Source organism: Haliotis cracherodii, unplaced genomic scaffold, assembly GCF_022045235.1.
Source record: "Haliotis cracherodii isolate W230 unplaced genomic scaffold, xgHalCrac1.p SCAF_11, whole genome shotgun sequence".
In the NCBI taxonomy this organism is placed as follows: Eukaryota; Metazoa; Mollusca; class Gastropoda; order Lepetellida; family Haliotidae; genus Haliotis; species Haliotis cracherodii.
Window position 1 is genome coordinate 2,523,779 of NW_027266266.1, and position 72,089 is coordinate 2,595,867.

Consider the following 72,089-nt stretch of genomic DNA (forward strand, 5'->3'; position numbering starts at 1 on the left):
GTTTGAGACTCCAGTTTCACAATATATGCTTCGTTTGAATCTGAACATGTGGAGATCAGTTTTGCGTGAACCAGGTATAAATATGACTGTTCCTTATCAGGTAGAGATTGTAATCATTGAGGACTCTTTTGAGTGCAGGAATGATTACCCGAGCTCTATGTCGACTAAATTGACACAAATTGTGAAGGCACATCTCGGTTCATTGCGTTACCTCTCGCACAGCGTCCTACTGAGGACTGTAAATATTCCTACTGTTCGTCTTTCGTATTGTCACTGTGGTGGCACTCTCGTTGGCAGTTGATTGCATGACAGTTGATGAAATATTTCTTAATTACTGAATGACGTACTTATTCTCGTGAAAAATAAAATTGATAAAATTTCTTCTGTGTTTTTTGTTATGTGTCTGATATATATATATGTGGATTCTTGTAATGATTAATTTGAATTGTTAACTTTCCTCATTAGGTCAATTGAAATTAAACATTCCATTAAATCATAACATAACCAAAGAAGATCTGGGTTAGAATTGATCTTCAGCAACCCATGTTTGTTTGTTGTTTAACGCCGCATTCTGCAATATTTCAGCTGTGAAGAGTCTGGTCCCTGTTCCACAAAGCGATCTTAGTGCCACGTTGATCGTAAGCCTATGATAAAGTATCTGAGGTACGACCAACTTTGTAACTAAGATCACTTTGTGGAATGGATTCCTGGACCAGCCAGTCAAGAGATTGACATCATGAGCATCGATCCATGCAATTGGGATCTGATGACATGCATCCCCGAGTCACCGTGCCTATCCACCCGATTCCGTTAGTCGCCTTTATGACCATCATGGGTTGGTGAAGACCAATTCTAACCCAGATCCTCACGGATGAATGAATGTCACAACAAAACTGGCTGGAGGAGGTTTACTGGGCTGGGGTATTGAAGGCAAGTTTATCAGTTGAAATGTCAAAGCAATGATGCTTGAAAACCCAAGCACTTAACTAGCGAAAGAATGCTGCGGATGCTGCAGAGCTAGAATAGAATACAACTCTATAGAGCAATACCATCACTAAGCTATGGTAAAGCTGGAACTATCCTTCATATTGTTGTATCCATCAACATTACAACCAAACCAAACAACAAAACAATATCGCAAACAGATATCTCAAATCACTGTTAACTTGTGAGTGAGTGAGTTGGGTTTCAGTGTTTCTGTTGCGTCACTGTGCTGGCTTCATGTGCCAGGAGACCCCAGAGCAGGAAGTTCAGATTCGTCTTTGGTGAAACCTAGATCAGGGGCATGGTGCTGAGAAAAGTCAACCTGGGATTTCAACAAAATCATTGGATCCTGGCATGTCAAAGGGATGCAACTCTTCACAGTGAAACAAGCACCCTAATCAGCTGGGCTACCTGTGCCTTGGTGTACAAAGTGTGCCAACCTGTGGTTGTGTAACAATGACATCAAGTGTAATGGATGGCTGCAAGAATGTGTGAGGAAGATCCGACAAACAAGTGGTTGACAGTATGAACCACGTTCTATGTCAACAGGATCCGAAGACAAAAAATCAGCCAAGTCACACATTATGATCACTTATTATTTTTGCCTGCTTGCACAACAAGCCAATACCTGTTTTTGACCGGCGCCTGTTCCACTAAGCAATCGTAACGTGAGGGTGATCGTAACTCCATTGCTTTAACGCAGACTTACGACTGTCATAGCGCTACGATCACTTTGAGGAACGGGGCCCAGATGCATGTATTTTGTGGAAGAAGAGAAGACTGCTGTAATGGTGGAAATGAAACAAATTACAAGTACAAGTTTGATAATGTATTTTATACATGTAAGAGAAGGTCGTACCTCCTTACAAGTCATACTAAATGTAAAATGTTCTGTGAAACCAATGATCTGTAGCAACAATGATGCAATGAAGTTCCGATGATCAAGATCCACGAGGTCATGCAAGCATTTAGTAAATGTCCTAATGATTTAAGTATACAGCCAATACTATCTTAATGTTTCTACCATTAATAAAATTTAATTCATTCCCATTCTGCTTTGATAATTAATGCTTCCTGTCTTGTAATGACACAAAATCAACAACAGCAGCTGAACTAGCTGGAAATGTTTCATTGATTAAACCACATTAAAATCAGATTAAAACCTCCAGGTAAAGTCTTAAATGGAAATACATGATCAATGTTTTACTTAATAATTCAGGGTTCAACTTGGTTGTGTGACCATGGTTCACAGACACTTCTCAGCTTCACCAGCCACAGGATTGATCAGCCACAGGATTGACCAACCACTTGATTGACCAACTGCTTGATTTACCAACCACAGGACTGACCAACAACAGGATTGACCAACCACTGGATTGACCAACTACTGGATTGACCAGCTGCTTGACTGACCAACCACTGAACTGACCAACCATTGGACTGACCAACCATAGGATTGACCAACTACTGGATTGACCAGCTGCTGGATTGACCAACCATTGGACTGACCAACCATAGGATTGACCAACTGCTGGATTGACCAACCATAGGATTGACCAGCCACTGGACTGACGAACTACAGAATTGACCAACCACTGGAATGACCAGCCACTGGATTGACCAACCACAGGGTTGACAAACTGCTGGATTGACCAGCCACAGGATTGACCAACCGCTGGATTGATCAACCACAGGACTGACCAACCACAGGATTGAGCAACCACTGGATGGACTAACTACTTGATTGACCAGCTGCTTGATTGACCAACCACTGGACTGACCAACCATAGGATTGACCAGCTGCTTGATTGACCAGCCACTGGACTGACAAACCATTGGACTGACCACCCACTGGACTGACCACCCAATTTTTGGGCTGATCCAATCACCTACCGGTCCAGCAATACAAACATATTCTACTGAGATAATAGCTTAAACTTTTAAAACGCCAGTATTTAAACAGGAGTTATTATTTTCATCATGATCAGTTTCCAAATTCCATCAGAACCATAAAATGAGTGAACACATAAATGTTAAGAAGTCGGACTCTTCCGTGGAGACACATTCCTGATTAAAAAGGTTCCATGTTTGCTGCCTCTGTTCCTGAAATTCATCATGAATGATATTGTACACTTCATTGGTGGCAGGAGGACTGAATGACCCACCAAGGAAATCTCGTACAGACAGCACAAGTGAGGCTCCTTGTGAGCATAAAATATAAAACAACTTGTTATGGATAAGCGTTGTCAAAATGACAGCTCTTGAACCACTTCACTTTAGTCCTCTCTTCCCAGTCAATCAATGATGTAATACAGTTTGTCACTTTGTGTCCAGATTGTTTTGTATCCATACCACACTTTTTTTATTTTATTGTTTACTGATTTGTTTGCCAACCAAGCTTAATTCTGCAAAAAAAACTACAATGATAAAAAACATGCGTAGCATTCTTTGGATAAAAATTGTTTAGGTTGATTGCTAAGTGGGGATTTTTTAATCTGATTCAGTTAAAGTGCACAGTGTTCATTATTTTTACAGTACATGTACATGTATTTATTTCTGTCAGAGAAAGCTATGTTCTTTATAAATAGGTTTCCAGTTGTCAATACATTTGATTAATTGCTACTTAATAAATGGAATATAAACAATATTTCTTTGATTTTCCATTTGTGCATTAATCAGTTATTTTTGTTTGATTGTCGTAGTCGTATCTATTTATATTTCTACACAATCCAAGATGGAGCAGTGAGGCCAACAAAGATTATGATATGATTACCATTACGATAGTGAATTATGGAAGGTCAAAAGGTCCAATCAGTAAACTGAAAAATAGTAAGTGTGGTCTCGTATTATATAATGACATTGCAGCCCGAGATAGAGATAGAGGTCGAATCACCTCTTCTTCTTCTTCCCTATCGTCACCTTGCTACGAATCAGCGCCATAAGCCCGCGCATCTTTTCAAAGGTGCCTGTTGAGTCGGGCAAGTTTTCAAAAGGTATATGATCTTCCACACCAACTCCAAACTTTGTAGCATCTGGAAGTGAATTGATACTGTTTGGACGCTGGACGATCGGCGTACTGTACTCCTTAGATATTGACTCTGTTGCTTTAAATGTCGTGTTCATTCTAAGAATCTCCGAATCCTGTGACTTCAAGGATCCCGGACTGTCAATACCTTCCAGTGAAACAGCTGAACTGGTCCGTGATAAAGTCGTATTAATGGCTATTTTCTCATCTTGTGAATCTTCAGCACAAACCTCGGACATCTCAGTCGCACTGGACTCGGGTTCATCCCCGGAACAGCTATCCACAACAATCATATTGGCCGCTGGTCCCTCATCACCTCCGAGTTGCTTCACCAGGGCCTTGTACTGCTCCTCCAAGGTTTCCAGCGAGGGTGACCCTGACCTTGGCGTGCTACCCTGTGAGGAGTTCTCCCTCATCAGGCTGCTTGCCCGGCTGTTTCGTGGAGTTGAGGGCGGGGTTCCATCTGGCAGGGGTGGTGGTACCGGGGGGGTGTCGTCAGGGAGAGGGGGAGGGGTCATGCCTGCGGGAGTGGTTGGGTAGCGTGGACGGGAAGATAGGGGGGTGACGGGTGGGGTGCTGTCTGGGGGCGGGGGGCGGCTGGGGGGCGTGTCAAGGGGTAGTGGTGGGACAAAGTCTCCATTAGAGCGACCGTTCTTTGTATCACCTGAAATGATTGGAAGGATATAAATATATAAATCCTCTTGATCAGAAAGTTTAAAAAGTCCAGGGTCCTGTTACACAAACCACAAACCTGTTGACAATGCAGGAATAAAAATCAGGGCAAATCTGGGGCACATGGCTTAAAAATAGAACCACAAGGCTCAGAATCGGAACATGCCAAAAACATTTAATGTTATTCCACATGCCACATGCTTGGAATCAAATTTTATAATGATATACAGTCACGTCACGTTAATCTGACAAGGTTGGTTGCAGATAATTATGTTGGATTAACGAGTACGTCAGATACATAAAATTTAAGAAGTATCATCCTTCGTGATAGAAAATTAAAAAAAAAAATACATGATATATAACCATACAAACACGTTGTTATAAAAAAATGAAATATGAAACATTGTCACATTGTTAGTGGAATATGTTTTCTAATACAACTCTAATTCTTAACATAAAACTATGGTTACGGGCTGTATGACTGATTCAAAATACTTTTAAAAAAACATAGTCTGGAATGGAAGACGCCAGTGTAAAACTAGTGCCGCAAAGCTCAAGAAAGCTGCTTTCTGATTGGCTAATGTTGACTTCCTGTTAGTTATTTCATTGGTCTGTCATAGTTCGCAAAAGGTTGTTCTGAAGTGACCTGCAATGGGATGTCCTCAGCGGTAGCGAGAACTGGTATCTGATTTTAATGAGATTGAGGTAATCTAAGCATGTGATTAATATTGTTTTGTTTATTAAAATCTTAATTGTTTAGTGTTAAGCAAATTTATCTCTACAGCCATTGTAATATGCAGCTACCAGCCGGGTCGTCTCGCATCTAAACACGGGGCTGTCTACTCACAGGCAGATGGCCCTGATTACCCTGATCACTGGGTCGGATTAACGAGACTGATTAATGAGTGATTTCGGTAAACCGTAGCAAGTTAGGTGTGTTGGAGTCGGAGTGCGAGACTGTCAGATTAACGGGTCTAAATAGCACTGATTTAATCGGTTCCCATAATTAGTGTCGGATAAAGCCAATTGTCGGATTAACGAGTGTCGGATTAACGAGACTTGACTGTATGCAGAAATGGCCAAAATGGATGTATTCAATATGGCTACCGTGGAAGCCATGTTTAAATCTGATGGAATTCTGTGGGCAATTTTAGAGACATCATAGCTGGCATCATGCATTCAAAGCTCCTGAGGTTTCGCCATCCCACATGGATCTTACCAGCGGTTTCCTCGTCGTCTTCCCCGTCCTCGTCGCTGAGTTCCATCTCCACCTCGGGGTTGCTCATCTTGAACTTCTTCACCTTTTCTACCTCATCCTCCTCCATCTTCCGCTTCTTCTCCTGTTTACAAAACATATTCCATAGATAAAACACTAATTATGTTTGCTCTAATCTGAGGTTAAAAAAGCCCACATACAATACTCCAAAGAGTAAAATAGCCCAAGATATGTTCACTACAACATGGGGTTACTGGTAAAACAATCAAAAGAGTGAAATATACAAAAGATTAATACACTTCAGATGTTAAAAACTCTGGGTGAAAAGATAATAATTTATTGTGGACCAGACAAGAGATACATCTATGGGATCTCACAGTGTTTGTTGTCTCCACCATCTGCTCCAGGGTGTTCTTCAGCTGATGCGGCTGCAGCGGCGGCATGTTCAGCTTCTCCCACTCCTGGCGAAACAATGGGGGATTGGTGTGAACAGACAATGGTGGATTGTTGGTGAACAGACAATGGGGGATTGGCGTGAACAGACAATGGGGGATTGTTGTGAACAGACACTGGTGGATTGTTGTGAACAGACAATGAGGGGATAGTTGTGAACAGACACTGGTGGATTGTTGTGAACAGACAATGAGGGGATTGTTGTGAACAGACAATGGGGGATTGTTGTGCATGAACAATGGGGGATTTTGTGAACAAATAATGGTGGGTTGCTGTGAACAGACAATGGGGGATAATTGAACAGACAATGGGGGATTGTTGGTGAACAGACAATGGGGGATTGTCGTGCACGGACAATGGGGGATTTTAGTGAACAAATAATGGTGGGTTGTTGTGAACAGATAATGGTTGGTTGTGAACAGATAATGGTGGGTTGTTGTGAACAGATAAAGGTGGATTGTGAACAGACTGGTGGGTTGTTGTGAACAGATAATGGTTGGTTGTTGTGAACAGATAAAGTGGATTGTGAACAGACTGGTGGATTGTTGTGAACAGATATTGGTGGGTTATTGTGAACAGATAATGGTGGATTGTGAACAGACTGGTGGGTTGTTGTGAACAGACTGGTGGATTGTTGTGAACAGATAATGGTGGGTTATTGTGAACAGATAATGGTGGATTGTGAACAGACTGTTGGATTGTTGTGAACAGATAAAGTTGGATTGTGAACAGATAAAGGTGGATTGTGAACAGATAATGGTGGATTGTGAACAGACTGATGGATTGTTGTGAACAGATAATGGTGGGTTATTGTGAACAGATAATGGTGGATTGTGAACAGATAAAGGTGGATTGTGAGCAGATAATGGTGGATTGTTGTGAACAGATAATGGTGGATTGTGAACAGACTGGTGGATTGTTGTGAACAGTTAATGGTGGGTTATTGTGAACAGATAATGGTGGATTGTTGTGAACAGATAATGGTGGATTATGAACAGACTGGTGGATTGTTGTGGTGGATTGTTGTGAACAGATAATGGTGGATTGTGAACAGATAATGGTGGATTGTGGTGAACAGACAATGGGGGATTGTGGTGAACAGACAATGGGGAATTGTGGTGAACAGATAATGGGGGATTGTGGTGAACAGATAATGGGGGATTGTGGTGAACAGACAATGGGGGATTGTGGTGAACAGATAATGGGGGATTGTGGTGAACAGATAATGGGGGATTGTGGTGAACAGACAATGGTGGACTGTGGTGAACAGACAATGGGGGATTGTTGTGAACAGACAATGGGGGATTGTTGTGAACAGACAATTGGGGATTTGTGATGCAGTGTAAATTGTAAATTGAAGGGGAACAGACAAAGGCGGGTTGTTTATTACACCAGACAGTTCTCCTGTATCACAATTATAGCTTGGGAACTATGAATAAAACATGAGAAGTATTTGGTTCTTACATCAACCATGTTTTCCGGCACTGGCACCGTGAATCCAGGATACTCTATAATTTTCTTTGTGTCGATCTTCACTGAAACCCAGAGCTCATGAATGAATTATCACTTGTACACTGGAGCAGTTCTGTGGCTAGATGATAAACCCTTCATTATGGCTAGTAATTTACACTAGCTAACACTGATCTAGACATTATTTATCATAAATCAGAGCATTCACATTTTTGATACAAAAGTATTGCGTTTCTTTGTAAGACAGTATCACACCACACTCAGCAGCTTATCTATTTAGTGTCCCTGTACGACCAGCATAGGTTGCTAGGGACTTGTTCTAACCCAGATTCTTCTGTGCATCCCCCTCCCCATCCTCACTGTCAAGAGTCCCCCCTCCAATCCAGTCTTCAAGGGGCTCCCTCCCATCCCCTCCTGTCAGTTGTCTCTTCCCCACCCCTCCCCATCCTCACTGTCAAGAGTCCCCCCTCCAATCCAGTCTTCAAGGGGCTCCCTCCCATCCCCTCCTGTCAGTTGTCTCTTCCCCACCCCTTCCCATCCTCACTGTCAAGAGTCCCCCCGTCCAATCCTGTCTTCAGGGGGCTCCCTCCCACCCCCTCCTGTCAGTTGTCTTCCACCCACCCCTCCCCATCCTCACTGTCAAGAGTCCCCCCTCCAATCCAGTCTTCAAGGGGCTCCCTCCCATCCCCTCCTGTCAGTTGTCTCTTCCCCACCCCTCCCCATCCTCACTGTCAAGAGTCCCCCCTCCAATCCAGTCTTCAGGGTCTCCCTCCCATCCCCTCCTGTCAGTTGTCTCTTCCCCACCCCTCCCCATCCTCACTGTCAAGAGTCCCCACCCCCGTCCAACCCAGTCTTCAGGGTCTCCCTCCCATCCCCTCCTGTCAGTTGTCTTCCACCCACCCCTCCCCATCCTCACTGTCAAGAGTCCCCCGTCCAATCCAGTCTTCAGGGTCTCCCTCCCACCCCCTCCTGTCAGTTGTCTTCCACCCACCCCGAACTTTCAGGGGCCTCCACCTCTCCTCACTGTCAAGGGTCCCCACCCCCCTCCAATTCAGTCTTCAAGGGTCTCCTACCCACCCCGTCTCCCTCCCTTTAAGGGACTCGCTCCCTCCCTGTCTCCCTCCCACCCCCTCCTCATTGTCAGTTGTCTCCCCCCCACCTTAAACCTTAAGGGGCCCCCATCCCACCTCTCCTCACTTTCAAGGGTCCCCCCCCCCTTCCAATCCCATCTTCCACCAACCCTTCAAGGGCTACCCTCCCACCCCTCTCCTCACTCTCAGGCACACACCGACACAGACACCCACCCACCCCCCATTTACAGACACACAATTCCTCACACACATGCCCACCAGGTGTTTCCCCCTCTCCTCACTCTCAGGCACACACCGACACAGACACCCACACACCCACCCCTCCATTTACAGACACACATGCTATTCCTCACACACATGCCCACCAGGTGTTTCCCCCTCTCCTCACCTTCAGGGGTCTCCTCCTCCTCCTCCTGGTTCACCTCCCCGTCCTCCAGGGCCTCCCCGTGCAGGTTCACCTCTACACAACAAATCCTACATCAGCCTGGCTCCACACATGCTGACAAACTAGACAAATGCTGGTGCCATCCTGCTTCACCTCTACACAACAAATCCTACATCAGCCTGGCTCCACACATGCAGACAAACTAGACAAATGCTGGTGCCATCCTGCTTCACCTCTACACAACAAATCCTACATCAGCCTGGCTCCACACATGCAGACAAACTAGACAAATGCTGGTGCCATCCTGCTTCACCTCTACACAACAAATCCTACATCAGCCTGGCTCCACACATGCAGACAAACTAGACAAATGCTGGTGCCATCCTGCTTCACCTCTACACAACAAATCCTACATCAGCCTGGCTCCACACATGCAGACAAACTAGACAAATGCTGGTGCCATCCTGCTTCACCTCTACACAACAAATCCTACATCAGCCTGGCTCCACACATGCAGACAAACTAGACAAATGCTGGTGCCATCCTGCTTCACCTCTACACAACAAATCCTACATCAGCCTGGCTCCACACATGCAGACAAACTAGACAAATGCTGGTGCCATCCTGCTTCACCTCTACACAACAAATCCTACATCAGCCTGGCTCCACACATGCAGACAAACTAGACAAATGCTGGTGCCATCCTGCTTCACCTCTACACAACAAATCCTACATCAGCCTGGCTCCACACATGCAGACAAACTAGACAAATGCTGGTGCCATCCTGCTTCACCTCTACACAACAAATCCTACATCAGCCTGGCTCCACACATGCAGACAAACTAGACAAATGCTGGTGCCATCCTGCTTCACCTCTACACAACAAATCCTACATCAGCCTGGCTCCACACATGCAGACAAACTAGACAAATGCTGGTGCCATCCTGCTTCACCTCTACACAACAAATCCTACATCAGCCTGGCTCCACACATGCTGACAAACTAGACAAATGCTGGTGCCATCCTGCTTCACCTCTACACAACAAATCCTACATCAGCCTGGCTCCACACATGCTGACAAACTAGACAAATGCTGGTGCCATCCTGCTTCACCTCTACACAACAAATCCTACATCAGCCTGGCTCCACACATGCTGACAAACTAGACAAATGCTGGTGCCATCCTGCTTCACCTCTACACAACAAATCCTACATCAGCCTGGCTCCACACATGCTGACAAACTAGACAAATGCTGGTGCCATCCTGCTTCACCTCTACACAACAAATCCTACATCAGCCTGGCTCCACACATGCTGACAAACTAGACAAATGCTGGTGCCATCCTGCTTCAACTCTACACAACAAATCCTACATCAGCCTGGCTCCACACATGCTGACAAACTAGACAAATGCTGGTGCCATCCTGCTTCAACTCTACACAACAAATCCTACATCAGCCTGGCTCCACACATGCTGACAAACTAGACAAATGCTGGTGCGAACCTGGCCACCACCTTCACATTCCTGTAGTGGGTGCAGTAAATAGGGGCAATGCACTGTCGTGAACTCTACCTTCATAACTACACTGCTCGCCTTAAGCATGAACAACAGCTGGCCTCCATGGGTAGGTGAGTGAGCATGGTTATAAGCCGCTTTCGGCAATATTCCAGCAATGTCACGGCGGAGGACACCAGAAATGGGCTTCACACATTGTACCCATGTGGAAAATTGAACCTGGGTCCTCGGCGTAACAAGTGAACGTTTTAACCACAAGGCCACCCAAACACGCTGGGCCTCCATCAGGTACATGTATAGATCACAGAGATACAAGCACGGAGTATTACGGGTAAATAATGTACATACAATGATGGGGGACTGGGGCTAAATCCACTCATTCATAGAGATACAAGAAATGTCCGGACAAAGAAGTTACCTCGTCCATCTTTGTCGAACATGACGAGGCCAGATGAGTCGACCTCGGCCTCCTTCAGCCAGCCCGGGGGGTACCCCAGCATTCTCATGCGGTAGATGTGCATCGGCAGCTGACGAGGGCCAAGGCCCATAGCCTCGCGGAGCTCAGTGCTGGAACACAAACACCCATAGATGGTGACAACGGACACAGATGGTGACAACGGCCACAGATGGTGATAATAGACACAGATGGTGACAACGGACGCATATGGTGACAGTGGACACAGATGGTGACAATGGACACAGATGGTGACAGTGGACACAGATGGTGACAATGGACACAGATGGTGACAGTGGACACAGATGGTGATAACGGACACAGATGGTGATAATAGACACAGATTGGGACAATAGACACAGATGGTGATAATAGACACAGAAGGTGACAATAGACACAGATGGTGACAACAGACACAGATGGTGATAACAGACACAGGTGTAGCAATGGACACAGATGGTGACAATGAACACAGATGGTGACAATGGACACAGATGGTGATAATAGACACAGATTGTGACAATAGACACAGATTGGGACAATAGACACAGATGGTGATAATAGACACAGAAGGTGACAATAGACACAGATGGTGACAATGGACACAGATGGTGACAATGGACACAGATGGTGACAGTGGACACAGATGGTGACAATAGACATAGATGGTGATAACGGACACAGATGGTGATAACGGACACAGATTGTGATAACGGACAGAGATGGTGATAACGGACACAGATTGTGATAACGGACACAGGTGTAGCAATGGACACAGATGGTGACAATGGACACAGATGGTGACAATGGACACAGATGGTGATAACAGACACAGATGGTGATAACAGACACAGGTGTAGCAATGGACACAGATGGTGACAATGGACACAGATGGTGACAATGGACACAGATGGTGATAATAGACACAGATTGTGACAATAGACACAGATTGGGACAATAGACACAGATGGTGATAATAGACACAGAAGGTGACAATAGACACAGATGGTGACAATGGACACAGATGGTGACAATGGACACAGATGGTGACAGTGGACACAGATGGTGACAATAGACATAGATGGTGATAACGGACACAGATGGTGATAACGGACACAGATGGTGATAACGGACAGAGATGGTGATAACGGACACAGATTGTGATAACGGACACAGATGGTGACAATAGACACAGATGGTGACAATAGACACAGATGGTGATAACAGACACAGATGGTGACAATAGACACAGATGGTGACAATAGACACAGATGGTGATAACGGACACAGATGGTGACAATAGACACAGATGGTGACAATGGACACAGATGGTGACAGTGGACACAGATGGTGATAACGGACACAGATGGTGATAATAGACACAGATTGGGACAATAGACACAGATGGTGATAATAGACACAGAAGGTGACAATAGACACAGATGGTGACAACAGACACAGATGGTGATAACAGACACAGGTGTAGCAATGGACACAGATGGTGACAATGGACACAGATGGTGACAATGGACACAGATGGTGATAACAGACACAGATGGTGATAACAGACACAGGTGTAGCAATGGACACAGATGGTGACAATGGACACAGATGGTGACAGTGGACACAGATGGTGACAATGGACACAGATGGTGACAGTGGACACAGATGGTGACAATAGACATAGATGGTGATAACGGACACAGATGGTGATAACGGACACAGATGGTGACAATAGACACAGATGGTGATAACGGACAGAGATGGTGATAACGGACACAGATTGTGATAACGGACACAGATGGTGACAATAGACACAGATGGTGACAATAGACACAGATGGTGATAACAGACACAGATGGTGACAATAGACACAGATGGTGACAATAGACACAGATGGTGATAACGGACACAGATGGTGACAATAAACACAGATGGTGACAATAGACACAGATGGTGATAACGGACACAGATGGTGACAATAGACACAGATGGTGATAACGGACACAGATGGTGATAACGGACACAGATGGTGATAATGGACACAGATTGTGATAATGGACACAGATGGTGATTATCGACACAGATGGTGATAACAGACACAGGTGTAGCAACGGAAACAGATGGTGACAATGGACACAGATGGTGATAACGGACACAGATGGTGACAATAGACACAGATGGTGACAATGGACACAGATGGTGACAATAGACACAGATGGTGATAATAGACAAAGATTGTGACAATGGACACAGATGGTGATAATAGACACAGATTGTGACAATAGACACAGATTGTGACAACAGACACAGATGGTGATAACAGACACAGGTGTAGCAATGGACACAGATGGTGACAATGGACACAGATGGTGACAATGGACACAGATGGTGATGATAGACACAGATTGTGACAATAGACACAGATTGTGATAACAGACACAGATGGTGATAAAAGACACAGGTGTAGCAATGGACACAGATGGTGACAATGGACACAGATGGTGACAGTGGACACAGATTGTGACAATAGACACAGATTGTGATAACAGACACAGATGGTGATAACAGACACAGATGGTGATAATAGACACAGATTGGGACAATAGACACAGATGGTGATAATAGACACAGAAGGTGACAATAGACACAGATGGTGACAACAGACACAGATGGTGATAACAGACACAGGTGTAGCAATGGACACAGATGGTGACAATGTCGCGTGTGTGAAGCCAAGTGTTCTGACCGACCTCTCCTGAGACATTAAGACAGAATGCTCACAATAGAGATTCCTGAATGCATGAATGAATTCTCAAGGAAACAGAGTTAACTTGAGTGAGTGAGTGAGTGAGTGAGTGAGTGAGTGAGTGAATATTGCTTAAAATTGTTTCCATAGATACCTGTAAATTGTTAATTTATTGGCAACTGGTTTACTATTTCACAGGTTGCCCTGAGTGATACCCAGACAAGTATTATCCACAGTCAGCTTGACAATCCTCTATAGTTATAGTTATAGTTTAAGCAGAATGACTGGCTGGGACGGCCTGGTTCCTACCTCATGACACCTGGCTTGAACTGAGAGAATCGATCTTTGACAACCTTGTTCGACGACAAACTGAAATTGGAGAGAACGATATGAGCAACAGAAATGGAGCACGGAGGTTAAATATTCTGGTGTGGTTAAACATACATGAGGACCTTCACTACTAACTCTATATTGTGAACAGGATGTGCTGCCTATGGGAGGACAAGTCCGTTCTCTAGTCCAAGCTGAAGGATGTAATAAAGCATGCATCAGGAGAGTCCTTTGGTTGATCATCATTTTTTGTTTGTTTGTTGTTTAAGGCCGCACTCAGCAATATTCCAGCTATATGACGGCGGTCTGTAAATAATCGAATCTGGACCAGACAATCCACTGATAGACATCATGAGCATCGATCTACGCAATTGGAATACAATGACATACATCAACCAAGCCTGACCACCCGATCCCATTAGTCGCCTCTTATGACAAACATGGCTGCCTTTTACGGCAAGCACGGGTTGCTGAAGACCTATTCTACCCTGGATCTTCACAAGTCTTTGGTAGATCAACAAGAAAAGCATAAACATAGAATAATAAACCAACACACTCTGATAACACAGCTTCAATTGCCTACCTCATTTTCTTTGGGCCCATAGAGGGTGAGTTCTTGTCCATGAATTCTCTCCGTTTAGCTTTAATCCTGTTGTAGTCTTTGGGCTCCTGGCAGTCTGACATCATGTGTTCGCCGCCACAGTTGAAACAGCTTGGTTTGGGGCTGCCAGAACACACACACCACAATAACGTTCCTTCCAAGAATAGAACTATCAGTCCTAAAGATGGTATGATTTCTTTACATGAGTCTAAGAAATATTATTACTATATTATGGCCAGACAAATAAGTGTTTGATTATGGGCAACCTCTGACGCCAGTAGAATACTCAATAGAGCAATGGGGACATATTCTGACCCAGGTAGTACAAAATAACGACAGATAATCCACCCTTAACATTGCCTGGGACACCCAGGGACATGAGTCAATGTCGGGTTACTACACTGCATCCCAGCAACCTGTACATTCGGAGTGGGTTAAGGGGTGTGTCGAGAGGGTGGGGATAGAGTGGGGTGTGTGTTGAGGGGGCGGAGGGTGTGTTGAGAGGGTGGGGATAGAGTGGGGTGTGTGTTGAGGGGGCGGAGGGTGTGTCGAGAGGGTGGGGATAGAGTGGGGTGTGTGTTGAGGGGGTGGAGGGGGTGTCAAGAGGGTGGGGATAGAGTGGGGTGTGTGTTGAGGGGACAGAGTGTGTGTCGAGAGGGTGGGGATAGAGTTGGATGTGTGTTGAGGGGGCGGAGGGTGTGTCGAGAGGTTGGGGGTAGAGTGGGGTGTGTCGAGAGGGTGGGGATAGAGTGGGGTGTGTCGAGAGGGGGCGGAGGGTGTGTCGTGAGGGTGGGGATAGAGTGGGATGTGTCGAGAGGGGGCGGAGGGTGTGTCGTGAGGGTGGGGATAGAGTGGGGTGTGTCGAGAGGGTGGGGATAGTGTGGGGTGTATGTTGAGGGGGTTGAGAGTGTGTCGAGAGGCCGGGGATAGAGTGGGATGTGTGGTGAGGGGGCGGAGGGTGTGTCGAGAGGGTGCGGATAGAGTGTGTGTGTGAGTTGAGGGTGTGTCGAGAGGGTGGGGATAGAGCGGGGTGTGTGTTGAGGGGGTGGAGGGGGTGTCAAGAGGGTGGGGATAGAGTGGGGTGTGTGTTGAGGGGGCAGAGTGTGTGTCGAGAGGGTGGGGATAGAGTTGGATGTGTGTTGAGGGGGCGGAGGGGTGTGTCGAGAGGTTGGGGGTAGAGTGGGGTGTGTCGAGAGGGTGGGGATAGAGTGGGGTGTGTCGAGAGGGGGCGGAGGGTGTGTCGTGAGGGTGGGGATAGAGTGGGATGTGTCGAGAGGGGGCGGAGGGTGTGTCGTGAGGGTGGGGATAGAGTGGGGTGTGTCGAGAGGGTGGGGATAGTGTGGGGTGTATGTTGAGGGGGTTGAGAGTGTGTCGAGAGGCCGGGGATAGAGTGGGATGTGTGGTGAGGGGGCGGAGGGTGTGTCGAGAGGGTGCGGATAGAGTGTGTGTGTGAGTTGAGGGTGTGTCGAGAGGGTGGGGATAGAGCGGGGTGTGTGTTGAGGGTGTGTTGAGAGGGTGGGGATAGAGTGGGATGTGTGTTGAGGGGGCGGAGGGTGTGTCGAGAGGTTGGGGATAGAGTGGGGTGTGTTGAGAAGGTTGGAATAGAGTGGGATGTGTGTTGAGGGGGCTGAGGGTGTGTCGCGAGGGTGGGGATAGAGTGGGTGGGTGTGTGTGTTGAGGGGGCGGAGGGTGTGGCAAGAGGGTGGGGATAGAGTATGGTGTGTGTTGAGGGTGTGTCGAGTGGGTGGGGATAGAGTGGGGTGTGTGTTGAATGGGTGTATGTTGACGGGGTATGAAGAGGGTCTAGGGTGTGTCAAGAGGGTTGGGAGAAGGTTGGGGGTGTATGTTGAGGAGGTGGATGATGTGGGGAGACGGTGGGGAGACGGTGGGGAGGGTCGATGGTATGTTGTAGTGGGTGGGGTTAGGGTTGGAGGTGTATGTTGAGGAGGTGGATGATGTGGGGAGACGGTGGGGAGACTGTGGTGAGGGTCGATGGTGGTGAGGGTCGATGGTATGTTGTAGTGGGTGGGGTTAAGGTTGGAGGTGTATGTTGAGGAGGTGGATGAATGGGGAGACGGTGGTGAGGGTGGATGGTATGTTGTAGTGGGTGGGGTTAGGGTAGGGAGAGGATGGAGGGTGTGGTGAGGAGGAAGGTGTCAAGCTGCGGAGTTGGGAGTTAGGTTGGATGTGTCGTCCAGGGGGTGGACAGGGGATTGAGGGGTGGGGAGTGGGAGGACTTGTTATGGGGATGTTGAGTGGGTGGATGAGTCTCACCGTCCTGCTTTCTTCCCCTGGGGCTTGTCTCCATCCTCCTCTACAGGGAGGGGCTCCTCAAACAGCTGCTCATATCTCACAAAGGTCAAGGTCAAATGAATTAATAAAAAGGTAATTCTGAGTATAATACATGAGCACAATAAAGTGTTGACAAGTTTGGTTCAGCGGCTGTGAGGGCATGGTCAAGGATACCGAGGTATTTCCCATCCGTCCGTGAGGCTGGGGTTGAGGTCGACCAGTGGCCATCCCCGAGTGTCCACCAGGAAGAGGTGGTGAAACTGAGCATTGCCGATGATCTGCACATGAAATAATGACATCATTAGCTGACCAGTGGGTGAGTGGGTGAGTGGGTGGGGGGGTGGGTGGGTGAGTAGGTGAGTGGGTGGGTGGGTGCGTGGGTGGGTGGGTGGGTGCGTGAGTGAGTGAGTGAGTGAGTGAGTGAATAGGTGAGTGATTGAGCGAGTGAGTAGGCAAGTGAGTGAGTGAGTGAGTGAGTGACTAAGTGAGAGTGAGTGGGTGAGTGGGTGAGTGGATGAGCAACTGAGTGAACGTTTAAGTGAGTGATTGAGTGAGTGAGTGAGTGAGTGAGTGAGCAGGTGAGTAAGCGTGTAAGTGAGTGATTGAGTGAGTGAGTGTGTTGGGTATTGAGTGAGTTGTGAGTTGGGTATATGCCGCTTTGAACAGTATTCCAGCTATAATTACAGTGTGTCAGCTTGATATGGGAGGATAGGCCAAAGTGATGTGAGTTTACACTTGGTGAAACCCATGAGCACGGGTATGGTGCTGAAAAACCTAGAAACATAATCTCGGTGAACTGGGATTTGAACCCACAATCCCCTTAATCTGGAAACTTCTCCTTCCAGGCAATCTTGTTAGTCCAGACCCTGTTAATCTGGAAACCCAACGCCCTAGACAATCTCCTTAGTCCAGACCCTGTTAATCTGGAAACCCAACACCCTAGACAATCTCGTTAGTCCAGACCCTGTTAATCTGGAAACCCAACACCCTAGACAATCTTGTTAGTCCAGGCCCACTCAATCTGGAAACCCAACGCCCTAGACAATCTCGTTAGTCCAGGCCCACTCAATCTGGAAACCCAACACCCCAGACAATCTTGTTAGTCCAGACCCTGTTAATCTGGAAACCCAACGCCCCAGATAATCTCGTTAGTCCAGGCCCACTCAATCTGGAAACCCAACACCCTAGACAATCTCGTTAGTCCAGGCCCACTCAATCTGGAAACCCAACGCCCTAGACAATCTCGTTAGTCCAGGCCCACTCAATCTGGAAACCCCAAACCCCAGATAATCTTGTTGTCCAGACCCTGTTTAACTGGAACCCCCCATATCGTTAGCACAGGGTTAGGGATGTATTCATAAACAAAGGTACATTCTGTCCCATGATTCTTAATACTAGAAATTTGTTAACCCAGAATTACCCCGTAACTGTACCATCCAGATTAAGGAGGTTCCACTGTATGTGACATGAACCTGTGTATACAGGACACTCACCGCATGGGCCATCCACATGGAGTTGGTTCGGAGTTCTACTGGAAGTCTTGGGTTGAGATCAACACAGGTCGGAACACTTGACTGTTGAGGAAAGAGTATCGGAATAAAAATAAGGAATCTTATATCACACATGTTGTAGACAAGATTTATCCCCTTTACATGAAAGGTTCTATGTTTTACCAAGTTTATTGTGACATGGCCTTAGGCGATACTTTTTAAAATAGCTTACAGATTTTACAACCCAAAAGAAATAAAAAGGTGGAGAGAGAAAAACACAAACCCTGAAATATGTAATCATAATAATACAGAGAGTGCAACATGTTGACACAAGAGAGTGGGTGACTATGGTTTTACGCCATCTTTAGCAATATTCCAGCAATATCACGGCGGGGGACACCAGAAATGGGCTTCACATAGTGTACCCAGGTCAGGAATCGAACCCGGGTCTTCGGTATGACGAGCGAACGCTTTAACCACGAGGCTACCCGAACGCCCCGTCACAAAAGAAACCTGCAGACCAACTTGATGATCAATGTGCACTTCGCAAAATATTTGAAGAACAGAAACAAATTTAAATGTCTTCTTTACCCAACTACACCAACACCAGCTACACAAACCCTAATGTAGTGGGACACTACATCAAGTCTAAACCATGTCAAAGTAATACCTGAAGTGGTAGTTCGGGCATCCTGTCACCATGGCGAGAGTTGTACATCTCCCTCTCCACCAGGTCAGCCAGGAACTGCTCTATCTGCGGACGGTACTTCCTGAATGACATTTAAAGTATGTGGTTTTGTCAACACTACTGTAACCATGGTAACAGGAAAAGCCAGTGTTCAAATGAACAAACACAGACACTGAAGATCTAGATGTTCATCAATATTTACATTATGTTTTATTTCTGTCTGTTGTTTAATGCCGTACTCAGCAATATTCCAGCTATATGACGGTGATCTGTACATAATCAAGTCTAGACCAGACAATCCAGTGCTTGATATCATGAGCATTGAGCCATGCAATTGGGATACGATGACATGCATCAACCAGGCAGCAGGATTGACCACCCTTTCCAATTAGTCGCCTCTTATGACAAGCATAGTCGCCTCTTACGACAAGCATGGGCTGCTGAGAACCTATGTTAAGCCAGATTTTCTGGAATCTGTAAACCTTCACAAGCTAAAACAAATTATCATAAAAAATTTATTATTCATTGGTTGTTTATTTGACAGTGACCGTAGAGAGGTCAATATCCCGTTCAAATTGCAATGATTACAAGCGATAAAAGTTGAAAGAGACTTCATTTAATCATGTTTTTAATTGTATTTATGGCAATGGGTTCAAAATGCTGTAATAGTTTTGCTAAAATCGTAATGGTTGGCATCACTGCTGTGTAATATTCTCACCTGGAAAACGAGTTATTATGGAAGAGCACCTGTACTGCTGGGCTGTCCTCATCGGGAACGGACCTACAACACAAACATGGGACTTATTCCATGTACTCTTCCAAAATGTTTTCAAATCCATAATCAAAGAAGCCTAAAAGGAAAGTCAAGGGGCCTTTGACATTATCTAAATCTTCAGAAACAAACATCAATGTACATATAGAATCTATAGACTTATAACACGAACAGAAAACTTTGGCATTTGATTTTTCAAATATCTGATTTCTCAGAAATGTCCTATTACACGTTTCAATGTATTCAGTTATAAAATAACTATGAACATTCAGCATGTTCAGGAATATCAACTTTTAAACCAAATTAGTTTGTACTTACCTTGTGGAATCAATAATCTTTGCATATCTGTAATATTTGTCCCCTGTTATTGTTAAGGCTTCAAAAAAAAGTATTTTAATTCAGTAAAAAATACAAACATAGCTAAGTGCATATCACAATGATAACCATATCAAAAGTAACTGTGTTTCCACAGTTCCAGTCATGTCTTGGTAATCATGGCAATTAGAGTCATTGTGATTCTGTTCATTAACATGATCATGTATGACATCTATATCATGTAATATGATTATATATAATATATGGTCTCTACAAGCCTTTGTTATGATAAAAATGAGTGAATGCGTTGCTAATTTGTCAAAAGCCTATGACTAATGAGTAACTTAGCCACAACTTTAACAATGGTCCGATCATACATAATACGAACTCATTTACCTCAGCATCCGATTAATGCATATGTGCACATGATTTGTAATCACTTTTTCAGCAGGGTGCTTTATCGGAAGGGGACATGAGGACTAGGGATAGGGCTGGGGGTGACTACCACAACCTTTTCACAACTAACCCTAAGGCTAACAGAAGTAGTATGACATGTGAAGCTTCAGTCACACCCGGGCCCCGTCCCACAAAGCGATCATAGCACAAGGACTGTCATAAGTCAATGTTAAAGTATGGGAGTTATGATAAGTAGTGCTTCATCCCTTGATGGAACTGGCCTCTGGAGCCAATGATAGCACCCTTGAGCTGCCCCAAGTCAAAATGTGAAACTGCAGTTCTGCTCAGTCTGCCTACTGTGCATGTCAAAGGTACCACTGCTGTGTTTCTGGTGCACATTAATGTGGAATAAGAATCATCAACCTAACAAAGACCCAAAAATGATAAAAGTTTGCAATATTCGTCAGCATTACAGTGTGATATCACCGACTCGGTGTTATTGTTATTATCGCGGGCTCTAGTTTTGCCATGCGATGTTCATTAAGTCTTTTTTGTATGTAGGATACGTTCATGTTTTATTTTAAAAGATGTTTCCGATGAATGTTCATTATGTGAAACACTTTCTTCTTCATCTGCACACCGACTCAAGATATCTTTCGCTGAAAGAGATGCCCCCTCCGATACTTCGTCACTTCTTTGAGTTTCACTTTTGCTTTCATCTCCCGAGAGTTTTTGAGTATCACCTTCCTCACTTTCATTGTCTGAGGAGGATGACCCTCCCTCTAACGCAAACACTATTCTTCCTCTGCCATTCTGTTCTTCAGAATGAATGAAAGAATTCTGTGTTTCCCTCTCTTTGTCAAATTCAGCAAATAGCTCGGAATCGCCGAACAAGTCGGCCATTTTAGAATTTACCGGAAGCTGGACTAAACTGATTCCCCAGTAAAATCAAAGACCGTGTTCATTGGAGGAAATAATGATAACAGATTTAGCAAATTAATCTGAATAGGAATTTTGACTTTTAAATTTGGGGAATATCGATACTTTCTTTTAAACTACATCAAAATTTTATTTGCATTCATATTCGTGTTCGTGCATGACACGGGGTGAATCAGTGATCATACTAGAAATGATGGCGGATCATAGGGAAGAGTCTGCATCTAACAAACCATTCCCGTCTGTCAAGCTGCCTCACATGGTTTTAGGAGGACGGACAGTACGATACATGCTAGTGTCGAGATTAAACAGAGGATACTCAGTGAACGAAACGTTAAACTCGGTAATGTCTGAGTCCAAAACCGTAGGAAAATCAAAGGAAAGGGCTTATATTGTCAGTCATCGTATAATATGGCATTCTCCATAGGGTTCAATTTTACGTTAGTGTAGTTTTGAAGATAATATTGTCATTTTTGGCGATTTCTCTCATTACAAAAAAGACAGTCGCCAATAGTGATCCAGAAGAGTTGGCTGTGCAGAGTTGTAGCCCTTAGTTGTGCCAGGATCCGATGATCATTGGTTCGGATCCGTGATTTGCTCTGATTATGATCCTTAGTTTTTGGACACCATAAGCATGCTCATAAGTTTCATCAAAATGACAGAGATCCACAGCCTGCTTCACTAAGATTTTCCTGCCACATAATTTAAGATGACTCAATAACTAAGGTATATTGCTAAAAATCCAACACTTTTATGTTCAGAAAGTTTTATACAAATCAGTTCTAACACTCTTCTGTTTTTGATAACACACAGTTAAAAATTTAAACAGTATTTTTGCAACACTGACTAGAACACTATGTAACATTACATTTTGGTGTATTTTCCTGTGGCCAATGACTACCGTGGGGCACATAATTTGTTTCACAAAAGCCATACTTCTTACCCAAAGCACCATCAGTTATAGCCTAATTGTGTTTATAGGTTTGTCAGTGCCATATATACCAGTGCTTGTGGTTTTCACCAAAGTGGCAAACATCTAAGGCCTGCATCACCTAAGGCTTTCCTTCCACATCAAGCTCACATGCCGTGATATAACTGAAATACTGTTCAAAACGACTTTAAACAACTTGCTCACTCCCTCGCAGTCATGTCTGTGAAGTTTTGTGATGTAATTAAGTCATAAAAAGAATAATATGGTGGTTTGGCTTTGTGATTTGTCTAATTGTGTGTCATACATTGTTGGATTGTTACTTATGCTATCAGTCTTTGGTTTGCCTGATCCAGACTCATTAATTTTAACTTAAAGGCTGCCGTGATATGGCTGGAATATTGCTGATTATGGTGATAAACAACATTCAGTCACTCCTTCACACGGGAACTAAACTGATTACAATTAAATTGTGGTTGATGTGAGTGCTCCGATTAATGAGATGAAATTATCAATATGAGTGATAACCAGTGCTAATGTATCTTAATATTGTTAACAATGACAATATACTCACTGCTTGACAAGATTCAACTGTATTCTGTTTCAGACACTCGGTATCCCTTTGTTCATGGCTGCTGACGTCCTAGGCGGGATCAGTCAAGTTAACAAAAATAACTGTAGGATACACAATCGCTTTGGAAAGGAGGGTTTAGCAACAAAATTGCTATTCTCAGGTAGGAAATTTCTTACCTCCTTTCTATCCAGTATAATCACAGCAATACACACAAATACAACAAGAGAAGGTTGTGCTGGTTTTGTTTGTTTGTTTGTTTGTTTGTTTGTTGTTAAACGCTGCACTCAGCAATATTCCAGCTGCATGGCAACGGTCTGTAAATAATCAAGTCTGGTTGATTGGTTTGTTGTTTTACGCCGCACTCAGCAATATACCAGCTATATGATGGCGGTCTGTAAATAATCGAGTCTGGACCAGACAATCCAGTGACAGATATCATGAGCATCGATCCAGCAATTGGGATCGGACCAGACTATCCAGTGATTGACATCATTGTGCCGGTTATCATCTTGAATATCGATATTGGAAATGCTTGCCGTAAAGGGCGACTATGCTTGTCGTATTAAGAGGCTACTAATGGGATTGGGTGGTCAGGCTCGCTGACTTGGTTGATGGATGTCATCGATCCCAATTGCGTGGATCGATGTTCATGATGTCAATCACTGGATTGTCTGGTCCAGACTCGATTATTTATAGACCACCATCATATGATTGGAATATTGCTGAGTGCAGCGTTAAACAACAAACAAAGTAATGGTCTCTCATGTGATTGGATGCTGCTGAAGATCAAGGTCACTTTATAATCGGAATTTGATGGAACATAAACATGATCTCTCAGGGGTTCATGGGACTGATTGAAGGTCAAGGTCATTAAACAGTAATGCTTATAATTTTGTTATTAAGATAGCTACAGGCATAGGGCTGTCTGTTTCAAAGTTGTGCTGTTTGAGATTACCATGGTTATCAAAGTTATCATGGTTTACATAATGTTCTATATGCTTCTAATTAATTGGTTTGGTATTTTTCCTCGGGTAAACAATGCACCTGAGGTACTTGCCACGAGGAGACATTCAGCGGACGCGACCAGGCCTATCATTTTGATAACATTCTCCTTGAATAAAACTCATAATTCATAAGTTTTATTTTGTTTGTTTAGTTACAGGTAACTTGTAATGAACATGAATAACATGCTAATTGACATATTACTGAGGACAACTGTTACAATGCTTTACAGAGATAGAAACTAACAGTTTTAGTCCTCTATTCCTTATGATGATAACATATACACTGATAAAGCAAAACCCTTATGAAGGGCAAATTTCTACTAGTCCTTGTGATACCTTGAGTGTTGGGCAGTTTGTCAAGGACTATCAGACTAGTGCCAATTTCTAACACTGGCTTTACCATGTTGATGGGCTCAGCTTGCCAAGCATCGCTAGGATACTGACGACCAGTACAATCTCAAATTGAGATCAGATCCTAAGAGATTTTATTCAATTTAAACAATCTTCAACACCGACTTATCATACTTCCTGATTGCAGACTCACGTCTCAACGGCGTGGCCAACAGTGGCAGCGTGTGGTTCTACAACATCCAGGGAGTTTTCCGGGCCGTGTTTGAGTACCACGAGCTGTTTGTGCAGAGAGACTGTTTGCTCAAACTAAGGGTAAGACTGTATTCTGAAACAACTATCATGTTGCTTCTGTTATCAAACGCAACAGTCTAGAATTACGCCACTAGATCAAGTTCAATAACGTTTTGATCTAGTGAGCTTGGTTTGTAACTGACCGTATTCTAATTGGATTATCCACTGACAATTATTTGGAGAGACGAGTTTGGCCTCAAAGACTGACGCTTGAAAGATGCCTGTGCAGAAAAAGGCCAGGGATAGTCGTTAACCACTAATATGATAATGTTTAAACATGTTAAATAAAAGGAGTCCGTTTGAAAGAAAATTTAAGGACATGTCCCAAGTTGACATTCTTAACAAGAAGAAAAAAGAAAAGCTTTGAAATGTTTCACTTTATTCCATGTTTGCGAAATTACACAGATATGTAAACTAGACAATTAAAACAAAACACTTATGCAATCCTTTTGAAAAAAATTTATGATCTAAAGATCTATGTCAAAATCATATTCAGAATATTGGCTGGGGTTTGATTTGTTGCTGATTTCAAACTGATGTGTACTATTAATTCTGTTCTTATTGGTGAAAGGTTAGATGGAGGTCATATAAAGAACCATGGTGGGTCCCAGGAGGGCTCACCTCCCTTTGTTTAAATGCACATGGAAATTTTGTAGGTACTGTATTCGACCCAATAAGCGCCCAGGGTGCTTAAAATAAAGACAGAAGGGGTGGGTGCTTATTGGGACCAATTCAGAGTCAAATTGGCGTAAATTCATCAGAAAGCCTATCGATATTCTTCTGTTGCTGGGGGGCTAGAGATAAACTGTCACTTACGTTTTACTGGTGAACATCTCCTCATTAACCGACTACTCAAGATTCTTGACCGTATGTAAGAAACAGGTGAGTAAATCTTACTTGGGCATCAGGGAAATGGGGGGGGGGGGGGGGGGTGGGCGCTTATTGGGTCGAATACGGTATGTTATATACAGAGATAGAAATGAACCTGTCCAGACTGTATGTTGTATGTGTTCCCTCTCTCCCAGGATGTTTGGCTACGGCACTACAGTGAACCAGACCTTCCAGACACAATGTCCCTCTCGTGGACAGACAGCACGGACCAAACAGAGGACACTAGTTCTGTGAAACAGGAGCTCATTGACCTGGTGAGCGCCCCCTCCCCGGTGTTCCCCTCCCCAGTCTGTGATAGGTCTGTAGCAGGAGGAAGTGTGGCCAGTGCCACCGTGGACTCATTCATACAACACATCGTGGAACAGAGAAATGCTCATCCGTCAGACCCCGAGCTCTCTGTTGTAGCCCAGGTCCTCGAGTTTCTTAAACTGGAACTTACTCATTACGAAATATCCCCATCAAACTGTTTTCCATTTGAGATGTTCAGCTACTACAGGACTTCCCTCGGGGACACCACCCTGCAACAGGAGCTGAGGAACTGTGCCTTTAATATTCCCATGCGGAAAAATATAGCATTGTGTGTAGTAGCTGAATGGTTGGGTCAGGAGTTTCATAACTTTGAAAGAAATATTGCAATGCGGGCGGATGCTTTTAAGAAAGAGCATATCAACTGTATAGACAATCTACCTCCAGCGGAATCTATTGTGACTTCCTTGTTTCCAACTGCCATGAAGCGGTTGTTGAGTCGCTGGATCGGTTTGAACCAGCTGCACACAGCCGATTGTATGAACCAGGATCACAACTACAGCCCCCCGGACAAGCGGCAGCCGGAGCAGACGAGGAATCTGTTCCCGCTCATTCAGATTATTCTGGAGTTTGCCAACAATGCATTAATATCGGGGACTGCTCATGTGGTGTTTTCTAGACTTCGCTATGCTGTGTAGTCTGACAGAGTTGTCTGCTCTTCGCTGTCAGTTCTGCATGTGACATTAAACAGACTTCAACCAGGTTGACTGCAGCTAGGCACAGTTTTGTTTGATTTGAATTTCTGTGACATTTTGTTTTCTTTAACACATTATGAAAGAATTGAATTTATTCTTCTCTTGACAAACTTGCAGCTCCATGGGGGAAGACTTGAGGGATAAGTAATAGGAATATGTGTGTGTGTGTGTGTCAGTGTGCGTGCGTGCGTGCGTGCATGTGTCTGCGTCTGTCTGTCGAGAGAGGGAGGGAGGGTGTCACCATGGTAATATGTAGGATATAATAGGATGTCTGGTCTACATGGTTATATGTTTGGTCACTATGGTAAGAAAAGGTAACTATGGTAAGATAAAGGGTCACCATGGTAATATGTACTGTCACCATGGTCACTATGGGAAGATAAGGTAACTAGGGTAAGATTTAAGGTCACCATGGTAATATGTACGGTCACTATGGTAAAATAAAGGGTAACAATGGTAATATGTACAGTCACCATGGTAAGATAAAGGGTCACTATGGTAAGATGTGGGGTCACTATGGTAACTAGTACGGTCACTAAGGTAAGATATAGACAGTCACCATGGTAACATGTAGGTTCTCTGTGGTGAGATTGAGGGAAGATGGCGGGGGCCAGGCAGTCCTCCTTCCCCAGGTGTCACACTCTCAGGTGTTGAATCGCTATATGGCTGAAATATTGCCGATGCGATGTAAAATTTAACTCACTCACTCACTCAGGTGTTGATGCCCTCAAGTGGTATTTGCTGTGTATTGCATTTGGTTACTGTTGGTCAGTTTAAGATCTTGTTTTGTATTCAGTCCAACATGTCACACAGGAAGTTCTTTTCATGTTTCGAATGATTATTGCAACCTTTGACAAACCAGTTGGGTGAGGCAATAAAACAGTTACTACGACATATACAGGAGTATTGTTTATGATGTTACATCTCTAAAACATGTCAGAGAAACTAGAAAAGTGTTCACCTGGTGGTGAAGGGGTACCCAGTAGGATGAGATGAGCTTCTAGTGCCTCACAGGCAGCTTGTGTTGAATACGCGATTCACCACGATCCATTGACGGGGTAATAACAATGTAGCGCCATGAGCAATCACTTGGTGAATGGGATTTAGTGCATCATTAATGGTCTTATTGTTTTTTGAGGTAGCACCAGCAGCACCTTTACATGCACATGAAACCCGTGTTAAAAAGGTCTTCAGTAATTAACCCATGCAGGCGACCATGCTTTCAGCAATATTCCGGCATTATCACGGTGGGGGACACCAGAAATGGGCTTCACACATCGTACCCATGTGGGGAATCGAACCCGGGTCATCGGCGGGACAAGCTAATGCCTTAACTACAAGACTACACCACCGCCCCCCAGGGCAAGAGACATCCCAAATATCACCATTCTTATCATGGTCTAATAAAGATTGGGGATCAATTCGTGACTTGGTGGATTGTGTGTGTTTGTCGCCTGTCTGTTGATTGATGAGCGAGTTTGGTTTAACACCATTTTGAATAGTATTTCAGTTATGTCATCCTAAAATGTGTGAGGAAAGCCAAGACCCATGAAGATCTGGGGTAGAATAGGGCTTCAGCAACCCACTCTTGCTGTAAAAGGCGACTATGCTTGTCGTAAGAGGCGACGGAACGGAATTGCAGGTGGTCAAGCTCGCTGACTTGGTTGACGCATGTCATTGTATCCCAATTGCGTGGATCAATGCCCATGATGTCAATCACTGGATTGTCTGGTCCAGACTCGATTATGTACAGACTGCCATCATATAGCTGGAAATTGCTGAGTGCGGCGTTAAACAACAAACAAACAAAAGGAAAGCTCCCTCACACACTTGCTCCACAAAAACAAGACACCTAGTGCTTGAAGTGTTCACTCGTCACGCCAAATGGGTATGATCAATTTGTAAAGTCCCCTCCCAATACCATGACATTGCAGGAATATTTAACAAAAATAGCATAAAACCATATTCACTCACTCCAATTGCTACGCATAAACAAGACAAGTATGGTATTTTATGAAAATGATTTATTCATGGGTGACTGGGTCAATATGACCCAGCCTTTGTTCTATACAATACAATGCCCTGTGGAGGCATCTGACAACCCAGCAAACTCTATACAGTGAAACCTTGTCAACCTGGACGCCCCAGCTTTAGGACGATCGTGTTCATATATACAAGGGAGCATTACTCTGTACCATGATTCACAAATCCAGAAATTTGTTAACGCAGGTGATTTCACTGGGATGGTAGCATTGAGACAGACAATGTTTCACTGTACACAGATACAAGTATCACTTCATCAGTCGGCCTCATCAACTTTAGGAGTAAACAGGCTATGATACTTTGTTCACGAAAACTATTTTGGGTTTAACTTCAAATGTATTGAATATACTACTCAAAAAAACTTAAGTATCAGCTGATTCTTTCATCTTACTAAAGTTAATCTGTCATGCCAAGCAGCTTTGCCATGACCTATTAACACCAGCAATATGAAAGAATCGGGCTGTGCTTAACTTTTTTTTAGTAGTATCTAACCAGGGATAACAAAAGGGGTTTATTTTCTTTAAAATATTATGACTATATACAGATGGACAAAAATAAGGTGACCTCTGTCAAGGGAAGTTTAGACTGAGCAGCAAACACTGCAGCTGACAAATTTTCTCGGTGATTTACTTTCTTGACATGAAAACTTTATTAAACACACTGTATTCTGCAGTAAATGTATATGGCCTTAAGTGTAAGTATATATATGCACAACAGCATTTGTAGATTAAGTATGGAAGTCATGGCATTCTGGTCATAACCCTATGTTTACATTTAAGATTTCGGGGAGATAAAATGTCTATCATTACCATTACCTTTGTGTCCGTAACAAGAACGTTTTTTTGAAACATTCATATTTATCCCATTGCCCAGCACTATGTGAGATGATCACAAGGAGGTCTCACTGTCACAACAAGCGCCTGTCCATTGTACAACTCTCGGTACCCGAGTCACAGCACCCCTACTGCTTGCACCCTGATCCTGCACTATGTGAGATGATCACAAGGTCTCACTGTCACAACAAGCACCTGTCCATTGTACAACTCTCGGTACCTGAGTCACAGCACCCCTACTGCTTGCACCCTGATCCAGCACTATGTGAGATGATCACAAGGAGGTCTCACTGTCACAACAAGCACCTGTCCATTGTACAACTCTCGGTACCTGAGTCACAGCACCCCTACTGCTTGCACCCTGATCCAGCACTATGTGAGATGATCACAAGGTCTCACTGTCACAACAAGCACCTGTCCATTGTACAACTCTCGGTACCTGAGTCACAGCACCCCTACTGCTTGCACCCTGATCCTGCACTATGTGAGATGATCACAAGGTCTCACTGTCACAACAAGCACCTGTCCATTGTACAACTCTCGGTACCTGAGTCACAGCACCCCTACTGCTTGCACCCTGATCCAGCACTATGTGAGATGATCACAAGGAGGTCTCACTGTCACAACAAGCACCTGTCCATTGTACAACTCTCGGTACCTGAGTCACAGCACCCCTACTGCTTGCACCCTGATCCAGCACTATGTGAGATGATCACAAGGAGGTCTCACTGTCACAACAAGCACCTGTCCATTGTACAACTCCCGGTACCTGAGTCACAGCACCCCTACTGCTTGCACCCTGATCCATACACTATGTACAATTACAGAAACATCTCCATTTGGCTTTCCTGAAAGTGTGGAGAAAATATATACATACAATTTACACTCCGGCACCCTGTGCCTATAATTAGGACAAATAGCTCAGTAGTTTTTCAGTACTGTTCGGTCACAATGTTGGAAGTCTTATGTCTTGACTCAGGCTTCTGACTAGCAAAACTGCAGACTTTATATGAGAGAATAAGTATACCGGTAGCTGTTCGAGTTATTAAAACCAATGCAGCTGTAGCTGTGGTAGCACACACATCCTATTTGATTCTCCTAGTCTGATATTCTATCCTCAATCACTGTTTCCAAATTACTTGCCCCTTGAACCTCACAGAATCATTACTGACAGTCCACAATACTTGCACATAGAAAGATGAAGGTACTTCTGTGAAGTACTAGTTATGCTATATCACGACCTTGCTACATATTTACAAAACATCAAGATCTTTAAATATAGAAAGATCAGCATCTTTCTGGCTATCAGCGGTTCACCTGACAAGATATCACGTTATAACTTCTATCACTTGGAAAAATCTACCATACAGCCGTGAATATCTACCATAGAGCAGGGAATATCTACTATGGAGCTGGGAATATCTACCATAGACCTGGAAATATCTACCATAGAGATGGAAATATCAACTATGGAGCTGGGAATATTTACCATAGAGCTGGAAATGTTTACAATAGAGCTGGAAATATATACTTTTGACCTGGGAATATCTACCATAGAGATGGGAATATCTACCATAGAGATGGGAATATCTACTTTGGACCTGGGAATATCTACCATAGAGCTGGGAATATCTACCATAGAGATGGGAATATCTAGCATAGAGCTGGGAATATCTACAATGGAGCTGGGAATATCTACCATAGAGATGGGAATATCTACCATAGAGATGGGAATATCTAGCATAGAGCTGGGAATATCTACAATGGAGCTGGGAATATCTACTATGGACCGGGAATATCTACCATAGAGTTGCGAACATCTACCATAGAGCTGCGAATATCTACCATAGTGCTGGGAATATCTACCATAGAGTTGGGAATATCTACCATAGAGTTGCGAACATCTACCATAGAGCTGGGAATATCTACCATCGTGCTGGGAATATCTACTATGGAGCTGGGAATATCTACCATAGAGCTGGGAATATTTACCAAAGAGCTGGGAATATCTACTATGGAGCTGGGAATATCTACTATGGAGGTAGGAATATTTACCATAGAGCTGGGAATATCTACTATGGAACTAGGAATAGCTACCATACATACAGCAATCTAAATATAAAGCATCGTTAGACATACATAGACGGCCTCATATTTGCCCCCTGAGTACTATCCTAGGCTAACAAAAACAAAACAATGTGGTTGTCAGGCAACTGCTGCAGTGGGGATGCTGACTTCAGATATGTCTTTATTTCTTTCTTTAACAGAAATTAAACAACTGTGCAAGGTAGCACAGGAACTTTTCAAATATCTTTTCAAACAAATGTACAAATCTTATTCAAGGTATCCCTGATGGTTCATAATGTTCAATATGTTTTCTTCAGATATTTAACTATCTTATCTTATTGATTGCTACTTCAGAATTTCAATTTCAGAAAAATATCCTTTATGCTGACACACTTGATAGGCAACACCTGAGAACAGTGAATTGTTTCATAGGAAGAACACATAATAATTGCACCATGTCTAAGAGTTCTCTCATTATAGAGTTCTCTGGTGAAACCCTGACTTTGTCCAACCTGATATGACAAGATACCTAACTAGGTTAGGTTAACTGGCTCCCACAGGAGATAAATTGTAGATATCGCTGCAATGAAATTGCATCACAATGCTTTGCAGACCATTGTGACGTCATTGTTACCATGACATCACAATCAAATGACATCACTAATGGCTCTGCTACTGAAGCTGTTAGCAGTACTTTTTATTACACTGAAGACACAGCTTATTACTGTCTACAAACTGCAAAAGTTGGAAAGATGATGGTGGATGATAAATAGAATCTCACACTTGTGTCTTTAGATTTGAAATATATCAACACTCAGAGTTTTTTTTATCAACCCGTGTTGATATAATTGATATCAAAAGACACTCAGGTGCGATTTTCTATGTCTCCTTCAATTATGTGATGATGACTTACACAAAACAAAACCTCATCCACGTGGCTAAGTTTCAAACTCATTACCCCAACACCACACATTATCCCTAGTTCAATATCTGGCATCATCAAGTCACAATACTCTACAATTCACAAGGCAACTGAATTACTAGGTTTCTGATTTCACCCATCCTAAAAATCCAGAAGGTGTAAAAAATAAGAATTCCACACAAAAGACATATTTTTACCACTAAGCCTGGTAATCACACTTACGAAAAAAACCTAAATCCCAGTTTTTCTACCTGACCCAGACAATTGACACATGATCATAGACCTATAGATGATTGCTCAAAGATTGAGATGGAACCATGACATGCACTAGACACACCTTCACCAACACTCTAACAGTGTGTGGCTTTGATCTCATGTAAAAGCTATACAATTTAATCATTCATGTCACATTTAACAAAAATACCAAATGAAAATAGAGAATTTGCGGGTTGCCTTCTTCCCGGGAATCAAATACAAATATATTCAATAAATAAAATAAAATTGAAGAGTCTAAATTTATCTGTATTTCAACTACTAATTCAAAGGTTTGAGAAAAAACCTGCATAAACTACAGGTCTGAATGGAAACAAGGACATCTCCAACCAAGATATCAAGATTCAGATAGGTCAGCGACCCTGAGCTGTTGGCTTTTGTTTCGGAACTATAGGTTCAAGGGGCCAATTCAAGCAGAGGGTCAGTGACCCTGTATCCTGGCAACCTGAAGGACTGAGGGATTTGAATTTACAAGTGAAACCCTGATTTGGACATTGCGATGAATTGCTTCTTTCGACACCGAACCTGCAGCATCGACATGAAGTCTTCATCAGGGGTCATCATTCGGACCATCACCATCTTTTAATATCTCGTCTCGGGATGCCTTCAGCAAGGCTCTGACGCGGGACAGAAGATGCTGGAAAGACATTCATGAAGCGTGTCAGGGAAGAGTTCTGGATAAATTCAAATTTGATCGAAAGCGTTTCCGAACTGTTAGAAAGAGAAACAATCGAAGACGCATGTGGACATTAAACACTGATGACTCGCTGACCCATGATTACCCTTGGGGATCTCCTTGCCCTGGATTCCCAATGGAGATACAATCAATGGGTAATGGAGACCTACTTGCCATGGATTCCTAATGGGGAGACAATCAAGGGGTACTGGGGATCTACTTGCCCTGGATTCCTAATGGGGAGACAATCAAGGTGTACTGGGGATCTACTTGCCCTGGATTCCTAATGGGGAGACAATCAAGGTGTACTGGGGATCTACTTGCCCTGGATTCCTAATGGGGAGACAATCAAGGGGTACTGGAGACCTACTTGCCCTGGATTCCTAATGGGAAGACAATCAAGGGGACTAGAGATCTACTTGCCCTGGATTCCTAATGGGGAGACAATCAAGGGGTACTGGAGACCTACTTGCCCTGGATTCCTAATGGGGAGACAATCAAGGGGTACTGGAGACCTACTTGCCCTGGATTCCTAATGGGGAGACAGTCAAGGGGGTACTGGAGATCTACTTGCCCTGGATTCCTAATGGAGATACAATCAAGGGGTACTGGAGACCTACTTGCCCTGGATTCCTAATGGAGATACAATCAAGGGGGTACTGGAGATCTACTTGCCCTGGATTCCTAATGGAGATACAATCAAGGGGTACTGGAGATCTACTTGCCCTGAATTCCTAATGGGGAGACAATCAAGGGGGTACTGGGGATCTACTTGCCCTGGATTCCTAATGGGGAGACAATCAAGGGGTAATAGAGACCTACTTGCCCTGTATTCCCAATGGGGAGACAATCAAGGGGTACTGGAGACCTACTTGCCCTGGATTCCTAATGGGGAGACAATCAAGGGGTAATAGAGACCTACTTGCCCTGTATTCCCAATGGGGAGACAATCAAGGGGTACTGGAGACCTACTTGCCCTGGATTCCTAATGGGGAGACAATCAAGGGGTACTAGAGACCTACTTGCCCTGGATTCCTAATGGGGAGACAATCAAGTTGGTACTAGAGATCTACTTGCCCTGGATTCCTAATGGGGAGACAATCAAGGGGGTCTGGGGTCTCCTTGCTCTGGTTTCCTAATTGGGAGACAATCAAGGGGTAATGGGGACCTACTCTACCCGGCCCCTCAGTGAACTTACCTTGGACACTTCTCTGGGAGGTTTACTTGGATCTACTGCAGGGGAGTCTCTACCACTGGCAGTCTCCGTCAAGTCACTTTCTGATGGCAAACGTGGACTGTGGAACGAAAGAAACAATGTCATCAAGAGTCTTACAACTAATGTAACTATATGTCAAAAAATGGAAATTATGATTGTCTTTACTGCTGCGGTACTTTGTGCAACAGGGCATAGATGAAGTGTTTGATAGGCATTAGAAGTTGGGAGAACATGAATACATGACACTTTTTTAATGAAATTTTTAATTTCGAGCTAATTTACTTTCCGAGTCATGTCTGCATATTTAGAACAGTTATATACATCTAAAACATTATTTCATTTTTCTTAAATCTTACAATGTTCACTAATTTTGGGAAAAACTCAATAGATTGATGAATAGATGAGTGAAAAAATTTTGGTTACCCAATGAAAAATGTAATAACCCAATTAAAATAGAAACCCTAGAGTAAAAACTGAATTTCTCAAAAAGTTATCTGGAGCTCTGATAATCACAAGAAAGTGCATCTTCCTGAGGCAAGGGCATTAACTGACTATAAAAGTCCAGTTTCCACACTTGCCGAACTAGGCTGGTATTATGGGGTTACATTTTGGCTGGAATAACGAGTCTATGCATAGTCCAATAAAAATCCTGCAAAGAAATCAAAATCTGGTTCGTAAACTGTCATGCAGATTTCAGTCGATTGCAGAATTTGCAAAGCATGTGCACCGCCAACTTGTTGTCAACAGATATTTTCCAAATCTTGTCATATTTTTAATCAAGGTGCTCACGTGAATTGATGCACTTTGCGATGTAAGACCTGTTTTATCACAATATAGATCGTAAAGATTGATCAGATCACCAGACCGCCATTTTGTTTGAATGGAATCTGATTGGTACATAGGAGAGGCTAGAAAGGACATAACAAGCCACTGGTGGCGCTACGATCGAGCCCAGGAATTCCAGTCTAGTTCAGCAAGGGTGGAAACTGGACTCCCTTGCCTCGGGAAGATGAAGAAAGTGTGGCGTAAATATGTACAGGCAGGAAAGGACTATCTGAAACTTACGATTGTGTCATCTCATCATCCAGCGCCAGGAGGGGGAGTGATGGAGGGGGCCCGTGAGGCTGAGGGATGTCATCCACTGGGTCATCATTGTCATCAATCTCTATTATCTCAATAGTTGCATCTAATTCCTGAGGCCTTGGCACTACTGGTGGTGCCTCATCTTCACTATCTGAGGAACTATCTCTGCCATCAGATTTCTCATGCTCGTGTTCGGATTCAGAAGCTTTGCTTTCTTCAACACTTTTAGCTTCAGTTTTACACAAACTCTCTGTTTCTGTCGAATGCTTCCCACTCTTGTCTTTACTTCTGTGCTTTTCTTTGTCCTTCACCTTATCCCGACTTTTGTCCTTACGCTTGTCTTTACTCTTTTCCTTGTCCTTATCTTTCTTCTTCTTCTTGGGTGACCTGTACAACAATAGCAAACATTTTACATACAGTGGACCCCTGCTTATCCGGAACGACACCTGGAAACCCCACCTACTGGACAATATTTATGTAAAATTATAACATAAAAATCTCCTTTTATCCGGAATAACCTTTTATCCGATCTGGACAGAGAAAATCAATTACCAAAAGTGCAAAATACCCATGTCTCCCTCTAGTCGAACAGCAACAATGCTTGATGATGTTTGTGTTGCAATTCATCACCACGGCCAACACCAGAGGGGGGGCGGTGGGGTAGCCTAGTGGTTAAAGCGTTCGCTCGTCACGCCGAAGACCTGGGTTCGATTCCCGACATGGGTACAATATGTGAAGCCCATTTCTGGTGTCCCCCGCCGTGATATTGCTGAAATATTGCTAAAAGCGGCGTAAAACTATACTCACCAATACCAGAGGGGCGGAATCACATGATCACTGTGTAATTTGTTACATGTCTCGATTGTTAGTTGGGCAGTCACTGTCAATTGACACTGAGGTGAGGTTTGAGATGATCTCTTCAAGTAACATGCAATAAAAAAGGCAGCCGTGTCTCTGCACATTACACTGTAACAGTCGGTAGAGGTGAGGTGAAATGGGGTTTAACGTTGCGTCCAAGATGATTGTACTTATACAGTGTGTGGGAGTGTCTGCTTGTACTAGTCCAGACTGAGGCCGATTTAAAGTGCTGGCTTACTGAGATACCATGCCACAGTTTAACATGAATACCCCACTCAGACACAGTATACTGACTCCGAGCTGACCAGTCCTTGTTTTAGCCCCTTAATGCCGAGCGCCAGACAAAGTAACAACAAGCACAATCTTTTAAGATTGTTTGTAAGATCAAGACTGCATTCTGAGTGAGTGAGTGAGTGAGTGAGTGAGGTTTTACGCCTCTTTTAGCATTATTCCAGCAATATCATGGGTGAGGGTTCAGGAACTGAACCTGGGTCTTCAGCGTGACTAGTGAACTCTTTAACCACTAGGCTACCCGACCGCCCCAATGTGGGAGGAAAGCCCAAAGTGATTCAGATACTCACCACTGCAGTGAAACTCACATGCACAGATGTGGTGCTGACAATTCAAGAATCCCAATCAGGGCGAATCTGGGATTTGAACCCACTATCATAGGATTCTGACACACCAAAGGGAAGTAACTTCACAGTAAATAGCAGTTCCTGAGATGATGAGGTGATCGGAGCCCCCTTCCTCCTGACTGGTTAAGACACTATAGTTATCATGTAATTTTGTCAGATAAATAAGACAAAGCTTATTTGACATTGAGAAAAATAATCTTTAATGTCAGGATCATGTCTTTGGGATATTTTTTGGGATATAGTTTCCGCAGGATAACAGCCACATGACCATCATATCCTGGCAGGTACCCATTCACTAATGGGTGAAGAGATGAACACACATCTGTTGTCTGGGGTCATTATTTATCATATACTTCAACCGGTACCATTGACTATAAATAACAACAGTATGACCCCAAGGTGAGTATTTCACTGAACTCTTTTTCCTCACCTTGCATCAGACTTTTTCGGCTTTTTATGTTTGGAGCTAGGAGACTTTGACCTTGATCTCTTCTTGTTTCTTGAGGGTGACCTTGACTTCCTCTTCCTGTCTCGTGATCTAGATCTCTTTTTTGTCGGGGATTTACTTTTCTTCGGTGACCTTGAGCGTCTTCCTGTCCTAACTAGTGGAATAACTCTACGTGGTGACCTTGACCGTGACTTTCTCCTGCCACTGCCCAATCGGGGAGAGGGTCTTCGAGCTGGTGACCTTGAAACAGATGAAGCACATAAGTAGTCCTCACAGTATCTTTCAAATGTTCCCTCCAACTCATAATACTGCCAGCGAGGTCAAAGCTATAAATAATTTAAACGCACAATCCTCTTTACTAACATCTTCCTTTGAGTATGTTGCTGTACAACATTTTCGTTTCAAACATAAATGATTGTATTAACCAGACTGTTTGAGCAGAGCATGAAGACACTCTCCAGATTTACTTACTTTGAGTGAGCAAGTGTTGCTTTACGCCGCTTTTAGCAATATTCCAGCAATATCACGCCTGGGGACACCAGAAATAGGCTTCACACATTGTACCCAAGTGGGGAATCGAACCTGGGCATTCAGCATGACGAGCAAACACTTTAACCACTAGGCTACCCCACAGCCCCTAGCACACATTGCACAATTTGACAACTGATACATACCTCCTAATTACACTGAAAGCACTTGGTGGAGTGGGCGATCGTCGCCGTCGCCACTGGTAAACAGGAGACCTTGACCTTGACCTGTGACGGCCCCGAGGTGACCTTGAGCGTGATCTATAAGCTGGATGAGGTGACCTTGACCTTGACCTTCTGGGCCAGCCCCTCCTGTAGCTGTCATACCTGTCATGTTCTACTGGGTGATCTCGGTCATCACACGGAACTGACCGTTCTCGACTAGACGCAAACCCAGGGGTTGATGGACGACTGCTGCTTGGAGTCCCTCGGGGCGATGTAGAATCTACCACATTAAACATCACTCATTGTCATACATGCTATATGCAGCAACTAGGGTGGCTATCGATAAAGATCATGGAGATCAATAATTGTTAACGTAATATCAATCAATTATCGATAAATATCGGGGAAGTGACTTTGAGCAAATATGAAAAAAAAGAGTCCGAAAGAAATCAACATACTTCAGTCCACTGGATACTATCGATGATACAATTTTCATATCGATAATCGTTAATATTCCTTCCCATCTACGATAATTCTGATCATCAATCTTTTATGCCAGCCCTTGTACCAACATGGTTTTAAAATTCCTACTTGAACTTTTCCAGTAATTCTTAATCATTAATTGCACAAGAGGGTGTTCAGTACTTAAACCTGACCTGACTACTATAAACGACAACAGTTATATAATGCTGAACCAATCACAGAGTACATATCAAAGCAACTGCAGTGTTCTGGACTTACAGGATTCCTGTGCACCATCCCTGGATGACTCATCCGCTGAGGTAGGTTTGATTTTGAGGAGGTTGATAAACATGGCTGCTTTCCTTTTGCGTTCCGCCTGAACCTGCTTCTCTTTACTGGCTTGTGCAAGCTTCTCTCGAGCTGCGTTCGCCAGTCGGTCCTTCAGGCGTTCCTCAGCTGAGGATGTAGCATACTTGGCACTTAGTTCACATATTTACACATTATTCTTGTAAAAGGCGACTAATGGGATCGGGTGGTCAGGCTCTCTGACTTGGTTGATACATGTCATCGTATCCCAATTGCGTGGATAGATGCTCATGAGGTCAATCACTGGATTGTCTGTTCCAGACTAGATTATTTAGAGACCGCCATAATATAGCTGGGATATTGCTGAGTGTGGCAGTTAAACATCACCCAAACAAACAAATATTAAGTTGAGAGCCTTTAGAGTTGGACATAACAAGGAATATCATGAATAACAACATACACAGCATGTTTGGTCTACATCTTGCCCCCTCATCACCTGAAATGCTGTGTACGTATAATAAACAAGAGTCATCAGAAAGATGACATATCCCCCCGGCAGCTGTCTGTAAAGTAACCACTAGTAAATTTGCAATTCTGTATGTAATGAGTCAACAGCTGAATGTTCTTGTTGAATGTACATTGTTTACCCACTGAATGGTTTTCGAATTCTGGCCCGGAAACGAACTCGTTCCCCAATGGAGTCTAGGTCCAACATCTTTCCATAAAAGTTGTAAAAAACAAAAATTCGTAAAAAAAATATATCAAAAGGCACGACTTCAGTATGTGCCTGATAGCTTTGCCAAGTTTCGATCAAATACACTGAATGGTTTTGGAATTCTGCCCCGGAAACGAACCCCATACCCAATTGAGTCTATGTCCAACTTCATTCCATAAAAATTGAAAAAAGTAAAAATTAGAAAAATCCCAAAATATCCAAAGGGACCACTTCAGTATGTGCCTGATAGCTTTGCCAAGTTTCGATCAAATACACTGAATGGTTTTCGAATTCTGCCCTGGAAAAGGAAATGATTATGGACAGACGGTCAGACGGACAGACGGACGGACAGCCAGACTGGCTGATCACTATATCCCCCCGCATTATATGCAGGGGGGATAAGAAGTTATTATCCATTATATTCCTTGAATATGTTAATAAGTTTGTCTTAAAACTGTCTATGCATGGGTAAGATCAAAAGTTATCTCCTGGGATATATTGATTTCCTGATCATGTCAGTGTCTAACCTAGCCCAAGTGAAATTATTTATGCAAACCACAATATTACTCCAACACTGTAATGAAATAAATAATGGAAAGCCTGAATTTAATTTGAATGCAAAGCCAGAAAGTTTTCAACAAAGTTACATGATATCATAGCAACACTACAGCAAAGAAACATTGCCACATGGACAGGCTGCATGATCCTACCCCACCTAAGCAGCGTATGAAAGATTTTCTTCAACTTTCACATTACCTGTATTCAACCTTTGAACATGTTTGTGATCATAATATCCTTTGCTTAATAGCAAAATTGGAATGTGCAGTCCTCAAAGTTGTGACTAAAATTTCGGTCGGCAAATGACTACTTTGAAAAATATCTTGTGGCGACTAAATTCCATTGCTTCACAATTGTCGACACAACAATAAATAACTTGATTGACATTTGCTATGCTGTTTTCTCGATAGCCAGATTTTTTCTGATTGCAATGGAAGTCATATTTATGACCGTACTCATCGTCTGTGTCAATGAACATTTCGATAGCTCCATCAGCGTTACAAGGATTCGGTTACGCTCAATAATTCTGCAGTGCATCAAGTTTACGAACTTCTGGCATTCCGTTTCACTTGACAATAATATCATGGCAAAAGTATTTGCCATTTTGAATCGATTGTACCACCAAAGTTTTTGAGTAAAAACAAATATAACAGTAACATCGGAACTAGTAATGGTGATGTTTGACGTGATTCAAAGCGGATGGACGCAAATAATGACACAAGGATTGACTAGGCCGGGATTCTGCGATATTCTTGCACACAGGTTGAAAGAATACAACTCTGGATTCAGGGAGAGACAGAATGTGTACTGTTACTCACCCATTTTCTTCTCCAAGACTTCGAGTTGAATGTCTGACTTGACCTCTGGCTTGACCTCAACTATGACCTCTGACACCTGGCCTGAGTCGGAAACAGTCGGTGAACTGGAGGTGATGTCCGTGGTTCGCTCCTTCTGGCTGTCAGATTCTCCTGGAAATCGGAATGGGGTGACTTATAATTCCATGGATATAATGCCATCTGATGCATCATCTTCCCGAGGCAAGAGAGTTAACTGACTTTAAAAGTCCAGTTTCCACCCAGGCCGAACTAGACTGGAATTCCTGGGCTCGACCGTAGCGCCACCAGTGGCTATTACGAGTTATGTCCCTTCTAAGCCTCTCCTATTGGCCAATCAGATTCCACCTCTCATATCACATGCATTTGCTTCAAACAAGTGCAGTAAATCACGTGCGCACCTTGATTAAAGACATGCTTTGCAAATCCTGCAATTGACCAAAATCTGCATTACAGTTTCAACATTACAGGATTTCGATTTCATTCGCGATTTTGATTGGACTATGCATAAACTGGTTAGTCCAGCCAAAATGTAACTCCATAATACCAGCCTAGTTTGGCAAGGGTGGAAACTAGACTTTTATAGTTAGTGAACGGGAAGATGCTGATGCATTGACTCATCTAGACAGAGTCAGCGAGTGGGATACTACACGATGCTGATAAGTATTTTACTTGTATTTGAGCATGCCAGCTGCACTAGGGAGAAAAGATATGTAGGTGACATTTGAGGTGAGGTGAAATGGGTTTTATGTCGTGTTCAAGGTTAATGCACTTATATAGCGACGAGCATGCATGTGTGTGTGTGGCTACTTGTACCAGTCAAAATTATAAAGTAACTGGGAGACTAGGTTGTGTTGAAACATGCATCTGCGAAAAATGGGAAGAAATGTTAATTTGTGTGTGTATGTAGGCATACACCCAACATACACACCACTGTCACAGGTGACAGACCACAGCGTCTTAATCAAAATCCAGTTTGTTTGAAGTCCTCTTACTAACCCAATATTTCCCCTTCATTCTCATCTTCACTGCTGCCATAGTCAAAGAGAGGTTTCTTCAGCTGCGTGACATTCTCTGGCTCCTTGGTGCGCGTCTTGATGGAGAAGCTGACGGCCTTGTTTGCCGCCGCGGCGGCTGCAGCCTCTTCTTTCTCTTGCCGCTCCTGTTCTACCTCCTGCAAACATAACCAACTAAGTCAGGTATTGTGTTACTGTGGACCTATTCTACCTAGGACCCCCATATGGAGACCAGCACAGGAGCTGTAGACCTATTCTACCTAGGACCCCCATAGGGAGACCAGCACAGGAGCCGTGGACCTATAGACCTATTCTACCTAGGACCCCCATAGGGAGACCAGCACAGGAGCCGTGGACCTATAGACCTATTCTACCTAGGACCCCCATAGGGAGACCAGCACAGGAGCCGTGGACCTATAGACCTATTCTACCTAGGACCCCCATAGGGAGACCAGCACAGGAGCTGTGGACCTATTCAACCAAGGACCCCATGGGGAGACCAGCGCTGGTAGCTGTGGACCTATTCTACTTAGGACCCCCATAGGGAGACCAGCACAGGAGCCGTGGACCTATTCTACCTAGGATCCCCATAGGGAGACCAGCACAGGAGCTGTGGACCTATTCTGCCTAGGACCCCCATAGGAAGACCAGCACAGGAGCTGTGGACCTATTCAACCAAGGACCCCATTGGGAGACCAGCACAGGAGCTGAGGACCCCTATTCTTCCTACGAACCCCATAGGAAGACCAGCACAGGAGCTGTGGACCTATTCAAGTAAGGACCCCATAGGGAGACCAGCACAGGAGCCATGGACCTATTCTACCTAGGACCCCAATAGGGAGACCACCACAGGTGCTGTGGACCTATTCTACTTAGGACCCCCATAGGGAGACCAGCACAGGAGCTGTGGACCTATTCAACCAAGGACCCCATGGGGAGACCAGCACAGGAGCTGTGGACCTATTCTACTTAGGACCCCCATAGGGAGACCACCACAGGTGCTGTGGACCTATTCAACCAAGGACCCCATGGGGAGACCAGCACATGAGCTGTGGACCTATTCTACCTAGGACCCCCATAGGGAGACCAACACAGGAGCTGTGGACCTATTCTACCTAGGACCCCCATAGGGAGACCACCACAGGAGCTGTGGACCTATTCTACCTAGGACCCCCATAGGGAGACCAGCACAGGAGCTGAGGACATATTCTACCTAGGACCCCCATAGGGAGACCAGCACAGCAGCTGTAGACCTATTCTACCTAGGACCCCCATAGTGAGACCAGCACAGGAGCTGAGGACCTATTCTACCTAGGACCCCCATAGGGAGACCAGCACAGGAGCTGTGGACCTATTCTACCTAGGACCCCCATAGGGAGACCAGCACAGGAGCTGAGGACCTATTCTACCTAGGACCCCCATAGGGAGACCAGCACAGGAGCTGTGGACCTATTCTACCTAGGACTCCCCACGAGCAAAATAAGAGCTGACATAAACTGACCTTGAGGAAGAGAGTTTTCTTGAAGTCGTAGTATGGAAAGTGGACATGCCACGGATGGAGGAACTGAAAGCGGGTGTCATCCTTGCTCTTCACAACGATCTCAAACTCCACACCATTCTTCGCCACGTACATCGCCATCCTGTCTATGATTGGCTGAATGTCAGGAGGGGGCGGGACTATCTGACTTGGTGTCGAACTTCCTCTGAAAAGACAAGTATAGACATCAGTTAACTGAAGCAGGGAACTATAATGTCTCAGCCAGGCAAACCAGTGGTTGATAGCAACCTGTGAAGATCTTCTGCAACCAACACTTGCCATAAAAAGTCAGGTGTCCGGTGGTCAGGCTAGCTGACTTGGTTGATGCATGTCATCGTATTCCAACTGCGAGGATCGATGCTCATAATGTCAATCACTGGATTGTCTGGTTCAGGTGAGGTGAGGTGAAATGGGGTTTAACGTCGCGTCCAAGATTATTGCACTTATATAGCGACGTGCATGTACGTGTGTGTGTTTGTGTGGCTGCTTGTACTAGTCCGGACTGATGCCGATTTATAGTGCTAGCACACTGAGATACCATGCCGCAGTTTAACATGAATACCCTACTCAGACACAGTATACTGACTCCGAGCCGACCAGTCCTTGTTTTAGCCCCTTAATGCCGAGCGCCAGACAGGGTAACAACAAGTACCATCTTTTAACGTCTTTTGGTATGACGCGGTCGGGGATCGAACCCCGGACCTTCCGCTCTCCGGGCGGACGCTCTACCACTAGACCACGGAGGCGGTCGTCTGGTTCAGACTCGATTATTTACAGACCGCCGTCATAGCTGGAATATTGCTGAGTGCGGCGTTAAACAACAAAACAAACCAAAAGTGGTTGATACAATACTGGGGTCCTATCCTGAACCAGAGTCTAATGTTTTCAATATTTGGACGCAAATACAAGTTAGGTTTTTAAAACACCAAAAAACAATTCTTCGCTCACCCTCCTCCCTCGTCTTCCTGCTTCATGGCCCTCCTTGGCTGGAGTCCCTGGATGTGAGGTAGTTCCGAGGATGGCAGCACCACAGGCTCCGTGCCAGGGGGAGGGGGGAGACCAGCGTGGGCGGCAGAGGAGGGATACACTGTCTGGTTCGCAAATGGGGGCATTGGGGGTGGGGCAAGAGGGTGTGTGTCCCGGTCACCCACTGAAGAACTGGAAACAAAAGCATTACATGTGACATAAAAACTTGTCGTGTTGTCAGTGGAAACACTCAAGGGCTTCAATATAAATGGAAAGTGTTTGAAAACAAAGGGCATCTGGGGGGTTCAAGAGGTTAACTGCTATGGTATTTTAATTTCAACAATCTTTTATGTTTTACCATTTAGGTTAAGATGACAAAGATTCACAGGTATAAACAAGTGTCATCAGAAGATGATAAATCTCACCGGCCCCCACAAATTCGAAAGAACAAATCATCTGACTATTAGTTTACGTCCATCTTGATGAGGGAATTTCTATCCAAACTGTCTGTCCATATAAAAGAGTAGTTATCGAGCTATCAAAACAATACTATGGAATTGGGATTCAGAACTTTGTATTCCGATGTCAGGTATGACAATATGAACAGTAAGTAAAACTTGTTGCCATGGAAACTGAAAAAACATAAATTCTAAAAATCTCTAAATAGCAAAAGTGGCCAATTTACAACCTGGTCATTGTGTGTGCACAGTTTCATGAAGAAATACCGATTAGTTTTAGATACATGATTCAGACAAACACACCACTATGAACAGAGTCCAAATCAAAGCTATGGCCATAAAAACGGAAAAAAAATGTATTCTAAAAATGCCTAAATAGTGAAAGTCACCAGTTAACAACCAGGTCTTTGTGTGTGCACAGTTTCATGAAGAAATACTGATTAGTTTCAGATACATGATTCAGACAAACACACCACTATGAACAGAGTCCATGATGCCATGGAAACAGAGACAAATATATTCTCTAAAAATTTCCCAAGTAGCAGTTGACAACCTGGTCTTTGTGTGTATGAAATTTCATGAGGAGACCACCTATTATCTTCACAGGTCTCGCCTCTTACAACTAGCATAGGTTGCTGGGCACAGGTTCCGGAATCATGACGGGGGCACTTTGGGCAAACCCACAACAAACCAAGGATCATAATCAGAGCTAACTCGCAACCAGCTGAGCCTGGTAGATGATGCCTCTCAGCACGGCCTGTTGCCACTCGGCCAGCACTAACACTCATGGGTCATCCTTGACCTGCAACATCTGGAGACAGAGCCTCTCACTCAGATCGACACACATACCTATTTTCTGATACTTTCGCTGAATTCCTTTTGATAGACTTAATCAGCTGACCATAGGAAGTATCATTAATGGAGACAGCTGGCATCTTTATTGGTTTGCTCGGCTGAAAAATAAATAGAAATTGTCTTTGATTTTATACATACATGGGACTGTTTGTTTATACACAAAAAACATGATCATTGTTTACATGGGTTGTTGTCTTATCATGCTTACATTGACATACATAGAGATATAAAGTGTTACCATGGTTACAGATTCTTGCATGTGGTGTTGTCTTATCATGCTTGTAGTTACATAGACAAACAGATATATGGTGTTACCATGGTTACAGATTCTTGCATGTGGTGTTGTCTTATAATGCTCATAGTTACATAGACTTACAGACAGTGTTACCATAGTTACTGATTCTTACATGTGGTGTTGGATGTATTATATAGATACATACATAGACTGGGACTGGGACAATACACCAACTGTGTGATCTGATACATATCACGCTACCATGTTCACGATACTTGCATGTGCTCTTGTCTGTGGTGTGTAAGCCATCTTTTTCAAAGAAAGGATGGCTAAGTACCTGGCACACTGACGATTAACAGCTGGATGAAAATAGTTATGTTTTCACTACTAATTAGTGTTCTGTGCAACAGTTATTAAAGCAAACATTTCTGGCAAGAATCGATATTTTTTTACCTAGTGTGCGACTGTGATTGATACTTGCATCGAGAAATACAAACTTGTGATCCACCAATGCGTTGATGTATCGCCCCACTACTAATATACACAGATGGTGTAACCATGGTTAAAAATTCTTACATGAACTGTTGGCTGTATTACTTTGTTATATTTTCACAGATGGCATTACCATGGTTACATGTTCTTACCTGTGTTGTTGACGTTGGGTTCAGCAGGGGATGAAGGTAGCCATGTCCATCATCATCGTCGTCATGGCCTGAAAAACAAATCTGCCGCATAAGCAATTACAGGAAGCTGCAAACAGAAATAAACCAGTAAAATTCCTAACAAGTGTACAATGTTTGCAGCCAATCCTCGTGATATTCCTTGGACATTGGTAAAACTATCACCCTAATCTTTCTAAAATTCAAATTTGATAAAATCCTTTTCCATAACTTAAACAAACATATTGCCCCAAAACATGGCAACTTTGTCTGACCTTCGTCATCTTGTTCTTGCGTCTGTGGCTTGTATTTCCCCGACTTGATCATCTTCACCATGTGTTTGTAGTACTGGGACAGCTCGTTCTCGAAGTGCATGAAATCAAATTGGGGATTGCCCGACTGTTTCGTCTTGATGATGATCTCCATCTGAGCGCCGTGTTCGGCCACAAACTTTGCCGTCTTTTCAATGATGACGTTGGCTTTTCTGTTGACTGGCTGCAAGCACAAGAACACTTCATCTGATCAATACCTCGAAGGAAAGTACTTAAGTCAAATCAAGATGCCAGGTGTGCCCCGTCACCATCCTTTAATATATGAACTGATGCATAACTACGAAGTCAAGGCCAGGCAAACCAGGGGTTGATATGATGAGCAACACTGTCAGAATAGAATGAATTGCAATTAACAAATAGGGCACCTGTTTCAACCCAGGTCTCCATGCATGTCAATCAGTAAGACTTACAAAACCAAGCTAAAAATACTGAACCATATACACATGAGCTTTAGGACCTGATCTATGTTGAAGAAAATGAAGGATCACCAAGATTACGTACCAAGTTAACACCCTTAGGCACTTGTAGTTCTGGTGGGGGAACAAAGGGCTTGTCATCTTCTGATTCTCTTAAAGCTGGACAATAGAAAAAACAAGCATGAAATACTCATATCCCCTGCTAATCAAAAATGCTAATATTCAGGGATAAGAATGGGTATTTTCCTTTTCAGTTGAAACATCTTTTCAATGGAGCATGGTCATAATTTGGGGGTATTTATGGGGGGTGTTTTACAAATCTGTGGTCACTAAAATTCGCAGAAATTTGTGGATCCGCAGAAGATTCTCCCCCGTGAATATAACATGTCCGGTTGTGTGCATGGCATTAGCCCTCCAGAAACAAACACTACCACAAGTCGAAGTCGTTGCTATGGAAACTCGAAAAATATATTTTTTTTTAAATCTCATACTATCAAAAAGCACCACTAGACCTATCTATGTACAAAGTTTGGTTAAAATATCTCTCATGGTTTTTGAGTTCTGTTCCGGAAGTGAAAGGTAATGGATGGACTGACAGCACTCATTCCTATATACCCCTTCCACTTGATGGCAGGGAATAATAAAGGCAAATCCCAAGCTAAGCAGTGCAACCTACTCACAGTTGTATCACTGTGTCAGTCAGCTGTGGGAGGAAGACACGGAGTGACACAAGACTCGCCTTGGTGAAACACATGGCCACAAATGACATGCTTAGTAACTATCAGGGATTTATCTAGGACTCCAAACTAAGTGCCCCTGGCAGGCAAATTGCAAAAAAAACAGTGATAGTCTTCCAAATTGGATTTATTCTAATGTACTTACTTTCGTAAATTCTGAAGAATTGGGGGCAGTTTTAATTCAAACTGGGAATTTTACAGTCATTTGCTGCTGACTTGGGACTAAAGATCAGCCTCTAAACAGGTCTAGATAAAAACCTGCTGATGGTAACCAGTGTTAGAAATTGGCACTATCCTGTAGTCCTTTTAAGGGTATTGTTTTATGTTATCATTGTAAGGACTAGTGGACTAAAAAGAGCTAAGTTTCTAGCCCTGGTTACTCTACCTTGATGATCCTCCAGTATGTCTTCTTCGGGTTGGTCGTAGCTGAACCCAACTGCCTTGTAACCATCATGGAGGGACTCGTAGTACCGCTTCCATTCCTCCTCTACAAAAGGAAGGAGATACCATACATAAGGCCTCTGACCATAAAAATAGCACAAACATCTGACTTACCGTATTCGACATAATAAGTGCCAAGGGTGCTCTCAAAATTAGAAATAGGGGGCTCTTATTAGAATATTATTTTGGTGGAAAAAACATAGTTGAAAGATACATTTCGTGGTTTATGCTGACAGCTTGAAATGTTTATATACGACAGATATATTTTTCAAGAATTTAATTGCCATTAATTAAGGGTTCATATAGCACACGAGTGCGTGTTATATGCGAATGAATAAGTCTTGTGTACATTGATCAATCGGAAGGGGTGCTAATCGGGATTGTTCACTAGCCAATAAATTAGCAAATATTGCCATGGGCGCTTATTAGAGCGGGGTGCTTATTACGTCAAATACGGTATGCTGGAAACGGTGGGACTTGTATTAACATTTTCATTCCTCCTCTATAAAAAGTAAGGTACTGTAAATAAATATAACACAGGAAAAGCATTTGACTGGAGTAGTGTTCTCACAATAAAAATTCCTTGTCAAAATGTTATGAATTTGTTGTGTCCAAATTAATCTAATTCATAGTAAATGTTTATTCATAAGCCTGGAAAAGTTGAAGATAGTTTTAATACCAGTCAGGATTTCCAAAGAATGTTCTTGTACTGCCATATTGAGATGACTTTTACATGTTCTAGAGTTTTGACTGATTCAGAAGTTAAGATTTCATAAGCATGATAGAGACACAACATATTTCCATTTCAACTTCTGCACTCACTATAACATATGCAACCTTGTTAAGACTACTTGTGTTTTCGACCGCCTTCATATTCTACTTCCAGTGGATTGAGTGTAAGGTCAGTGGTTCGATTCCCTGCCACGTCATATCAGAAAATGTTTTTAGATGATACTTTTTGTTACCCTGCCTGGCACAATCAAGGGATGAAACAAGGACTGCTTGCCTCAGACTCAGTTTACAGTGGGGTATTTATGTTAAAAATGCGGCATAAGTTTGGACTAGTACAAGCAGCCACAGACAAAAGCATGCACACCACTATATAAGCATATAACTTTGAACGCAGTGTTAAACCATATGTCAACAACATCTCTTGCTCCTTCATCAAGAGAATCATTGTGAATCATCATTCACCTGACAAGGGGCAAACAAAAAGCTTCAAACATTGTAAAATGTTGTGTATAAGAATATAGAAGTTGAAAACAATATATGCTGTGCCTCTGTGTTCAAGGTTGATTTACAACAATGACCAATCAGGGTTGGGTCGGTTGCCACATACCCAAGCAATAATGATTGTATACAACTTCTACATCATGTAAAGGGACATGTGATTAGAATTGTTAATCATTAAATGTATAGTGTAACTAAAATACTGCTCATTATATCTACCTTGATATAATTCTGCTTCTGCAATATCTGTTCGTAGTTCCAGATATCGTTCTTCATCACAGGCAGCTTCAACAGCTTTTTCAGTCTCAGACAACTCAATGTTTTCTTTTTTGACATTCTCAGCATCATACGCAGACAGGTCATACAGATGTCCTCGGCCGTCATACCTGCCAAGTCAAGGTCATAACTCAGCACATATTCTTCAACAATATATCAAAAGTCGTCGACTTTTGAAGTAGTATAACAAAGGTATGTACCTGATAAAAATATGGCACCACAGCAGTATGAAGTAACTGCTCAGTTAATGAATAATTTTCATAAGGTTACCTGATATTTAGTCCTAATTACTTTTTCATATTCTTATGATAAGTACTGGCAATTTGGTGTACCTTGTCAAAGACAATTTTGAACAAATATATCTGCAACAGATACATTTCAAAGTCTTTATTATTGTTTTCAAAAAGTTATTTTTTTCATCAGTGCTTCACATATTTATGTGTTTTCTGCAATGTTTAGAGCCCAATATTCACGGTCAAGGAATCTTTTATCATATTAACACCAAAATGGCTCCCTTCATCGACACTAACTCTTACCTCCCAATTTCTATCTTTGACATGACAGGTACCTCTTGACATTATCAAGTTTGCTAAAGCATATTATATTAAGTGACAGAAAAGATGAACATTTCATCAAACCATTTTCATACCCAATATGAGGCCACACCAACATAGACGGAGTCTGTCAACACTTCAATCTGGAACGAAAACATTTAGATGGTGGTTTTTGTCCACCCATGGCTACAAACAAAAACATATCTGCACAATTCTCTAAATAATGTCCCATGTCATTGATGACATAGATTGTGCAGAATAATTCCGTTTGCCATCTGCCATTTGACAGCTGCGGTGTTGGTGGCGAGTTGCTGTTGAAGCCAGTTGTCTCCCTTCCCTTGTCATGTCACCTCCGGTAGCAAACAACACAAACCATTACCACTTTGCTACAAGACCGTTGTTCCTGCAAATTAATCTTGAATTAGGACCCGCGCGATTTGTAAACACGAGAAATTCGAAACTTCTTAGAATATTCCACTGGAAGAGCCACAGACCTGTCAATCATCAGACGATCGTCGCCCATCCATGGGATAAGCTGTTTCCCTTGATCGATATAAGATGCCTTTTCATCATCCCGAAACACTTTACAGGCATAACCAAATACAAACAAATCTTCAAGTTCACTGTTCGTCTTTGCCGTCTCAGGAGCATTGTCCTGAGCCCACCACATGGACGCCATTTTCGTTCAATTACTTGTGGGTCAATGAATTATCATTAGGAGGGGTGAACATGTTGTCGTGTTAAATCGTAAAACGTGAACAACATAGTTTGGAACTGCGTTATAGGGTATTTTAATTTCTTTGATAGTTTAGGAAACTGTAATCGCTTATTGCATTAGGTTTGAGCATATTTACGCATTTTGAGAAATCTAAACTTTGTATGTTATAAAAAACACCCCCCCTTTATATGGACCCGTCCCATATGACGTCATTTCCCAAAATGGAGGGGATAGAGTCAGCGGAACTAGAAGTACAGCATACAAACTATTTACGCAAACGTATTGGTGACGTCCTGAGTCTTGACAAATCCAGTAAACACTTAAAGTCAGAGCTAGAAAGCTTTTGCGATGAGAAAAGAGAACGAATACCCTTTCGTTTGGTCAAGATTGTATATGAACACTTGAATGAAGGTGCGTGATGGGGTGTTTTAATCATGGGAGATAACTCTCACATTTGTTACCAGTCATGGGGATATATTGCACAGAGGAACTTCTGAATTAATTTCTTCGTAATAGAAACGTTATGATTGTTTTAGTGTTTACCAATGTACACGATGCACGATGGAAAGGTTTCAATTTGGTAATGTTTCAATTGGAAAAAAAGAGAAACATGTTTTTTATTGGAAAATCTTGTTTTATGTCGCCAATCCAATGTAAATCGATTATCTTGTTTAGGAGGAGAAAAAATTTACCTTCACGAGCTTTTGCAAGGTAGTGAAGTGATCCTTCCAACAGTCAAGTTGCCACCAAGGGTAAGTAAACACTGACAAATCCATTTGTCAAATATTGCCATGTTAATAATAATTCAGATACTATTGTTGGCAATCCAAATCGACCATCCTCTGAAAAGTAATTACACTGTTGGACATTTCAGTACTTAATGTTCATGTTTAGGCTCTAAAATAAAGGTATATGGCTAAAATATGCAAGTACACAGAAGACAAGAATTTTGGTTCGCACTTTTGTACTGGCTTGACTATAGGACACCGTTGCGACTCTCAACTATTTTGTACCCATTCAGTGGCAAGTTGAACTAGATTATTACAGGTGTTGCATAAATAACTGCAGAGAATAATTAAATACGTCTGTCCTGCTCCTGGAGGAGATGACCGTCCCTCAGTCTCGTGACATTTGGACGCTTGTAATTAGTACTCTGTGTAAAATGGAGATGTGTGTAATAAGGTTTGTTTGTTTTCCCCGAGATCTTCACAGGTCGTGTAATTAGGTTTTTCATTTAGTGGTACAAATCCTATTTCCTCACTTAATGCCCATTTTTTTCTCTCTTCAAGAATCCAGAACTTGAGGCACGGGTACTGAAGCTGAAAGCTGAACAGGCTAACCGAGACTACAGACAAATGACCCGGAATATTGACAGACAGCAGGTAGATGTAATAGAGGCATCATCGATCATCAAGTGTTTTAAATTTACATTCTAACAAAATAATAATAACAACCACAACAAAAACAATAATTGATTTATTGCGCCTAATATCCAATCATTGCTTCTACATATTAACATGATATGTATTTATATACGCTGAAACAAATTGATTTGAATTTGAATGACATGATGCTAAAAATAGACATTCAATAAAATTACACTGTTCTTACTGTGGTGAAACAAGCGGTGATACCACCAATTACTCAAATCTCAAGCAGCATGAGGATTTCCTTCTCCTGTCTTGGTACTCTGGAAAACATCCTTTCCTGCTGAAAATTAATTTCTAACAGTCTCCTGATTTGCTTAATATATTGAGGGCTTGCTCGGATGAGGCTGTGATATTTCAGGTAGATTGTATGTGTAATACACATGATTTAACATAACATGGTTTTCTGGAACCTAGTGTAATTATTTCATTTCAATATTCATACGTTTAGTTTCAGGGTGGTCAGCTGGATCTGAATGTTGGACAGGAAGGCAAGTATTTATAACACTTAACAGACAGCTGTTGTGATTGGTCCTTAACATTGTAATATCCTTCCTAGTAAGATATACACCCCCATGGAGATTCCATGTAACCATGGTAACCCATATTTGTTATCATCAGGTCCCAACAGAGTGAATTGTGGCTCAAACTACAACCACTGGTTTGCCGGGCCAAGTCTTGATTATTTAGACTGCTGTTACCATGGTTACTCTCTTGTTCAAACAAAATATCTTGCGTAAATGTAAGCTGCTTATAGTACGATTCTCAAATCAATTGAGTGACTCACACTCTTGAGAATTTGAGATACATTGACAATCAGAATCTAGTTCTGGCTCACATCAATCTCATTAAAATCAGATCCTAGTTCTCGCTGCCCCTAAACAAAGATCTGAGGACATCTCATTACGGGTCAATATGACAACAATGTATGGATAACAACTTCTTCATCATAGCAACACTTTGGTATAGATCCTTACACTCAAGCAAGCCTGAATGATGAACATGTTACAGAATATATATAGTAGGTGGAGGATTAACTGTAATAACAATTGCATACATGAGAGATTAACATGAGTAGGAACATCATAGGGATGATATTGTAACAACATGATGGACTAGGAACACACGATCATGTAGCCAATTGAACAGGAAGACAATTAAACCCAATTAAATATACATAGGCAGGGAGATTGGAAAGACTGTTGCTTAATGGGCTCATCGTTGGCAGATGGGTTGAAGTAGCTGTGATCTCTGTTGATTGATGGCTTGTGATGGTGAATCTGGAATCCTGCTAGTTTTCTCTTCGTGAATTTGTAGATTAATACCGAAGCGTTGCCTGACAAGGATCTATGCTGAAATGTTGCTATTACAGTATAACAAGGCTGTTGTTGTCAACAAATAGTGTCTACTTTGTCATCCGTCAACTTCCAAGAAATGCCTATCCAACAATCTATTGTCTGCTTGCAGTGAAAGCGTTAAATCGCCACCTGGTGGCTGTCTTCAACTTCCTGGTGACTGTGGGAGGAGCGTTTGCCTTTGGCTACAAGGCCTCGGAGTACGCCTTCGGACCCAACTTCTTTCCCATGGTAGGCAAACAATGACACAGAAGAGTACAAGTGTAAAAACTTCCTCATATTCACTCACACACTTTCTAAAGCTGATTTTTCATGTATCATGTAATCATGTAATGCAGTTCAATTCTCTGTCAACCCCAACTCACTCACCGCACTCGCCGCACAGTGCTGCAAAAACAAGACACAAACTATCAAACACTAATTAAACAGGAACAGCCTTGATCTTGATTGTGGTTGTTGCCATGGTTACTTTTATTCAGATGTTTTCCTCTGTTTCAGCAAATGATGATTGGGCTGATATTCGGGACAGTAGTGTTTTTTGCAGACCTGTACTTCCTGGTGAAGTATTCTGCAGAGTGAGGGACAGGTTGTGATGGGACTTCTTGTATAGATATAGATATATATGTCCCTGCTCAGTGAGTGTTTACTTCAGACAATATGAACAAATGTTATTAGTTATGATTTTGCTGCAAAAAATACTGAAATGTATGTATGGTCTGGATACAGATTCGGATTAATATTCTATTCTATTTATATTATATTTATGAATTTCCTCTTATGCTTTAATGACTGAAGCACAGTCAGTTACAACAACAACAGCAACAGGGATCTGTCTAGACCTGCTCAGATGCAAGTCGGATGCAAATATCAGTACAGATTCCCGAATTGAAATTTAAAAATACAAATTCATGTTGATACATAGTAGTCAACTTTATGTAGAGATATTCTGAATGTGTAGGTGGAGAGTGAATGTGTCTGCTATTTTGGAGATGTTGTCAAATAGTTTTTGATATAGACATCATTGCAATGTTAAAATACTATGTTAAAACTCCTCTGAAATTTAGGAAATCCCAATTTTGAACAAAATAACATTTTTTCCCACTTTGTCCACAAAACTGGGGTGCAGGGGACAAGGTCTGGGGTTCGATCCCCGGCCGCGTCACACCAAAAGACGTTAAAAGATGCCTGGCGCTCTGTATTAAGAGGCTAAAACAAGGACTGATCGGCACGTAGTCAGCCTACTGTGTCTGAGTGGGGTATTCATGTTAAACTGTGGCATGGTATCTCAGTGAGCTAGCACTATAGATCAGCATCAGTCTGGACTAGTAAAAGCAGCCAGCTACCCGTGCACGCACACACATGCATGTCGCTATGTAAGTGCAATAATCTTGAAGGCAACGTTAAACCCCTTTTCAACTCTACTCACCTCACCTCATGATCAGTGATCATGATATTGATCACTGGTTTGTCTGGTCCAGACTCGATTATTTACCGACCTCCGTTATATAGCTGGAATATTGCTGAGTGCAAAAAAACAACAAAAAACAGGGCCTAGTGCAGGTGCAGACACTGTCACTTTCATCAAGAGAAGCCGAAAGATGACGTAGATAGCTAGATACAGCAACTGTCATCCGTACAGATGGCAAAACAAGTAACCATGACAACAATGAAGATTAAAAGTAGACTAGGTGGAAGACCCTCTTCAATCATTTTCTAGTTCCTCGCTGGTGGACATTGATTTTGGTTTTTGTCTTTGATTATTATAATATCCGTGTACATGTGGAAGTGGGGCGGTTGGGTAGCCTAGTGGTTAAAGCGTTCGCTCGTTTCGCCGAAGACCCAGGTTCGATTCCCGACATGGGTACAATGTGTGAAGCCCATTTCTAGTGTCCCCCACCGTGATATTGCTGGAATATTGCTAAAAGCGGCGTAAAATCAAACTCACTCACTTACTCACTCACATATGGAAGTAAGGAATCCACTGTCACCGGAACAACCTGACCAAATTTGGAAAGGATGGTGAATGTAGGTCTCCCTAATGTACTGTTTTCAGACCACTTGACGGTTGAGTGTTTGTAGCATGAAATATAGAGTAATTATTGTAAATTCTATTTATTTCGGGATGAGTGCTGGGTTGAATGCATATTTACTCATGGTTAAGAAAGATCAAATATTCAGTCATTATTTCATGTGTATTTGAGCGATGATGTGGCACATATCTCAATATTTAGTTTGTGGTGTTTTTGTGAATTTGCCATGTGCCAATGTCAATGAATCAAGATTAGAGGTAAGGTAAAGATCCTGTTGTTATGTAATATATATAGTTAACATTACTGATTGGGTATGAATCGATATGTGTGGTGTACATTCGCAAGACATTTGTGAATCATAATGCCCCTTACCTGTGTGTGTGCGTGCATGTGTGCGTGTTGGTAATTTAGGCTGTCCAGCTCAATATTCGCAAACAATATATTGATAAAAGGTCTGCTTTTGTACATTCATTGCCTCTTTTGTATTTCGCACAGTGAAGCTGGATGAACGTGGTGATGTTTGTGTTGTGCTATTTGAGAGATCTGAGAGAGCTGAATGAGTCTTGGTGACATGTCCTAAGGCAACAAAGTTTTGTACCTTATTCAGGGTTTTACAAATAGAACCACCTCAATGTTGTATATTTAATGGCATTTATCAGCTGCTTTGTTGAAACCTGGTATTTTACTTCCATTAGTGAGATGGAATCTGACCATTTTTATTTCATATTTTGAGTATAATTCAATCTCATTAAAATCAGATCTTAGTTCTCGCTACCGCTAAACAAAGATCTGAGGTCATCCCATCAGGGGTCATGTCAGAACAACCTTTCATCCGACCAATCAGAGCGTCGCTTCCCAGATCATGAAAGTGACAGTCGGAATGTGATTTCTTATCATGCAGCCTCTAAAACTTTAAAACAGGGTATTCCGAACTAAAGTTTCAGGCTTAACAACTGAATATGGGCTTAACGACTGAATCTATACAATCTGGACCATATATTAGCCATTCGGGAATGTTCTTTTGTTCATATTTCCAAATTTTAAGCAAGAATCTGTCAAAATATGTTTCGAAGTGTAGTCGCCAATTTGCAATTAGTGCCGTAAAGCACGATAAAGCTGCCTTTTGATTGGCTAATGTCGACTTCTTGTCAGTAATTCCATTGGTCGGTCAGAGTTTGCAAAAGGTCGGTCTGACGTGACCCATAATGGGATGTCCTCAGATCTTTGTTTAGCGGCAGTGAGAACTAAGATCTGATTTCAGTGAGATTGGGGTATAATCATTCAGGATATTATTTTGAATAACTCTGAGGGTATTTGTTGAATGTTTGGTTGGTTTAAGGCCAAACAAGCTGATGAGGAAGAAGCCAATGAAGTGATGTTTTTTTGTTTTTTTTCAAGGTGACACATTCCATGTGATAATATCGCAAAACATCTCAACCTTATAGTAAGCCTCCTCGGTTTAGGAAAAAAACCTGCATCACTTCAAAGATCGTTGTTCCAGACCCACTCACTCATTCAGGATGGCCAGTAAGGCTTCATAGACTAATATTGTCGGATAAAGAGAGAGCGAATTAAATTGAAGAATCAAATCTGCAATATTTCTGCAATGGATGAGAAAATAATAGTCATACTCTTTACTTTAATGAGAATAGTTATATCCCACATATAGATATATTTCATGAAAGGGATGAATACTTGTAGAATGATTGTCTTTGATATGACACGATGCCACAACTGTGCAATAAATGATATTGAATCATTATGTAACAAATAAATGTAGATTTTTACGAATTAAAAAGGAAAGATGACACTGTTTGTTGTTTTGAGAACATGGAATGTTCCACAAAGGGAGAGCCGGGACAACAGTAGCTCCTATACATTATCATTTGTGTGATGCTGATTTGAAAGTCACAGCAAGGTTAGAGTGGACGAAAAAATACTACTCACTCACTCACTCAAAAAGTATTGAACAATGTGTAATTATGGTTGATTCCATGTGATTACTCTCGTTTCTTAACTGTTTATCTACTGTCATATATTTTTTTAATTAATATTTTTATTTGTTTCCTTTTGCATATTACAAATCATGATTCTATAAATAGACACAAAAGAATAAATAGACTGTCATATATGACACAGACGTTATAGCAGAACTGTGTGCGAAGAAACATCTTTAATTGAATAATATATTTTGTCAAACGTTTTTTTATCAAGTATTTGAAGGTCACCCACCCAAAATATGAACAGACAAACATGGAAGAGAGCTTAAAATATTTGACATAATGAAATTTTAAAAGCAAATATGCAATGTTTTTTTTAAAACATTTCAGGAAAAAGGATTGTTTGAAAATTTGTAATATGCCGTTTTGTTATTGGTTTGAGAAAGTTACACAGGAAAGAGTAATAGTTGGAAAGTTGTAACCAAACTTTTGAAAGAAACTTTATCTTTGTCTCACATATGAATTATGATATGCATACATACGAAATACATAAATAATTAGGAAAATGTTTTTTAAAACATTCCTAACTAAATTATTACACCTAACATGTTTATGTTATTCAGCAACAATGATTAGAGGGAGACAGGCCCTGTTCTAGACTGTTTTTTCTGCTCTAGAGCGCTTGTGCTCCTCACCTGCAGCCTTGAGGCGAAGGACAGGGTACCAGTCTAGCTCTGTCCAACTTAATTGTCCATTCAGCGTTTTGGTGCGGGTAAACGTTGACCCATTTCCGCGAAGGGGATCTGTCTGTCGAGAGGGACGGGGACAGGCCTATAGCATATCGCCATGATCTAGTTTCCATGTAACGAGATAATAGCAATTTTGGACAGCATGAATTGATGAATTGATGTGTAGGGCTACGGGAGTAAACATATTACCATAAGGGAGGTAACTCTTGTAGAGAAGTATGGTTCATGGTTAAAAATAACAATCACATTCACAACATTGTGGGTTTAAGTTTCAACAATATCTGCATGTCTCCACATATCTACTTCATTATGACAAACTATTACAACAATGTAGCTATTACTTTGAAAAGATTAATATGAAAAAAAATATTAATAACTTTACCACTGTAGATATATCAATGTCAACAGCATCATGTATACCACTCTCATTGTGTCAACTGAATACCCCTTGTTCCTTCAAAACAATACCAAATGTTTCAGGAAATCATTGTTGTGAAAACCATACTAGTTTTGCTTTCACAATATGTTTGATTTCTATTTTTATATAACATAAATATTTAAAGTGAAATGTGCCCTATTCTCATTCCGGATTCTGAAGGCACCACATGCATTTTACAATTTGTTTTGTCTTCTGGGTTACACGTGCGCTTTTTGACAGTATAGGTACTTGCATCAATAAGAAAGTTTGCGCCAAACCTTTGCGCCGTGTTGATCCTCTGGGTCAAAGTTATCTTGTTTCTGTTATATACATAAAGGTGTTTTTTTATCCGATACTGCAAGTACATTTTTATATCAAAGATTATAGTAAGATATCGAGTGTCTTAAACGAGAATGTATGTCGTTAAATGTCTTCTTTCTCATTTTTGACAGAAGGCAGTTAATGAAAACATGGCCACCGTAATATCAGCAGTGAAATACAAAGTTTGCTTTTAGCAGCTAATTCAAGATTTCAAGGTTTCTATTTCCGAAAACATTTACGGAAGTGGGAAATCAGACCCAGATTAGAGCTTCCGGTCTCTTCATTTTGCAAATCGGTGTACGATTGTGTTAATCTTGATAAACAAATATTGTTATATTTCTTAGAGGTGGTGGAGTGGCCGCAAGAGAGAGATGTTTCTTTAAAGGTAAATGTATCAATGTTGTGAATGAATACAAATACCTTGGCATATTGTTTACCCATACACTGATTCTGAATAAGTCTGTAATAAATCTCACAAACAGAGCAAGAAACCTCTGTTACAAGTCCACTCAGTTATCTCTAAGCTTGGAGTTATTTCACCGAAAATGTATTTTACATTATTTGATTCTCAAATACAACCTATTTTTCTATATGGGTCTGAGATATGGGGTTCTTTACAATTGAAAAGGTTCATCTCCTCGCTTGTAAAAAGGTTTTGAATGTCGGTATGTCAACAACAAATAATATGATTTATGGAGAATGCGGGAGATTCCCATTGTACATTATATCTTACACTCGTTGCTTGAAGTATTGGTGTAAAATAATGATTTTGCCTGAACACCTTTTCCCTAAGAAACCCTACAACATGCTTGTACACCTCGATAGTCTCGGAAAGAACACATGGGCTTCTTGTATACGTTCATTGCTTTTACATGACTTTGGTTTCATTTGGCTGTCCCAGACAACTGGTAACGCAAATGTTTCATTAAGTACTTTCGCATGCGTGCCATTTATATGTTTCATCAGAAATGGCATACAGATATTTACAGATAAAGTTCGAGATATGATACTTATCGCCAGTTCAAGTCATTGCTTGCACCAGAATCATATTTATCAAACTTACGGTACAGGAATTTTCGTAACATCATTATTCGTTTTAGACTTGGCCTGAAAGATCTTAAAATTAACACAGGGAGATTTACATCTATTGAGAAATCCCTATGGTTATGCCCATTCTGTGACGTTGTCGAAGATGACTACCATTTTATGTTAATTGCACTATATACGAAAATCTAAGAAACAGGTACTTACCGCAGTGGTCTTTATCTCATTTTAATGCTGTAACATTGTCTTCATTACTGTCCTGCAAGGATCCTCTAACACAACATCAACTGGCTTTGCATATACATCATGCGTTTTTGTTACGAAGTGAATTGTGACCTTGACTTTGTATCTTATAAATTTTGTTATGTAACTCCGTTGTATATGGGCCTGTGACCTTTCATACAATAAAGAATTGAATTGAATTTAGTAGAGCTTTCGGTCTCTTCATCATTGCAAATCGGCGTCCGGAAGCAGCGACCATATATAATATATGGTCTCGGACAGAAGTAAGAACTCGGAAACAGTGTTGAGCTTTCGAGTTTCCATCTACAAACAATAATGTCGGAAGTGAGAAGTAGAAAGCGGTGTAAAACTTTCAAGGTTTTTATCTTTCGAACATAACGTTTGAATGATTAATTGTCAAGGGCGACCCGGACCGTACTGCTGTGAACAATGACTCTGATATGTAACGTGTGTGGCACATCTTCCCGAGGCAAGAGAGTTAACTGACTTTAAAAGTCCAGTTTCCACCCTTGGCGAACTAGGCTGGAATTCCTGGGCTCTATCGTAGCGCCACCAGTGGCTATTACGAGTTATGTCCCTTCTAAGCCTCTCCTTTAGACCAATCAGATTCCACCATTCGTATTGCTTGCATTTGCTTCAAACAAAATGGCAGCATCCGTTCAAGACGATCTGATCGATAATCAAGGTCTATGTTGTGATAAAACAGGTCTTACATCGCGCAATGCGTGAGCAACTTGATTAAAAACATGAAAAGATTTGGAAAATATCTGTTGACAACGAGTTGGCGGTGCACATGTTTTGCAAATCCTGCAATCGACCGAAATCTACACGACAGTTTACGAACCGGATTTCGATTTCGTTGCACGATTTTGACTGGACTATGCATAGACTCGTTAGTCCAGCCAAAATGTAACTCCATAATACCAGCCTAGTTCGGCAAGGGTGGAAACTGGACTTTTATAGTCAGTTAACTCCCTTGCCTTGGGAAGATGTGTGTGGCAAGGATTAGATGACAAGGAGGCGCTTCACTACGCTGTGCATGCAGAGTTACGTCCTTGAACATGTCAGACTCGGACGCTCGTTGGTTCGTATCCTAGATTCGCCCTGATGACGAATCTCTGCACAATACCCACGCTCGTGGCCTTCATCACCGTGGTAAAGAGTTGGGACATACGTCACTAAACTAGCTTTCCTACTCAGTTATGCCGGCACGCCTAGATATGACTGAATTACCTGTCGGGGTGCATTAAACAAACTCAGTGAGGCGGGGAGGAGCGGGGGGGGGGGGGGGGGGGGTGAAATGGGGTTTAACGTCGCGTCTAAGATTATTGCACTTATATAGCGACTTGCATGAACGTGTGTGTGTGTGTGTGTGTGTATGTGCGCGTGTGTGTGGCTGCTTGTATTAGAACTGACTATTGCCGATTTTATTGTGCTAGCCAATTTAGACACCACGCCGCAGTTCAACATGAATACCCCACTATGACGCCAAGGGCGGATCCAGCATTTGTGAAAGGAAGGGGTCCAATAACTAAATCCTTTCTCTCGACCCGCCTATGGGTACAGTATACTGACTCCGAGTCAACCAGTCCTTGTATTTAGCCCCGTAATGTCGAGCACCAGGCATTTTGGGATCGAACCCGGACCTTCCGCTCCCTGGGCGGACGTTCTACCACTAGACCACGGAGGCGGTCCTCAGTGAGATGGGACATGTCATGTCATAAAAAGTACATGTGTACATGTAAACATATACTTAACAAAAATGGTTGGGGATCATGAATATTTTGGGGGATATTTTTATGAAATTTCTTCTTCACAACAAAAAACATCCCAGAAATATTCATTATCAGTAAATTATGTAGCGGTTTCTAACAAAACTGTCCTTACAAAGGGGATTCCGGACTTGTTTATCGGTTGTTGATCCTGCTTCCTAAAAGGCGCAATTGTATTGCAATTTATCAAGTCCTGCATCCGGTTGTCACGCACACGACTAAACGTCCTTGTTAAGCAGCTGTATTAAAACAACAACACTACGACCAACTTGTTGTTGGACAATTTGCCACGTTCCCGTCGGACATATGTATACACTACACTAGACGAGGGTGAATCGCGTGAATCTTAAATAACTGAGATTCCACATCTCAGTTAGTTCAAAATTCTCGTGATAAAAATTCTTCTTCATACATTGCTTTGCTAAGATACGGATAGACATTTCAGACAGGCATCATATACTCTGCAAAAAAGGAAACGCAAAACTAGTAACATCGTAAATATCTGACACAGTGTGTTGCCGACAACTACACAAAATGAATACCAAAGACGAATTGGACATCTCTGCATGGGTTGGGATTGATTTGTGTAGAAAGAATCAGGTACTTCAGACATTTGGTAGAAAGATAGAAAAATCGCAAACATACAACCACGTGAGAGCCCGGCGCCGAAACACAGAGACATGACATGCACGTGCAACTCTTTTTTGGTTATGATAACGTTGGGTTTTCATTTGCATGCCATCACAATCTTACAGCAAGCGAGTTGCGAAAACAAGCCACTACTGACGGAAGCCCATCTTCCCGGGGCAAGGGAGTTAACTGACTATAAAAGTCCAGTTTCCACCCTTGCCGAACTAGGCTGGTATTATGGAGTTACATTTTGGCTGGACTAACGAGTATCTGCATAGTCCAATCAAAATGGCGCACGGAAATCGAAATCCGGTACGTAAAGTGTCATGCAGATTTCGGTCAACTGCAGGATTTGCAAAGCATGTGCACCGCTTGCTCGTTGTCAACAGATATTTCCTAAACCATTTCATGTTTTTAATCAAGTTGCTCACGTGAGTTGATGCACTTCGCGATGTAAGACTAGTTTTATCACAATATGGATCTTGATTATCGATCAGATCGTCTTGACTGGGCGCCACCGTTTTGTTTGAAGCAAATGCAAGTGATACGCGAGGTTGAATCTGATTGGTCAATAGGAGAGGCATAGAAAGGAAATATCTCGTAATAGCCAATGGTGGCACCCAGGAATTCCAGCCAAGATCGGCAAGGGTGGAAACTGGACTTTTAAAGTCAGTTAACTCTCTTGCCACGGGAAGATGACGGAAGCCTGGCGCAACAACGCCATCGGCCGACTGCAAACAGGGGAGTCATCTTCAGCTGTAGCCATGTATTTCTACGTAGCACCAATCACCATTGCAGGACTAGAACCGTATCACTACTAGACGTCGTGTTTACAGGCGTCGCGGGTTGGTAGTGTGATGATGTGGGCAGCCATCTCCCACACTGGTAGAACAGACTTGGTGCAAGTTCTTGGAAATGTAACGGCACAGCGTTGCACGGATGAGATAACGGTGGCCATAAAAGATATTGAGAACAGATGACCTTCACCTTGAAAATGTACTGTTCCATGTGTGCCATATGGAACCTGGGTCAATGGCAATGATGTGTGCCAGTTTTAAACAATCAATTACCATCTGTTGATTCTTTATATGATATAAAAAGTATACATCTGAAATCACTTTTGCGTTGTTCTTTTTTTGCAGAGTATATTATCGCAATTTGTAGTGTGCGTCTGGGCCGTGGGGCAGACGACTTCCGCCATCCCTCGTCCACAGCTTCCCCCCACCCACAGCCTCACTCGAGTCATCTGCTATTACCAAGTATCTTATTATTTCTATATCCATTCTACCCTGGACCCATTCGCAATCAAACCTCATCTTGATCCGCCTGGCAGGGTGAATACCCCAATGTCCTCCGTAGAACACCGTATGTTTCAGTGAAACGATGTTTTTCTTCAAACACGCACGGCAATCTATAAAATGTTTTATTATTTTAGACGAATGCTATATACAATTGTGAAAATCGTTTCCTAAAACACTCAAAAAACCCGTTCACATCTCTTGTAACGACGACAGGTTTACACGAGACATACCTTATGTAAACTATGCCTACTGCCCTCGATCCCAGTCAAAAGCGATCGCAGCTACGACTGTCGTAACTCAGACGTAAAATCGACTTACGATCGCTTTGTGAAACAGGATCATGTTCACTGAGCCATCTTGAAATTTTTATCCGTCTCTAGTATATTTATCGTGGCCACGTCGACCCTGTAGTATCATTAAGTTTCGTCCTTAGCTTCTGCCCTATAATCTAGACTGGTCCCCTGCCTCTTGTTGGCAGCCGCTAGCTGAGGTGAAGAGCAGGATACCAGTCTAACCAATACTCAAGGTAGAGATGAGTCCCTTAGCTTCTGCCCCATAATCTAGACTGGTCCCCTGCCTCTGTTTGCAGCCGCTAGCTGAGGTGAAGAGCAGGATACCAGTCTAACCAATACTCAAGGTAGTGTTGTGTCCCTTAGCTTCTCATCTCCATTCGGCTGGTCCCGGAATGGGACAAGTTGGTCACGACTGATATTTACCGGGTAGAGTTGTGTCCCTTAACGTCTGTCGGATGCAGATGTGATAGTTTCGTCTGTTTGATTGTCATAAACCGGCAATCACGGTGATCTGAGCCTATGTGATAATATCCTTTAGACCTCTTTTTAACACATGTGCGAGATGACCTTGAAAATGCTGCAGTGTGTTAAATGACGATGCAAGCGTCATAAGTCGTTGAGATACCTGCATGTCATTAAACAGCCGACATCATGCTCGCTTGGGGAAACAAGGCAGTAGTCAGAGTGTCGCTTAACGCTTGTGAAACTTGAACTTTGTTCCCAGAAATAATTTCCGAATTGATACTTGTCCATTCCGGCCGGCCGAGATATAATATAGGCCACAGTGCTCGTTCAAAGACCACGTTAGACACACTGGCTAACAGCCCACCACTCACATCCAGAATGTCTATCTGTCTCGTGGCCCTGTCAAACAAGAACCCAAGGTGAAGGTCACACGACACGCCAGCTTGATTATGACCAATAGCGCAACAGAACACATCTTTCCCATCATACATCACAAAGAGACACACGCGATTCCCATGATTCTTGTGCTGGTTGCACGTGCGGAGTTCAAGGTTTAGTTCCGCTGTTTGGCTCCACGCGACGTCCATAGGGTTGCTCACGAAGCTGATCTGGAATATATTCTTTCTGTCGGGTATGGGTTGTTTTAGTTTGAATGTAACCTTCATCTGAAACATTATCCGATGAACTGCTTGTAGATCGAGACTAGGGGTCAGAAGAACATGTCTCTGCGCTCGGATTCGACAGCCAGTGTTTGAGATTGGGTTTGAGGGTATGGCGTTCGACACAGTAGAGCCGGATGTCGCAATGATGTCGTCACTTGCCGTGCTGAAGTCATATTCCATGTATGGACCTACAAGTATAAAGACCATATTCCATATATGAACCGGCAAGTTTGTTTGATGTTTTACGCAGCAACAGCAATATTCCAGCTATATGAGGGCGGTCTGTAAATAATCGAGTCTGGACCAGACAATCCAGTGATTCATATCATGAGTATCGATCCACGCAGTTGGGATTCGATGACATGCATTAACCAAGTCAGTGAGCCTGACCACCCGATCCCGTTAGTCGCCTCTTACGACAAGCATAGTCGCTTTTTTCCCGCAAGCATGGGTTGCTGAAGACCTATTCTAAAGGTCATATTCCATATATGCACTGGCAAGTTTTAAGGTCATACTCCATATATGGACCTGCAAGTGTAAAGAACATATTCCATATATGGACCTGCAAGTATAAAGGCCATATTCGATATAAGGACCTGCAAGGATAACGATCATATTCCACATAAGGACCTGCAAGTATGAAGGTCATATTCCATATATGGACCTGCAAGGATAAAGGTCATATTCCATATACGGCTCAGCAAGTATTTTGGTCAAGCATACATGAGAAGACTGGAACCCGTGAAGATCCAGGTTACAGTTGGTCTTCAGCATCCCATGCTTGTCGGAAGAGGCCACTAACGGCATCGGGTGGTCAGGCTCGTTGACCTGGTTGATGCATGCCATATCCTAAATGCGTAGATCGATCATCACGATGTCAATCACGGGGGTACAGACTTGATTATTTGCAATTTTGTGGAATATTGGCGAGTGCCGTAGTAACCAACATTCACTCAAAAAGCCAGGTCACTACTGAGTGGGAGGCCTTATATAGAAAACTCCACCGGAGTGTCTTTTGATATCAAATATATCACCGAGTCGATAAAAATTTAAAACTTCGGGGCTGCCGAGGACCTTTCAATATTTATCGACGAGTGTTAATAGATTTTATATCAAAAGTCTATTAATCAGCCAAAATATTTCTTCCCAACTTTCAGTTTGTAAGTTTCTTGAGTGTAAAATAGGTTATCAGCCTCAGTGATAGAAACATGTGTGATATCACTGGATTGTGACGTCATGGTAACCGATGACCTCACAATGGTCTACAAAACGTTGAGGTGCAATTTCATTGAAGCGCTATGGATGACATAAGCAGTTTCCGATTTCGTACCCGTTTCACACACAAGTATCCCCACCTAAAATGTCAGTTTAGCTTTTATTTCACTAATACCTTATACTTACATAATATATGCTTCACGTCTTTGTCCTTCTGTAGAACTACTACTTGATCCCACTGAGAACCTGAACAAAGAGTAGTCCAGGTTACATACAAGGTCATGGCATCAAAATAAAGGGCGTATATGAGGAAATTAAAAATGTCTCGCGAAATATCAGGGAGATTGAAACTGTAGGAGTTACAGGCTGATGCGCCCTAAAACAACATAACAGCCTTGTATTTCAGGTTGAGATGCATGGTTGGTCCGTGGTTGCTGTTGGCACTAATGACGACAAAAACACCCTGACGGAAGTTATCACCACGGCACACAAGTCAAAGAAAATGCAGAAATAGTTTTGAAAAACGCCTGAAAACACTGTCTTAATGAAGTACGCCCACATGCTGTGTGACCCATGAAGATCCGGGGTCTTCAGCAACCCATGCTTGTCGTAAAAGGCGACTATGCTTGTCGTAAGAGGCGACTAACGGGATCAGGTGGTCAGGCTCGCTGACTTGGTTGATGCATGTCATCATGTCCCATTTGTGTGGATCGATGCTCATGTTATCAATCACTGGATTGTCTGGTCCAGACTCGATTATTTACAGACCGCCGTCATATAGCTGAAATATTGTTGAGTGCAGCGTTAAGCAACAAACATACAAACAAACAACATGCTTTGTGCGCGACGCCTAAGTTAAGTTTTGCAAGGTGAGGAGAAATGGGGTTTAACGCTGCGTCCAAGGTTAGTGCACTTATATAGCGAAGTGTGTGTGTGAGTGTGTGAGTGTGTGTGTATGTGAGTGTGTGTGTGTGTGTCATTATTCAAACCGTGATTCAAAGCGCAAGTGTAAATTAAATGTAACAGCGCGTCACGTTTACCCAAAAGATGAAAAGACACTTTGAACGATATGACAACGCATGCATTTCCCTTTCACTTGACCATACAGTGATACACCCTCATCGTCACTGTAACGCGATCCCGTCTTCCCGACAACATACTGTCAGTCGTTCCTTTGTCGTCGTGCTTTGTGAAGTCGTGACGGCGTTAACAATCAGACCTATGTCAAAAAACTATTTGCGTCGTGGCACTAGCTATAGATAGAACATTTCTCTTCTTAATCGAATGGGGGCGGACTGGTAGCCCAGTGGTAAAAGCGTTCGCTCGTCACGCCGAAGACCCGGGGTCGATTCTCGACATGGGTACCATAGGTGAAGCCCATTTCTGCTGTCCCCCGCCGTGATATTGCTGGAATATTGCTGAAACACACTCACTCACACTTAATCGATGGACACACTTACTTCAGCTGGATCATCAGATGGTTTTCATGTACGTGATTCTACTACTCTCAACCCCGTGACGACCCCGTGACGACCCCGTGACGACCTGGATCCCCAGAGACGACTAATAAGTTATTTTTTTATTTTATTTTTTTATACGCCGCACTCAACAATATTCCAGCTATATGACGGCAGTCTGTAAATAATCGAGTCTGGACCAAACAATCCAGTGATTGACATCATGAGCATCGATCCACGCAATTGAGATACGATGACATGCATGAACCGAGTCAGTGTGCCTGACCACCCGGTCCCGTGTTACGACAAGCATGGGCAGCTGAGGGTCTCTCCCCGTAAACATCATAGAGACACACGTGACACGACACAAGTGTGTGAATTACCTGTGTGACATTCCTCCTGCGAACCACGTGCTGACACCACGTGGACCTTGACCTCAGCGGCTGAAATAAAATACGTCATCATCACAAAAGTGAATTTTCCAAAAGTTAGGGGAAAAGCAGGAAAATATCATTTGACCTGAGCTTAGGCTGAAGAAAAAACCAAATTGTTCACGTGACATGCTGCAGGATAAAATGCAAGCGCACACCAGCACTCACCCACATTCTCCCCAATCCCTATCAAAAGTTGAGTAGTGTATGATTGGAACACATACCCATGCTTACATGATAATACTTTGCTAGGACATTCAGCGTCTCCAGATAGGTTCAATTTGATACCTCTAATTCTGTTTGAAACCTCCAACGTTTGACATTACCTTGTTGAGTCTCCTAAAGACCCAGGTAGGTTCAATTTGATACCTCTAATTCTGTTTGAAACCTCCAACGTTTGACATTACGTTGTTGGGTCTCTGAAGGCCCCAGGAGGGTTCAATTTGATACCTCTAATTCTGTTTGAAACCTCCAACGTTTGACATTACCTTGTTGGGTCTCTGAAAGCCCTAGGTAGGTTCAATTTGATACCTCTAATTCTGTTTGAAACCTCCAACGTTTGACATTACCTTGTTGGGTCTCTGAAGGCCCCAGGAGGGTTCAATTTGATACCTCTAATTGTGTTTGAAACCTCCAACGTTTGACATTACCTTGTTTGGTCTCTGAAAGCCCTAGGTAGGTTCAATTTAATACCTCTAATTGTGTTTGAAACCTCCAACTCTTGACATTACCTTGTTTGGTCTCTGAAGGCCGCAGGTAGGTTCAATTTGATACCTCTAATTCTGTTTGAAACCTCCAACTCTTTACATTACCCTGTTGGGTTTCTGAAGGCCCCAGGTAGGTTCAATTTGATACCTCTAATTCTGTTTGAAACCCCAACTCTTGACATTACCTTGTTGGGTCTCTGAAGGCTCCAGGTTGATAGAGTTGCAGTGACTCTCCTCGTCCATCCCTCTCGGTCTTTCCATGGGAGTAAAGGTGACTGTCCTGACCAGTCCAGCACCGGTCATAATAGTAGAGGCCAAATTTTGAATATTGGCTGGAACAAAACTGACGCCCCGTCTGACGAACTTTACATCCTGTGGCTTCTCCTCAAGAATTGACCTCAACGATTTCTGTGGACTCTTAGACGCTTCGATTAATTTCAACTGTGTGACCTTGTGTGATTCGATTGCCCTTGTGATGATCTTGACCTCCCTCTCGACCTTTGACTCCACTTGTGACAGAAGCTTCCCCCTGCGTTGTTGCAGTTTTTCCACAAGGTCATCAAACACATGGTTAATGTCGTCCACGACCGCCGTCTTGGAGTGGACAATCTTGTCCCTAATACTGGATAATTCCTCCATCCTTTTCCCCAGTTCAGTAATCTTCCTGGAAACAACATGTCCGCCATTTTGGCCTTGTTCCGAGCGACCTTGACGAATGGTGCTTCTTCTGACTATCTGGTCCGATCTCGCCTGCTCAAACGTGACAGTGACGTGTCGTTTGGTCCCCCGATTTGCTAAATGAGCAAACAGACACCCAGTACACAGAAAGGCGACGCACGTGTCACATTTGGCGGAGGCAGGGGTGGGTTCCTCGCAACGCGAGCAGAAAGGGACAGGGCTGCTCAGTGATGTCTTCAGATGCTCCAAGAACCGCAGGATCAGCTGCTCTTTCGGGAGGGACGTGACCCCTCCGGGAAGGTCACAGTCCTGGCGACACATGGGGCATGTTATTTTCGGAATGTCTCTGCTGTACGTCTTCAGGCACGGCTGACACAACGTCTGTGAGCAGCACGGCAGACGACGTGGAATACGGACACTCTCGTCGTAATGGTCGAGACATATCGGGCACTCCAAGAGTGCTTCCTTGAGACTCGCTAGGATATTCGCTGCAGTCATAATCTGGAAGGAGAAGTAAGTGAGTGAGTATGGTTTTACGCCGCCTTTAGCAATATTCCAGCAATATCACGACGGGGGACACCAGAAATGGGCTTCACACATTGTACCCATGTAGGGAATCGAACCCGGGTCTTCGGAGTGCCTAGCGAACGCCTGAACCACTAGGCAACCCCACCCCCTTGGAACGAGAAGACACAGCTGTAAGAGGTTGTAGTTGGGGTGGGTGGGGAGGTGTATTGTTTTCAAAGTCCGTACGTATCGAGTTTTGTTTTCGATCTGCATGGGCCCCGTTTACAAAGCGATCTTAGCGCTACGACTGCGTCAGGCAGTGTTATGGTATGGGAGTTACGATCGTCTTAGCTCTAAGACGCTTCGTGGTACGGGGCCTTGGACGAACATTTTGGTATCTGAAGGTAAGTGATTTAAGAAGTGATCAGCATATATTATACATATAAATGTTTCATGATTTTATGAATCGGAGAGGGAGAAGTGTGGTGTAAATCCTTCAGCGCACATTCGCAGAAT

At 42.8% G+C, this 72,089-nt stretch overlaps 6 protein-coding genes across 7 annotated transcripts in view; 3 read left to right on the forward strand and 3 right to left on the reverse strand.

Moving 5' to 3' along the window:
• Positions 1-360, forward strand: part of LOC139456092 (small integral membrane protein 14-like) — a 13,425-nt gene extending 13,065 nt beyond the window's left edge. The window contains exon 5 of the mRNA XM_071237615.1: positions 1-360. This exon is cut by the window's left edge and continues 3,037 nt beyond it. The gene's annotated coding sequence lies outside the window, so the exon portion shown is untranslated.
• Positions 361-1,848: 1,488 nt separating this feature from the next.
• LOC139456093 (zinc finger CCHC domain-containing protein 8-like) lies at positions 1,849-21,811 on the reverse strand. Its single transcript, XM_071237616.1, has 15 exons — positions 21,466-21,811; positions 20,507-20,549; positions 20,135-20,197; positions 19,399-19,498; positions 18,732-18,812; positions 17,413-17,516; positions 17,221-17,295; positions 14,929-15,069; positions 14,325-14,384; positions 11,231-11,379; positions 9,300-9,371; positions 7,815-7,885; positions 6,275-6,358; positions 5,901-6,021; positions 1,849-4,673 (listed from the first exon to the last, which is right to left on the reverse strand). Exons 1-15 carry the CDS (start codon positions 21,800-21,802, stop codon positions 3,874-3,876), a joined length of 2,301 nt encoding a protein of 766 aa, XP_071093717.1. The 5' UTR covers positions 21,803-21,811; the 3' UTR covers positions 1,849-3,873.
• A 217-nt stretch (positions 21,812-22,028) lies between these two features.
• On the forward strand, positions 22,029-27,041 carry LOC139455226 (uncharacterized). Its single transcript, XM_071236772.1, has 4 exons — positions 22,029-22,178; positions 23,371-23,497; positions 24,880-25,004; positions 26,009-27,041. The coding sequence occupies exons 1-4, from the start codon at positions 22,029-22,031 to the stop codon at positions 26,816-26,818; spliced, it is 1,212 nt and encodes a 403-aa protein (XP_071092873.1). The 3' UTR covers positions 26,819-27,041.
• Positions 27,042-30,259: 3,218 nt separating this feature from the next.
• LOC139456094 (splicing factor, suppressor of white-apricot homolog) lies at positions 30,260-51,889 on the reverse strand. Of its 2 annotated transcripts, none has more exons than XM_071237617.1 (17): positions 51,705-51,889; positions 50,600-50,766; positions 49,095-49,196; positions 48,058-48,131; positions 47,500-47,719; positions 47,210-47,277; positions 46,325-46,428; positions 45,000-45,209; positions 44,016-44,217; positions 42,498-42,672; positions 41,484-41,633; positions 39,366-39,542; positions 38,607-38,904; positions 37,915-38,172; positions 35,971-36,375; positions 34,888-34,984; positions 30,260-33,650 (listed from the first exon to the last, which is right to left on the reverse strand). In XM_071237617.1, the coding sequence occupies exons 1-17, from the start codon at positions 51,887-51,889 to the stop codon at positions 33,564-33,566; spliced, it is 2,979 nt and encodes a 992-aa protein (XP_071093718.1). In that variant the 3' UTR covers positions 30,260-33,563. The 2 variants fall into 2 exon arrangements, with proteins under 2 accessions (XP_071093718.1, XP_071093719.1); XM_071237618.1 differs by having other exon boundaries at positions 51,306-51,796.
• Positions 51,890-52,116: 227 nt separating this feature from the next.
• LOC139455227 (transmembrane protein 199-like) lies at positions 52,117-57,543 on the forward strand. The gene is made up of 6 exons (XM_071236773.1): positions 52,117-52,339; positions 52,604-52,680; positions 53,218-53,310; positions 53,807-53,846; positions 54,823-54,941; positions 55,209-57,543. The coding sequence occupies exons 1-6, from the start codon at positions 52,117-52,119 to the stop codon at positions 55,287-55,289; spliced, it is 633 nt and encodes a 210-aa protein (XP_071092874.1). The 3' UTR covers positions 55,290-57,543.
• A 7,784-nt stretch (positions 57,544-65,327) lies between these two features.
• The window catches only part of LOC139455229 (uncharacterized), a 10,129-nt gene continuing 3,367 nt past the window's right edge, over positions 65,328-72,089 (reverse strand). Inside the window, exons 2-5 of the mRNA XM_071236774.1 lie at positions 70,574-71,567; positions 69,634-69,693; positions 67,980-68,039; positions 65,328-66,766 (exon numbers count right to left, since the gene is read on the reverse strand). Coding sequence (XP_071092875.1) covers positions 66,087-66,766; positions 67,980-68,039; positions 69,634-69,693; positions 70,574-71,564 — 1,791 coding nt within the window. The 5' untranslated portion in view covers positions 71,565-71,567 and the 3' untranslated portion in view covers positions 65,328-66,086. The remainder of the gene's footprint in view (positions 66,767-67,979; positions 68,040-69,633; positions 69,694-70,573; positions 71,568-72,089) is intronic.

Bases quoted from the DNA above. Each gene is read 5' to 3' on its own strand.
- LOC139455227 (XM_071236773.1), top strand. From the start codon at position 52,117: ATGGACCCGTCCCATATGACGTCATTTCCCAAAATGGAGGGGATAGAG. The intron at 52,340-52,603 runs GTGCGTGATGGG...TATCTTGTTTAG, and splicing joins ATATGAACACTTGAATGAAG to GAGGAGAAAAAATTTACCTT. The intron at 54,942-55,208 runs GTAGGCAAACAA...CCTCTGTTTCAG, and splicing joins GACCCAACTTCTTTCCCATG to CAAATGATGATTGGGCTGAT.
- LOC139456093 (XM_071237616.1), bottom strand. From the start codon at position 21,802: ATGGCCGACTTGTTCGGCGATTCCGAGCTATTTGCTGAATTTGACAAA. The intron at 20,198-20,506 runs GTAAGTACAAAC...TTTGTGTTGTAG, and splicing joins AAGATTATTGATTCCACAAG to GTCCGTTCCCGATGAGGACA. The intron at 17,517-18,731 runs GTGAGTGTCCTG...TTTCATGTGCAG, and splicing joins CCATGTGGATGGCCCATGCG to ATCATCGGCAATGCTCAGTT.
- LOC139455226 (XM_071236772.1), top strand. From the start codon at position 22,029: ATGATGGCGGATCATAGGGAAGAGTCTGCATCTAACAAACCATTCCCG. The intron at 23,498-24,879 runs GTAGGAAATTTC...TCCTGATTGCAG, and splicing joins AACAAAATTGCTATTCTCAG to ACTCACGTCTCAACGGCGTG. The intron at 25,005-26,008 runs GTAAGACTGTAT...CCTCTCTCCCAG, and splicing joins ACTGTTTGCTCAAACTAAGG to GATGTTTGGCTACGGCACTA.
- LOC139456094 (XM_071237617.1), bottom strand. From the start codon at position 51,889: ATGGCGTCCATGTGGTGGGCTCAGGACAATGCTCCTGAGACGGCAAAG. The intron at 44,218-44,999 runs GTGAGCGAAGAA...TTGTCTTTTCAG, and splicing joins CAGGAAGACGAGGGAGGAGG to AGGAAGTTCGACACCAAGTC. The intron at 42,673-44,015 runs GTCAGTTTATGT...TTATGTTTGCAG, and splicing joins AGAAAACTCTCTTCCTCAAG to GAGGTAGAACAGGAGCGGCA.